The sequence below is a fragment of the Trachurus trachurus genome, assembly GCF_905171665.1.
Source record: "Trachurus trachurus genome assembly, chromosome: 10".
Taxonomy (NCBI): Eukaryota; Metazoa; Chordata; class Actinopteri; order Carangiformes; family Carangidae; genus Trachurus; species Trachurus trachurus.
In genome coordinates this window covers 38196328-38268416 of record NC_139894.1, presented here as the reverse complement: position 1 = coordinate 38268416, position 72089 = coordinate 38196328, and the positions used below count along the sequence as shown (strand labels likewise).

Below are 72089 nucleotides of genomic sequence, written 5' to 3'. Positions count from 1 at the left end.
GGGATGTGGGCTGTTGCGTTCGGGGGCGTCACCTCATCACACATGTGAAGTTTCGAGGAAATCGGACAATGTACGATGGAGTTACGGCAAGTTTACGGTTCGTCCACCAGGGGGCAGTAACGGGATGTGGGCCGTTGTGTTCAGGGTCGTTACCTCATCAAATACGTGAAGTTTCGAGCAAATCGGACAATGTACGATGGAGTTACGGCAAGTTTACGGTTCGTCCACCAGGGGGCAGTAACGGGATGTGTGCCGTTGCGTTCGGGGTCGTTACCTCATCACACATGTGAAGTTTCGAGCAAATCGGACAATGTTGATGCAAAATATGTCATTTCCTGTGTCCACAAGGGGGCGACTTGAGCGAGCTTGCATACGAGGCAATAGAGGTGTAGAGGGCGGGTGTCTGATCACGTACATAAATTTTGAAGCAGTTCGGACGAAGTACGTGGGAGATAGAGCAGCTCGTGTATGCATGGCGAGGCATCAGAAATGGCGGCGGCCACAGTGGCCACGACCTTTGACCTACCGACCTGCAGAGCACAAGCTGTAATCAGGGCGGTCTGAGGATGATGTGTAGCGAATATGAAGCCGATCGGGCGAAACCCCTAGGAGGAGTTCGTTTCTGATGGACGACAATTCCTGCCGCCGCCACACGGGGGCCATTAGCCGTAGCCTCAAAGCGTTCGTAATGTAGCTTCACCGACTTGTTTCACACGTATCAGAAGTGGAACGAAGTTGCTGGGGTGAACTACCTACGATTAATTCATGTCAGCGTAATTACTGTTTACTTCCTGTTACCACCGGGGGGCGCTATGAGTAACGTGGGAAGTTAATACTTCAAATTGTTCAGGAAGGACCCATCATCATGTCCACCAAGTTTGAAGCGGCTACGATCAAGTATGTCGGCGTGAGAGCCGTTCGAAGTGAAACGGCGCCGAACACGAACAGTCGCCAAAATGTGTCGCATCATAGCAGCCACGCCCTTTGACCTGCAGACATGTAGTTCACAAGATAAGATCAGCATGGCGTCTCGATGGTCCATAGCCAATTTGAAGTCAATCGGACGAAATCTGTAGGAGGGGTTCGTCCAATAACGTCAAAATTTCAATCCAAAATGGCCGACTTCCGGTTGGGTTTAGGGCGTGGCTTGAAGAGGCTTTTTTGTGTGTCTTCCCATGTTCTATAACCCCATCAAATTTCAAGCATGTAGGTACAACGGTGTGGAAGGGCTGATCAATTCAAAATTTCAAGGGGGCGCTGTTGCGCCATTACGCTGAGCACACACTGAAGGTGTTCAAATTATCAAATTTTTGGCCAGACTGAACGCGTATGCCAAATTCCGTTCGTTTCTCGCTTCGGCAAAGGGGTCTTATCGGCGAAAACATGTTCGGAAGAATAATAATAATAATAATAATAATAATAATAATAATAAAAAACATTTGCATTTCGGGGAATTTTGCGCCAGGTCAGTGCAGTACTTGATTACTTGCTTGCTTACTTGTTGTTACTCGTCGGCTGGCACGTTGACTAATGTGCATGTCGAATTACAATAGGGTCCTCCCTGTGACGTTGTCACTGGCTCGGGCCCTAATTAAAGCCGCAAGCGGCGATGGCGGCCCTCGCTGCCCATGCCACCGCGGGGCCTGAGGCACGCTGTGGCGCGGAGCACAAATGGAGAAAAAACCCGGAAGGAGGCCAAAAATGCAATGTTTCGTTCATCCACCAGGGGGCAGTCACCGCATGTGGTCTGGTGCGTTCAGGGGCCGCCCCTCATCACTCGTGTGAAGTTTGGAGTGAATCGGACAAAGCATGAGGGAGTTATGAGCTGTTAAAGGTTCGTCCACTAGGGGGCAGTAATGGGATGCGTGCAGGTGTGTTCAGGGTCAGCCCCTCATCACACATGTGAAGTTTCGTGGAAATCGGACAAAGCATGAGGGAGTTATGAGCAGTTAAAGGTTCGTCCACTAGGGGGCAGTAATGAGATGCGTGCAGGTGTGTTCAGGGTCAGCCCCTCATCACACATGTGAAGTTTCGTGGAAATCGGACAATGTTGATGCAAAAAATGGCACTTCCGGTTTCCACTAGGGGGCCACATGAGCGACACCCCTATCAGATGGAAGAGGTCATGACCCTGGACCTGTGTACCAATTTTCATGATGATACGAGTTCATTAAAGCCATCAAAAAGCCAAACGTATTTTCATGGCGAGGAATTGATGGTAGCCACGCCCCCACAGGGACGCCATTACTCGTAGCTTCACAGTCTTCATAATGTAGCTTCACCAACTGGTTCTGCATGTTTTAGAAGTGGAATGAAGTTGATGGGGTCAACTATGTATTTTTAATGAATTTTAGTTCACTTCCTGTTACCACCGGGGGGCGCTATGAGCGACGTAGGCAAATAATATGTCGGATCGTTCAGGGTCTCGCCATAGATTTTTGCACCAAGTTTGAAGCGTCTACGATCAAGTATGTGGGCATGAGAGCCAATCGTATTTACATGGCGAGCACCGAAACAGTCGCCAAACTTGGGGGCACGCCAGAGGCCAACCCCTTTGAGCTACAGACCTGCGGAGCACAAGATAAGCTCAGCTAGGTCTGACGATGTTGTCTATCAAATTTGGAGCGTGTCGGGCGAATCGTTTTGGACGAGTTAATTTGGCGCCAAAAACGACCAATTCAAAATGGCCGACTTCCTGTTGACATTTCACCATGACATTAAGAGGCTTTTTTGTATATCTGGGTATGGTACATATGTGTACCGAATTTCGTCCGTCTACGCCAAAGTGACCCGAATTCCCTATGGGCTTTTTTGAACTTTGTAGGGGGCGCTATTTCGCCATTTCGCGTCGGACATGCGCGAGCAGCACAAAATATCGAATTTCGGAAGAAGCCGGACGTCCGGCAAAAAGTTCACGCATTTTCGAGTTGGGGAAAGGGGCCAAATTGGGGTTTGAAGGCGGAGAAGAATAATAATAATAATAAACAGCACGATTTCAATAGGCCCTCCGCGGGCGAGTGCTACTCGCCGCTCGGGCCTAATAATAAACAGTACGATTTCAATAGTCCCTCCGGCGAGTGCTACTCGCCGCTCGGGCCTAATAATAACAAATAAACTTTACAATATCTGGGATATTTTGCGCCAGGTCTATGCAGTACTTGGTTACTTGCTTGCTTACTTGTTGTTACTCGTCGGCTGGCACGTTGACTAATGTGCATGTCGAATTACAATAGGGTCCTCCCTGGGACGTTGTCACAGGCTCGGGCCCTAATTAAAGCCGCAAGCGGCTATGACGGGCCCTCGTTCCACGCCACTCGGCGTCTCGCTCCCACGACCCCCCGATCCCCGCCACCCCCGGGGCGCTCTTTGAAACCGCCGCGCGCCACCGGACGTCGGCAGCTAGTAGAGGGTCGTTCCCTCATCAAACACGTGAAATTTCGAGCAAATGGGACAATGTACGATGGAGTTACGGCAAGTTTACAGTTCGTCCACCAGGGGGCAGTAACGGGATGTGGGTCGTTGCGTTCAGGGTCGTGACCTCATCACACATGTGAAGTTTCGAGCAAATCGGACAATGTCGATGTAAAATATGTCATTTCCTGTGTCCACAAGGGGGCAACTTGAGCGAGCTTGCATACGAGGCAATAGAGGTGTAGAGGGCGGGTGTCTGATCACGTACATAAATTTTGAAGCAGTTCGGACGAAGTACATGGGAGATAGAGCAGCTCGTGTATGCATGGCGAGGCATCAGAAATGGCGGCGGCCACAGTGGCCACGCCCTTTGACCTACCGACCTGCAGAGCACAAGCTGTAATCAGGGCGGTCTGAGGATGATGTGTAGCGAATATGAAGCCGATCGGGCGAAACCCCTAGGAGGAGTTCGTTTCTGATGGACCGCAATACGTGGCGCCGCCACACGGGGGCAATTAGCCGTAGCCTCAAAGTGTTTGTAATGTAGCTTCACCGACTTGTTTCACACGTATCAGAAGTGGAACGAAGTTGCTGGGGTGAACTATGTACGATTAATTCATGTTAGCGTAATCTGTGTCGACTTCCTGTTACCACCGGGGGGCGCTATGAGTAACGTGGGAAGTTAATATGTCAGATTGTTCAGGAAGGACCCATCATCATGTCCACCAAGTTTGAAGCGGCTACGATCAAGTATGTCGGCGTGAGAGCCGTTCGAAGTGAAACGGCGCCGAACACGAACAGTCGCCAAAATGTCTTGCATCATAGCAGCCACGCCCTTTGACCTACAGACGCGCGGCGCACAAGATAAGATCAGCATGGCGTCTCGATGGTCCATAGCCAATTTGAAGTCAATAGGACGAAATCTCTAGGAGGAGTTCGTCCAATTACGTCAAAATTTCAATCCAAAATGGCCGACTTCCGGTTGGGTGTAGGGCGTGGCTTCAAGAGGCTTTTTTGTGTGTCCTCCCATTTTACATAAACTCAGCAAATTCCATCCATGTAGGTGCAACGGTTTGTCGGGGCTGATCAATTCAAAATTTCTAGGGGGCGCTATTTCGCCATTACATTCTGCGCACACGAACGGATGTCATGGTACGTCTATTTTCGCCAGACTACACGTGTATGCCAAATTTCATCCGTTTCTCGCTTCGGCAAAGGGGTCGAAATCGCGTTCAAACGCGTGTAATAATAATAATTAAAGCCGCAAGCGGCGATGGCGGGCCCTCGCTCGCCCATGCCACCGCGGGGCCTGAGGCACGCCGGGGCCGTGGCGCGGAGCAGAAAGGAGAAAAAACCTGGAAGGAGGCCAAAAACGCAATGTTTCGTTCGTCCACCAGGGGGCAGTCACCGCATGCGGTCTGGTGCGTTCAGGGGCCTCCCCTCATCACTCGCATAGGCGGCCTTACCTATGTTTCAACCGTTTCAATTGAAACGGGCCCCAGCCACCAGGGGGGCCCCCAGCTGCCAGCCACCAAGTAAAAGACAGTACAATAATTCATAGGTTTCACCTTATCATACACACACACACACACACACACAGGCCTACATCCACCACACACACAAACAGCTCTGTCCACCGTGCGGTCACACACTCGACCCCTGATCCGCTCTCTACAACCACTGATGCGCGTGTCATGCCACACCGCGACTGTAGCCTATAGTCGCTCCTAATTAATAATACGGCAGGAAATATCAATAACAAATTAGGCTTACCTTTGAAAACGGCCCGCAAACTATCAATAGACCCTTGTTTTCCTTCTCCCAGTATTATTCCTTTTCTCTTAGTGTTTCTAATGTCCTTGTGTTTTTCCTGCTTTCCTCCTGACGTGCGCCCAGTTGCGTAACCTGATGATTGACGTCTGTCAATCACTTTCCTCTTTTCTTTTTTTCCTCGGGCTAAAATGCCTCCAAACAGGCGATCTATGAGTACGTCCTAACTTAACAGAGAAGTAAAACACAGAGAGAGCACAACTAAAATGTGATATTATTGGCAGCTTATTTACAGATTGTAATAATGGAGGAGACAGCTGCCTGTCTGCTGCTCCAGCACCGCAGCACCAGCAGGATCAGCGCCTGTAGACGTCTGTCTGTCCGCATGTCTCGTCCTTTCCTTCTCCATGGTCGTGGTGCTGAAATAACGCGGAGCACTTTGCTCTCATTTTGTTGCCAATTTAAATTCAGAATATTGTTAAAGCCTGTAGTTTGTCTGAAAATGTACATAATGATTTTGCTTTTTGATGAAAACCAACTTCAGTCCTCGTTTTTTCTGCGAAGTCCTGGTTTCTTGCCCTGATAGTGATTTTAACACTTAATGTGTTGTGCGTACCTGGGATGCATGGATAGTGCGTTACTGCGTCCTTTCAGGGTTTAAAGCATCAGCGACACATGGGCACATAGCTGGCAAATAATTTTATGTTTAACAGGGTAGGGCCTCATATGAAATATTGAAACGGGCCCCCAGATGTCTAAGGCCGCCACTCGTGTGAAGTTTGGAGTGAATCGGACAAAGCATGAGGGAGTTATGAGCAGTTAAAGGTTCGTCCACTAGGGGGCAGTAATGGGATGCGTGCAGGTGTGTTCAGGGTCAGCCCCTCATCACACATGTGAAGTTTCGTGGAAATCGGACAAAGCATGAGGGAGTTATGATCAGTTAAAGGTTCGTCCACTAGGGGGCAGTAATGAGATGCATGCAGGTGTGTTCAGGGTCAGCCCCTGATCACACATGTGAAGTTTCGTGGAAATCGGACAAAGCATGAGGGAGTTATGAGCAGTTAAAGGTTCGTCCACTAGGGGCAGTAATGAGATGCGTGCAGGTGTGTTCAGGGTCAGCCCCTCATCACACATGTGAAGTTTCGTGGAAATCGGACAATGTTGATGTAAAATATGGCACTTCCTGTTTCCACTAGGGGGCAAAAGGAGTGAGATCGCCTATGAGTACATAGAAACGTTGAGGTCGTGACCCTGGACCTGTGTACCAATTTTCATGTTGATACGAGTTCATTAAAGCCATCCAAAGGGCAAACGTATTGTCATGGCGAGGAATGGTCGCCGCGTCGCCACACGGACGCCATTACTCGTAGCTTCACAGCGTTCATGATGGAGCTTCACCACCTTAGTCTGCATGTTTTAGAAGTGGAATGAAGTTGATGGGGCAAAGTATGTACAATTTCCAAATTTTAGTACACTTCCTGTTACCACCGGGGGGCGCTATGAGTTACGTGTGAAGTTAATATATCGGGACGTTCAGGGCGGAGCCATCATCATGTCCAGCAAGTTTGAAGTTGATTGGATGAAGTATGTGGGCGTGAGAGCCACACGTATGTACATGGCGAGAACGCCATAGTGAATTGAGCGCTGGCAGCCACGCCCTTTGACCTACGGACTCACGGAGCACAAGATAAGCTCAGCTAGGTCTGGAGATGTGGTGTACCTAATTTGAACTTGATCGGGCGAACGCTCTGGGAGGAGTTAAGTTTAGGCGGGAAAAATCAAAACCAAAATGGCCGACTTCCTGTTGGGTTGAGGTCATAAGGTCAAGAGGATTTTTTGTATATCTGGGTATAATACAGATGTGTACCGAATTTTGTGTGTGTACGACAAAGTAAGACGAATGGCGATGCCATTGACATGTGTTTGTAGGGGGCGCTATTCAGCCATTTGGCCACGCCCATTTCCAACGACTTTAAAATATCAAAATTTTCGCGAGGCCTGATGTGCATGCCAAAATTCACGCGTTTTGGGGCATGTTGAGGCCCCCAAAAATGCGATTTTAGGGAGAATATAATAATAAACATAGCAATTACAATAGGGCTTTCGCCGGGCGACTTGCAGTCGCCGCTCGGGCCCTAATAATAAACATTACAATATCTGTGTTATTTTTCGCCAGGTCTATGCAGTACTTGGTTACTTGCTTGCTTACTTGTTGTTACTCGTCGGCTGGCACGTTGACTAATGTGCATGTCGAATTACAATAGGGTCCTCCCTGGGACGTTGTCACAGGCTCGGGCCCTAATAATAATAATAATAAACATTACAATATCTGGGGTTTTTGCTGCCAGGTCTATGCAGTACTTGGTTACTTGCTTGCTTACTTGTTGTTACTCGTCGGCTGGCACGTTGACTAATGTGCATGTCGAATTACAATAGGGTCCTCCCTGGGACGTTGTCACAGGCTCGGGCCCTAATAATGATAGTATTAATCAGTCAAAGTTCTTTATATCGGTTAATGGTTAATCATGTGCATCCATATATTAGAAATGACTATGGAAAGCTGCAGATAGAGCCATTAGAAATTGATGCAACCGTTTTTTTTTTTTTTATTTTTTTATTTAATGATTAACGTTGTTTTATATGCAATAATTTACAGGCTATGTTATTTTTAGGTTCAATATGTGCAAAGAGGTCATTTCAATAAGTTCTGAATAAACAACCAGTACGGCCCTCGACTTCTACCAATTTTTAAATTTTGGCCCACGGCGTATTTGAGTTTGAAACCCCCTGATCTAGAGCCTTAAAAACTCTGTGAGCCCCTCAGCCCGCCACACTGAGTCCACATCAGTCCTGTAGTGTAAATCTAATGACAGACCACTCACCACAGACGAAGTCCCAGCTGTTCTCCAGCGACTGACCGGACGAGCTCAGGCCGCGTTTAGTGGCTCAGACAGCAGGAGAGCAGCAGCTCATCTCCACCTCCTCCTCAGGCTGATTCAGGCAGTAAAGCTGCCTCCAGTCATCAGGAAGTAGAGCTGCACACAAAGAACCACAAAGAAACTCAAAATTCAAACTGTTCACCTTACCTTCACACAAGGAAATAAACTGCAACACAACCGCAAGTACCGTAACTTTAAACAGGATGGGGGGGGGGGGCAGATCAGAGACACGACAGAAAAGTTTAGAACACACAGGGACGTGCACATGGCAGTTTGTGCCCCAAATTTTTTTCAGGCCTTAAAAACAAAATAAATGCAAGCTGCTACTATTTCTACAGTAGGAACCGTAATGTTTACAACAGCAAAGTCACAATAAACTCAATATCTGGAAACAAATTCAAATAGTCAGTGAAATGAAGCTGAGTGATTCCACCTGTTGCTGCTGTTGTTCACTACAGCCAGGCGATGTTAGACAGAGGAGGAGGGTTCTTACCTCTTATTAACAGTTAGTTAAACAAACACAAACAGGTTCTTTTCTGAAACATGACTTGTATTTAAGCTCAGTGAATAAGTGGAAGGCGACTTGTCTGCCCCCACAAGGAAGTGATGTTCATGGATTTATAACAAAGGTTTAAAGGTGTACAGAAATGGCCGTTTGTCCTGTTTGTCACGCCGAGTTGTCACGAGCTGCAACACGAGTTTACCCGAGTAAGGAAAACGAATTTGATTGGTTGTTAACGAGCGGGCGGGATATTCAAAGCTTGGGGCGAGCCCGAGCTCCGTGTGTGTGTGCGTGTCTCATACGTTTGAAAGAAGGATGACGGATCCAATATCAGTGGCTGGTGAATCGTGTACAGGCTGACGTATAATCCATGCGCCTGCATTATCCAATGCGGAAAAAAAATACACACTTTCATCCCGGATTTAATCAAAAATAGAATTCTGCACAAAGTTTGGCCTACATCGTCTGATAGATGAGTTATTACACTAATTTTATGACCTAGAGTGGGCTTAAATTCAATTTTCTTTTCTGTACAGCTTTAAGTCACACCACTGTCACGTCTCCCCTATGTGCAGCACTCCTGGAGTTCTCTCTCTCTCCCTCCTCTCTTTCTTCTCTCCCCCCTCTCTCTCTCTCTCTTCACATGCATGTGAGAGTGCGCACAGTGGAGCAGCAGCAGACAGAGACGCGGCTCAACACACACAATACTGTGACACTGTATTACGAGGAAATGCGTACTGTGGCATTTTTATACCGCCGTGTTTTATATCCCCATGCACAACAGGAATTTATGTATTTATTGAAAAACACATAAAAAGGGTACCTTTTAACCCTACTGCACACATGTTGATGGTACATGATAAAAAATTACACAATATCATTTTTTTGGTTCATTTGGGGATATTTTGTTGAAAATTGTAAAAATATACGCACATCCCTTGCTTGGGGTGCTGGGCCAAGGGGAAAGCAGAAAAGAGAAGAAATAGCCCGCATTACCTCGTTTTGCTCCAGATGGGATATTTTGTTGACAAATAAATAATTTAGACTTCCGGTAGGCGGCAAGATGGAGTAGTCGCACTTTTCCACGCTCCCGACCTGCTAACTTTTAAACACGCCTACTAAGAGTTCTACCGCGGCAATATAACCAGCCATAAATATTTACACAGCACTCTCCCACGTCGGAAATACGTCTAACAGATCCAAGAGAGACGAGCAAAAGAAGGAAGACTCAGTGACCAGCACCATTACGACTGCTACACTAACGGCTATGCTAACAGACCACAAGACATCGCTCCAGGTAGTATTCAAGACAGTGTTCTCCAAACTCGAAACAAAGTAGGACAATATCCAGGCCACCTTGCTAGATCACCACACCACCAGAAAAATTTGGAATCACACCACTTTTTAGAGTGTGATTCCTCGTTTTTAACTATCAATGGGGCTAAGACCAAAGAGATTACTTTAGATTTTGGGAAGAATCCTGTAGTCACCCCACCTGTGGTTTTAAATAACCAGGTAGTGGAAGTTGCCAACCAGTATTTTCTGGGCATTCTGGTTGACAATAAGCTTACTTTTGAGCCTCAAGTGGATGCAGTGTGCAAACTACTATAAACTAAAAACTAAACTACGTAATTTTAATGTGGACAACACTTTTATGCAAATGTTTTATTCTTGTTTTATTGAGTCTGTGCTCACATTCTCTTTTATCTGCTGGTATGGCTCCATGTTAAAATAGCCGGCTTTACAGCTTAAAAAAACATATTTACAGCCTGGTACATTTTATTTTTTTGGTCTGTACCGATAGTTTCCACCTCCGTGAACACTGTGGGGGGGGGGGGGGGGGGGGGGGGGGTACTCAAATTACGTTGAGTGACGTTGAGTGACAGGTTCACAGAGAGTTTACCGGCCGTTAATTGGTTGCTCCGAGTTCAGTGGGCAGGTTCTCAGCCCGCTAACCGCCGCAAGTAGACTCCACCTAAAATCCAAGATGGCGCAGTTCAAATCCCTGTAGTAGCGGCACAAAACAGACTCCCCCAAACCAATGGGTGATGTCACGGGTGCTACGTCCATTCTTTTTACAGTCTATGTGTATGACAAATAGGCTGAAAAACTCATTTGTTCCTGTTGCCACTGGACTCCTGAATGATTTTATGAAGTGATTGTTGTACCTGCCTGCACTTTTATCTGTTGTTGTTGTCTTGTTTGTTGTTTTTTGGTCTGTTGAGCTGTTTTCTTTTTTTGTTTGTTTGTTTGTTATCTGTTTCTGTTTTTTGCTGCTTGCTGCAAAACAAATTGCCCCCAGGGGATAATAAAGTTATCTTTGACCTTTGACCTTTGACCACCAACAGCGTCTCTCTTCGCTGGAAGGTTCTGCCACAACGACCAGCCAGGATATGCGAGCCATGGAGATGAAGCTAATCACGGTAGCCGAGGAGAACGCAATGCTAAAAGCTAAGCTAGATTAATTATGTTCATTTTGTCTTCTCAAATATATTAGTTATATTTTTCTTGTGTTCAGACAATGAAATCAAGAGTGATGTTACCTGCTTGACAGTTTCGACTGTGACTCTAGTCTTCCTCACAGCTGATAAATGACACGTCAGCAGCGGGGGGCGACCGTCATTCTGAAGGACCGCCATTCCGACGGTCTGCCAGTCCGAAAATTCCCGAAGGTCCGTCATTTCGAACTTCCCGAGGGGCCGCCGTTCCGAATGTGTTTTATTTTGAAAATTGACCGGATTCTCTCGTGGTTTGACTTCCTGCCCGGCTTGACACGACGCGCCGCGGGGACAGCGCCCGACCGGCCCCTCCCCCTCCCCCTCCGCCTCCAAAGTTTCACCCAGGTGCGAGTCTGATGCATTACATCCATGGTCTGATGCAGCCGCAGCACTCCTGCTGAAAATAAATGTCCTTGCTCTGTGCTTTGGTTAGGTTTAGGCAATGTAGAAAGGAGTTGGTTAAGTTTAGTAAAAAGGTTAGGTAGAGGCCAATAAAATCGCAGTGACTATGTATCTCCCCCGGGAGTCGAACCCTGATCCACCGCGTCAAAAGCAGATGCTCTGACCACTACACTACCACCGCAATTAGGCTTGTTTACTCCGTGCCGTAAACCATTCACGATTTTTGCAGGTTCGGAATGGCACCCTTTCTTTCAGGTTCGTAATGGCACCCTTTTCCCATAAATAATTAAGGGTCGGCATTCCGACAAATTAAAGTAAACGTTCGGAGTGGCGGCCCTTCGGAATGGCACCCTGGAAACGTCAGCAGCACATCGGATGACGCTTCTGAGGAAGACTGGAGTCACAGTCGAAACTGTCAAGCAGGTAACAAAGCTCTGCTCTCGATCGAGACTGGGATCAAAAGATCAAACAACACTGACCAAAAACGATTGAAAAATAAAAGAAGCGACAGTCTCTTTAACTGATGTGTTGTGCCACGGTGCGGACGTCCGGCAGACTCGCTGTCCTCCGCGGTCCTAGTGCTCCGCAGATCAGCCAGTCTGCCTCGGCCGAGGACCTCACACTCCGCGGCGGGCGGCTGTGGCATGACACTGTGTTTCTTGCACCGGGGGCACCAGCGGGGCGACTGGTTTAAGCTCTGTTTGATCCCCCAGACTCGGCTCATTTTGGTCAGTGGGAAAGGAGCCAAATGCCGATTGTTAGCGGGTCGACCCGCGTTTAAAAAAACCCACATCGACTCGCTAATTTTAGTGGGAAAACGGCTAGAGAGGGGTCATAGCCCTTCTATGTAAAAGCCCATTGAAAAAACCTGGGAATTTACAGTCTGTTTCCATAGGCCTGGATAGAAGGTAAATGACGCCATCCGGTGATGGATGGTAAAATCTGCAACTTAGGCTATTTGATGAAGCTTTATTGTTTTGCTGCTATTCAACGAGAGACATGTTTTCTGTTTACTTAACTCATTGAGTGCCACGCTCCTTTCCAAAGTTTTAGTCAAGTGTACCGGCAATTTAGACCATTTTTGACTTTTTATGTAGAGCCATAGTGTATTCTATATTATTGCCACCAACACATACTGTAGCTCAATTGAAAGGTTTAACTTTATGCTTCAAATGACCACAAACCGTTTGTTTCTACGTGCCTCCGTTCCTGAGAAAAGTCAAGCTAAACATGGCTGGGTTTCACCAAAATCCCTGCTTTTTTTCTAGAAAAGGAGATAAACCGTCTTTTATGAAAGGTGCTCTGTTTGTGCCCGTCGCTCTTCTGACACTCGCATTTCTGGATCAAAGAGCTCGTATAAGATAAATATATACAACAATTGTTGTTCTATTCACAAAACCACCATCGGGGGCGGGGGGGGCGCCACTAAACAACAATAACACAGACGCACCGTGCTGTGTCACAGCCTCTCGCCGCGGAGCCACAGCGGCTCCGGGACACCGGTCCCGCCGGTGGTCGCGGTCCTTCTGTGGTACGGGTCGGTGATGCCGGTCTGCTTTGGCCCAGAGACCATCAGATTTTACCGCTGGAGGACTTTGGGGAGGACACGGTGTTGCTCCAGATGAAGACCGGGCGGACTGTCGGCTGAGAGCTTACTGTTTCTGCTCCGAGCTGCTGCAGCCTCGCGGGTGAGAGCAGAGCAGTTGCGCTGCATCCACATGCAGAACTCCGTTTGCAGAAGCTGAGTTATGATAAAAAACTTCCAGATCATGAGCTGTCATGTGACTTTGATCGTCATCTATTTCAGTTCTCCTCGTCGTAGAGTCCCCAAATTTACATATAATGTGTATTAACTCATTGAGTGCCACGCTCCTTTCCAAAGTTTTAGTCAAGTGTACCGGCAATTTAGACCATTTTTGACTTTTTACGTAGAGCCATAGTGTATTCTATATTAATCCCACCAACACATACTGTAGCTCAATTGAAAGGCTTAACTTTATGCTTCAAATGGCCACAAACCGTTTGTTTCTACGTGCCTCTGTTCCTGAGAAAAGTCAAGCTAAACATGGCTGGGTTTCACCAAAATCCCTCCTTTTTTTCTAGAAAAGGAGATAGAGCGTCTTTTATGAAAGGAGCTCTGTTTGTGTCTGTCGCTCTTCTGACACTCGCATTTCTGGATCAAAGGGCTCGTATAAGATAACTATATACAACGGGGGGCGACCCCCATTCCGAAGGACCGCCATTCCGACGGTCTGCCAGTCCGAAAATTCCCGAAGGTCCGTCATTTCGAACTTCCCGAGGGGCCGCCGTTCCGAATGTGTTTTATTTTGAAAATTGACCGGATTCTCTCGTGGTTTGACTTCCTGCCCGGCTTGACACGATTGCGCCGTGGGGACAGCCCCCCCCTCCCCCTCCAAAGTTTCACCCAGGTGCGAGTCTGATGCAGCCGCGGCGCTCCTGCTGAAAAATAAATGTCCTTGCTCTGTGCTTTGGTTGGGTTTAGGCAATGTAGAAAGGAGTTGGTTAAGTTTAGTAAAAAGATCAGGTAGAGGCCAAGAAAGTCTCTGCTAATATGCAACTCCTCCGGGAGTCGAACCCTGATCTCCCGCGTCGCATGCAGATGCTCTAACCACTCCACTACCAAAGCATTTGCTGCAATGTGTGTACCCAGTGTGTTAAACGTTTTAATGGCCGACTTTTTTCAGGTTTGGAATGGCAGCCCTTTTCCATAAATAATTAAAGCAGAAGTGAGTGGTCCGGTCGTTTTCGCTAATGCTGCGTTCCAGGCAGGCTTTTGAAATCGTAAATTACAGCTTCAAGTCACAACTTACGACTTTGTAGCGTTTCAGGCAACCCACTCGTGTTTTTCCGACCTGTTTTACCGGTGAAAGTCACTATAACGGCCACTCGTAACTTCCGACCGGTGAACTCGTACCAGATCGAACTGGTACGACTTCACGGTCGGAAAAATACGAGTTTCCTTGAACGCACCATAACAGTCCTCGTCGCTACGTCACCACATTCACGGCGTTCCTTGGCTGCACACACAGCCCTGCATGCCGTTCTCTCTCCTCATTGGATAAAAACTGTAGGATACGATAAATGTTTTCTCTTCGGCTCAGAGCAGAGCAGAGGGACTGAGAGACCCGTGTTTCAGTCCAAACACTCTATGTAAGTGATTGCTGTCGGAAGATATAACTATTTAAGACTTATATTAACACAAATATATCACTCACTTCTGCTTTAAGGGTCGGCATTCCGACAAATTAAAGTAAACGTTCGGAAAGGCGGCCCTTCGGAATGGCACCCTGGAACCATATACAACAATTGTTGTTCTATTCACAAAACCACCATTGGGGGCGGGGGGGCGCCACTAAACAACAATAACACAGACGCACCGTGCCGCGTCACAGCCTCTCGCCGCGGAACGTGGGTCTGTCGGCCACAGCGTCTCGGGAACACCGGTCCCGCCGGTGGTCGCGCTCCTTCTGTGGTACGGGTCGGTGATGCCGGTCTGCTTTGGCGCAGAGACCATCAGATTTTACCGCGGGAGGACTTTGGGGAGGACACGGTGTTGCTCCAGCTGAAGACCGGGCGGACTGTCGGCTGAGAGCTTACTGTTTCTGCTCCGAGCAGCTCCGAGCTGCTGCAGCCTCGTGGGTGAGAGCAGAGCAGCTGCTGCATCTGCATGCAGAACTCCGTTTGCAGAAGCTGAGTTATGATAAAAAACTTCCAGATCATGAGCTGTCATGTGACTTTGATCGTCATCTATTTCAGTTCTGCTCGTCGTAGAGTCCCCAAATGTGTATTAAAGTGTCTATTTTCATAATAATAAAAAAAAAGAAGCAAAAAACGAAAAATCTCGTTTTTGGCACTCAACGCATGGGAACGAAAAACGAGAAATTACGTGGTTGGCACTCAATGAGTTAATGCAGTGTGTAGGCCTAGTTAGTTGCTATACTTTTGTGCCAGTCAGATGGGATGAAACTTTTAGCTACTGCTGTGTTAAAGGAGAATTCCGGTCATTTTTGACCCCTTAATCATTGTCCTGATGGTCACCCAGTATTGGGGGTGTCATGTTCGTGTTCCAAGGATGAGGCCGTGAGGCACGTTCTTAACAACATACATGTGGCTTCATGCAGTCTTGCTCTAGTCCGTTATATGGTACGGTAAGCTGACTACTAACCAGTACTGCCGCCTAGCGGTCAAACATGTAATAACATATAGAGTGTGACCTTGCAGCGGAGCAGTGAGCAGCAACAGAGCGCAGCTGAGCATAACAGAGCCAAAGTTTTGCTAAGTTTTGCCAAGTTAGATAACTTGCAGAAACCTGGTCAACAATTCAGCACAGGTTACACTGAGCTCACCAACAGTCCCTTGAGGAGTCTTTAATAGACTGCGACGATTGCGTCTGAGGATTTGTCCATCATCAGTTTTCACTGTGTACGATCGTGGAGCAACTTCTTGCAGGACAGTTGCTTTTGTACTCCATCCATCAGCATCCTCAATCCTGACTGTGTTGTTGGTAGTCAGTGGAGGGAGATGCTTGGTTGTTCTGTCATAGAATGACTTTTGCATCATTTTCTGTTGTCGTAGCTTATGTTCAATCTTTGAGTGATTCTTTTGCTTTAATTTGTCGTTTTGATGACTCGGCAAAGTTGTTCGTAGCTTCCTCTTCATCAGCAGTTCAGCTGGTGATAGGCCGCACTGAAGAGGTGATGCTCTGTAGCTCAATAAAGCCAGATAGGGATCCGAGTCACTGTCAGCTGCTTTCTTTAGGAGCTGCTTGAGAATGTGAACTCCTTTTTCAGCTTGCCCGTTTGACTGTGCATAGTGTGGGCTTGACGTCACATGCTTGAAATCATATTGCTCTGCAAACTTCTGCCATTCTTTGCTGCTGAAGCAGGGGCCATTGTCGCTCACCACGGTGTGTGGGATGCCATGCCTGGCGAAGATAGATTTAGCATGTGTTATGACACAAGTTGATGTTGAGCTTGTTAGTAGCGCCATCTCAGGGAAGTTTGAGTAGTAATCTATTACCACTAAATAGTCTTTACCTCTGACAGCTTGGACGCACTAGACGCGGAACCGAAGCGCAGCGCCCTGGAGCGGAGGGAGTTTCAGTTCGGCGCACATGTTAACAGGTCTGCCTGGCCGCACATCTCGCGCTGTGGAGCACAGTGCGCGCGCCTGGAGCGCTTCAGTTCGGTTCATTTCTATTTTTCGCGCGAGCCGCGCACCGAGAGCGCCGTCTGTCAAGCTGGACAGACGTGGTCGTACTAGACAGGAAGTCGGGCACAGAAAAGGCGAGAGAATCCGGTCAATTTTCAAAATAAAATAATTAAATGATGATTAATTAAGTTGTTGCTTGTCCATCTATACATATTTGACCGTTGCGTCTGCACATGAGACACACAGACACATGTTTAAAATGACGTGTGTGTGGAAAACCGAGTGAATACGAGTATGAACGACTGCAGTCGATGTCTGACCGGCGCGGAGAGAGGAGGAGAAGTATGCTCCCAGTGCGACCACCCAAGCGCCCGAGAAGCCGCGCGCAGTGCGCGCGCCCAGCTTCCGCGTGCAGTGCGTCCAAGGGGTGAGATGAAACAAGTCCATTCCTACTTTGTGCCATGGTGCTGTTGGCACCTCAGCTACCACCATAGGCTCTTTGCTCTGCTTGTTCCTGTGTTTCTGGCATGTTTTACATTTACTTATAAGTGTTTCAATGTCTTTGTTCAGTCCGGGCCAGAAAACCGTGTCTCTCGCCCTCCTTTTGCACTTTTCGATGCCGAGATGGCCTTCATGTATCCTGTGCAACATGTCCATTCTCAAAGCCTGTGGAATAACAATCCTGCCCTTTTTCAACAGCAGACCATCCACAGTACTAAGCTCACCTCTGACATGGTAAAATTGTGGACATGAACCAGCTGGCCATCCCTCATCCATGTTCTTCATGACATGCTGTAGCTCAGCATCCTTTGCTGTAGCCTCAGCTATTTGTCTTGACTTTGTGTCAGACACAGGCAGTGTAGCCGACACCATGTTCACGTGACACTGTATGTCCTCGTCTGTCGCACTCACACTGTCGCCTGTAGTTGCTCTGGATAGGGCATCAGCAAGGACTAGGTGTTTACCTGGAGTATATATCAGTTCAAAATCATACCTTTGCATCTTCATCATTAACCGCTGAATCCGTGGAGACATTTCATTCAGATTCTTTTTGATGATGGCGACCAGCGGTCGATGATCAGTTTCGACTGTGAAAGACGGCAGGCCGTACACGTAGCTATGAAACCGCTCCAAACCATACGCCAGTCCCAAACATTCTTTTTCGATCTGAGCGTATCGGCATTCAGTTTTTGTCATAGCCCGAGATGCATAGGCTACCGGTTTCCAGTGCTCACCCTCAGCCTGGAGTAGAACGGCACCAATACCATCTTTGGAAGCATCTGTAGACACTTTTATCCTCTCCGCGTGGTCATAAAATGACAACACAGGTGCTGTGCTCAGTGTGTCCTTGAGTTTTTGCCACTCATGCTCATGTTTCACTGTCCATTTAAACTCAAAGTCCCTGTGCAGAAGCTCTCGTATGCATGATGTCTTTGCTGTCAGATTGGAAATGAATTTACCTATGAAATTCACCATTCCCATGATGCGTAGCACCCCTGTCTTGTCTGTGGGCCTTGGCATGTTCTGTATTGCATGTATTTTGTCTTTATCTGGTTGGACACCACGTGCAGACAGCTTGTCTCCCAGGAAGAGGATCTCTTGAACGCCAAACTCACATTTACTCTTGATGAGTTTCAGTCCATACTTTTGTATGCGTTCCATAACTCTGTTCAGCCTCTCGTTGTGCTCTTGGGCTGTGGACCCCCATATGATGATGTCATCAATGTAGACTCGAACTCCATCCAAGCCCTCGATGATCTGCTCCATCGCTCTGTGAAATATTTCAGGTGCTGACTTGATTCCAAAAGGCAGTCTGAGAAAGCAGTGTCTGCCGAAGGGCGTATTAAAGGTACAGTACTTGGTGCTGCTTTCATCCAGTTTCAGCTGCCAGAAGCCTTGTGAGGCATCAAGCTTTGTGAAGTAGTTGGCACCTGACATTTCACTGATGATCTCTTCACGTGTAGGTATTTGATAATGTTCACGCTTTATGCTCTCATTTAAGTCTTTAGGGTCCATACATATTCTCAACTCACCATTCTTTTTCTTTGTGATGACCAGTGAGATGACCCAGTCTGTAGGCTCATTAACCTTTTTGATCACTCCTAGCATGATCATTCTATCGAGTTCTTTCTTTAGGCAGTCTTTCAGTGGCGCCGGAACTCTGCGTGCTGCATGCACAACTGGTTGGGCTCCTTCTTTCAACTGTATTTTATATGTGAAGGGTAAAACACCAAAACCCTTGAAAACATCTGAAAAGTTCTGAACAATTGTGTCCATAGAGTCATTTGTTGGGTTTATGGTTGGAACGATGCAATACACTCTTTTCACAAGCCCCAGTTCTTCACAGGCTCTGTCACCAAGAAGTGATTCCCGTCCCTCATTCACAACAAAGAAGAATAGGTGGTGCACTTTTCCTTTAACTGTGACATTCAACCTGCATGTGCCCAAACATTTGATTGGCCGCCCATTGTAGTCTTTCAGTCCAGATTCTTTTCTTTTTATTTGTGGCTTATTTTTCATTGCCTTCACATCACACATGCTTATGAGATTTGCTTTTGCCCCAGTGTCCAATCTCATGGTGACTACAGTCCCATTTATCATTAGAGGAGCTATCCACTTATCTTCTGTAGTGACATCATTTACATTGTCTGGCTTATTTATTTGTTCACTTTCACAATTCACCATTCCAACAAAGAACGTGTCACTTAGATCAGGCTTGTCTATTAAGTTTACAGTTTTTCCTTTCTTCCACTCTTTCCGTTTGGAGAAGCATTGTTTAGCAAAATGATTCTTGCCTTGGCAAGTAGAGCATTGCTTACCAAACGCTGGACACTGTCGAGGCTTGTGCTGTGAGCCGCAGCGCTTGCAGTTTATCATCACGTCCTCCTGCTGTGCAGGCCGGGTCTGTGTGCGCCGTCTCCGCTGATACGACACTGCTCCAACCGCTGCCGCGCTGTCGCTCTGCGCCGAGGCGACTGCAGACATCTCGCCGAACGTCCTCACGTGCCTTTGGGACAGCTCACTGGCCTGGCAGATCTTAATGGCTCCTGCCAGCGTCAGCTCCATCTCCCGTAGTAGCCTCTCTCTGACCTTTTTATCCGCCACACCGAATACAATCTGGTCCCGGACCATGGAGTCCGTCAGCATTGCGAAGTTGCAGGACTGCGCCTTTAGCCGCAAGTCCGTCAGGAAGCTATCGAAGGGCTCATGCTGCCGCTGTGTACGAGACCGAAACACGTACCTCTCGTACGTCTCGTTCTTCTTCGGAGAACAGTGAGTATCAAACTTACTAAGCACTACATCCAACTTTTCATTATCTTCAGGACTGTCAAACACGAACGTGTTAAATACTTCTATGGCCTGTGGCCCTGCTATCGTTAGCAGCAGCGCTACCTTTCTTGCTTCCGGCTTTGCCTCAAGTCCCATAGCCGCAACATACAGGTGAAACTGCTGTTTGAAGGTGCGCCAGTTCTCGTCGACATTCCCCGTCAGTTTCAAACTTTCCGGTGGTTTTAAATCCATGTCGCCCATTCGAGTTTACTCCTGGTACCATGTCATGTTCGTGTTCCAAGGATGAGGCCGTGTTGATAGCAAGTAACTTAGTTTAATGTCTCACGTTCTTAACAACATACATGTGGCTCCATGCAGTCTTGCTCTAGTCCGTTATATGGTACGGTAAGCTGACTACTAACCAGTACTGCCGCCTAGCGGTCAAACATGTAATAACATATCATAACAGGGGGGAGCAAAAAACGCAACTAAAATTGATGCAGGCAAACCAGAGTTACACCATGGCTAGACGGCGCAACACTAAAAGTATGAGGGCAATTTTTTCAACCACAACAAAGGCTCAAAAAACAATCAAATATCTATGGTACATGACTCGAATCCTTATGACACACCACTGAACTCATAAACTGTACGGTTATAGTGAGTATAAATAGTATAAACTTTGTGTTTTTGCATGTAATCACTCACCTCAGATAGCCTAACTCTGAAACATCCTGGAAAGACATTACTATCCGATCACAGAGCGCCTGCTCTCAGCCACAGAAACAAACACTTTTTCCTCGTTGTGATGATTTCTTTACAAAAATAAACAGTCAAGCAGTGCAGTGGTAATGTCCAAAATATCTCCGATCGTTTAGGTTCAGGTGTGTCTGAGTAGTCACAATGGTCAGACACACCTGGATGTAATCAGTTTGTCCAATAATGTAAGACAGGAAATAAAGGAACTGTCTGTAAGTTCAGGAAGTAGAGCTGTGCATAGAGCCAATTTGTGGAATTTTTGCAATAGAATCTTTAAAGGCCGTTTTCTCAAAATGAGCTTTTTCTTATACTCTGGACCTGAAATCTCCAGTTCAGCAGCATTTACAGACACCAAACCTTCCAGTTGTATTCCTGCCTATATTCTGAAGGTTTTTACAGAGGGGTTTGCTGATATATCATTCACAGCCTGATTTATACAACATTTTATACCTAAAAACAGGGTGGAAATTGATTTTTTAGGGCTTACAGTGACTTGTTCTTAAAATAAAACAACAAAACGAACCTAAGCCACTGAGGGGCTGCTGTACTGGAACTTGTAGTAATTGACGTGTCCGTCATCTTCCGGGTCCAATGAATCCAACACGTCTTTCATGGTTGCAATCATCAACATTTATTTACGCTCTTGACAGTACGCGCCCTTACCGAACTGTGCATACAAATAACACAAAAGGCTCACATATTTGCCACAACGTATAAAACAAAAGACGACGACGACGGTCGAAAAACTGTGTGCTCTCTTCCCGTCAGCAGCACACCTGAGGCCTGTACCACAAAGCAGGATTACTGTCTTAGCGAGGTAACTTCAGGGTTAACCCTGGCTTTCCGGTACCACGAAGCTGGATTCATTCTTACCGAGGTGAGTTACCATGGTAACTTACTCTGATCGGCAAACCTGCTCCGGGTCAGGGTAGCTTTCAGGATTGATCTGAATCCAGTAAAATGCTCCACCCACCGGCCAATCACCTGTACGGGAATAATGACACGTGTCCTCTCACCGGTAACCGGAGCCCAGATAGTGAGAAGAGCGATATGGCTGTAATGTTTTATGACTTTTAAAACAACGTGTGCCCTTATTTTGAAATCCTCCTTTTACCGGTGCTTACTGTTACCACGGAGACGGAAATAAAAGAAGCGAAGCTCCGGACAGAGTTGCAGTGATTGTATCCACTTTATGATACGTTATGAAAACACATGAGTCTATCACAACAACGGATTTTCCGGGACAGATCAAATCCATTGGATTATCACGCTGATCATCCATAGGAGAGGTAACGTTAGGCTGCCGGTTCTCACGGCCCGGACTTCTGACAATAGTTTTTTTTGGGAGGGTGTGTGCTGAGCGGACCCGTCTAGAGAGACACGCGTCTATAGGACAGGCTTTTATTTAATTCAGAACAAATCTTATGCTCAGCAAAGATGGAAAATATATTGTCTATAATGAAATGGTTCTGTTGTTTGGCCACTGTTTAAAAGAGTCAGAATATAAGGAAAGAATCGGATCCAGAGCAAAATTCATTTACAAGTTTAATCAGCACTGATTAAACATTTAATAACTGGGGTCGGGCCACGACCACAGGCTTCTTTTTTCTTTCTTCCTCACGGGAGTGTGCGCTCCGGTGCGCTCACCTCGCTTCTCTCTAACGCGTCGGTGCTCATGGTTGTGATTGATCTGCTGCCCTTAATCCGCCCTTTATACGTGCGCGTTCACAGCAAGACAATTCGGGGTTGAGTTACCGAGTTGATAACCAGCGTCGTGGTACCGCTGATCCGGAGTGACAGTGTTGTGGATAGGTTCAGCTGGATAGGCTGACAGTAACCCCGGGTAGGCTGAGCTTGCTTCATGGTACAGGCCTCTGCTGAGCAATTACCTGTGGCTGTATTTCACCCTTCCTGCACACACTGTATAGAGCGGCACCTACTGTGGACTCCAGGTAATAAACAAAAAAAATGAACAAACACACATGACCCAAAAATGGCTCTAACAGGGCTGGTTACAGTATTTTCTCATTTACAGAGTGATAAAAAGAGATATCCAAAATCCCCTCTGTAAAAAACATTTGACTTTAATATGTCAACTAAATAAAATAATAATTTTGAAAGTGGCTTTATCCAATCTTCAGATTTCGGGTCTGGAAATGTACACAAATTCATGCATATTTAATTTCCATATTTAAACATAATATTTAACAAAACATGTAATACAAAAAACAATTGTCTCAATGTAAGTAATAAACATAGAAAGTTTCATGGCAATAGCTGTTAGTTAATTTTTTTTACCCTATTCACCTGTAGTGTCTCGCCTTAAGATTTACAATACCACATAGGTTCAACGTTCAGAGTCTTTATTATCCCCTAGGGGAAATTTGTTTCACAGCAAGTATTAAACATACATACAAGGGATGCACATGATTAACCGTTAACCATTAACCAATAACAAGAACTTTGACCGATTATATACTCTTGGTTATTTATTTATGTATTTATTTTATTGGCTCCTTATGTTGTCAACATGTGAGGGCATGTCGACACGTGCAGACTTCCACGTGCCTTCAGTCATATTTTGCAGCAAAAAGTTACACAGGAGGACTGAAGTTCAAGTTCAAGTTCACTTTTATTTATATAGCACAGTTAAAAGACCTGTGACAGTCGTCCAAAGTGCTTCATAGAGCAGAGACTGAAACAAAAAAAATTATAGATGCTGCACAGCTATGGGTCGGGTCTGGGCTATCTTTTGGCAAATTTAGGCAAATTCTGAGCAGGAGAATATGAAGACAGGACAGTTGATCTTATAATGTTCAATTTGCATGAACCCACAACTTCTAGAACCAAAGACCATTGTCTATCGCACTGAGCTAATTGGCAAGTGGCAGTGCTATGGTGGCCTCACAAATTGAGTAAGTCTTCACTGTTGTGCAGGTATATTTGAAACCCCTGTAAAAAGAAAAGTCAGTTTTTGAGGTAAGATTCTATCTATTTTGTACATTTGTTTCACAAAGACTTCCTAGTATTCTGATGTGTTATCATCAACTCCCTCCTTGGGTCTTGAACAACCCACATCCTCTGACACCAAGAACCAGCTCCTAACTCACTGAGCTAATTGTCTGGAAGTGAGAGCTGCTCTGTGACTTCTCAAATAGACTCAGGGAGTCAAAGCCAAGCAGCAGTTGTCATGGCATATTTCAAAAATGGTCCAAATGTGGGGCGGTGTTTAGCTCAGTTGGTAGAGCACCCGCCCCATGTGTTGAGGCTAAAGTCCTCACTGCAGGCAACTCCGGTTCGAATCCTGTGCCGAGCGGCCCTATCCTGCGTGTCATTCCCCCTCTCTGCCTCCCGTTTCCTGTCTCTCTCTGAACTGTCCTGTCAATTAAAGGCAAAAAAAATGGTCCAAATGTCAGAAATTCTGTTAACTAAACAAAAATGATTTTTAATGATAAGTGTTTTGCTTCACAAGAGAAAATGTGATGTTTAAAAATGTCACTCTTATATTGACTGCAGTTGTTCACATGAGAGCAGAATTCAAAATGTTCTAGAAAATTCAGTTCTTGAGATAAAATTCTGATATTTGCCAAACTTCATTAACCATGACTCCAAAATATTTTAATTTTTTTCAGGAAGATTGAAAATGTATTTAGTAGGAATTGGATGGTATATGTTTACAGTAGTGTTTACAGTCAAATGTTTTCATGCACTGTAGGCTCAATTTTTGATTAATCAAGAATCCGAGAAACAAGTTTTGTGGAAGACGGTCTGGAGATGCTCTGTAGCAAGTTTGGTGACAATTGAGCAAAAATTGTGGGAGGAGATACATTTTAAAAGTTTTACAAAAAAACAGTGAAGTTGCAAAGTTTGGTGATTTTTCAGCCATGGGAAGTATGACTTCCTCAGAAGAAGAAAGAATTCCTAGGAATACAATGACGTTAACAACGCATGTAGCTACAAGAAACAAGAAAACATGCATAACATCACACATTCTCACTCACAAATGCATGTAGCACAAGTACATATACGAACATATGCGCATACATATGTGGCAAGGTGAAGAGGGCCCAGGCGGGGATTGAACCCACACCTCCCAGGTAAGAGTCATGCGCGCTTGCCACTTGGCCAAAGGGACATCCCCTTGGACAAGTAGGCGCACGGCTACGGTAGTCATAAACAACAGTGCAAGATTATGTTAAGATTACACATAGATATTTAAACAAAACTTGGCAGGATTAGAAGTCCCTGTGGATCCGAAGGCCAAGGAGAAAAGGTGTGTTTTTAAAGCGCACTTAAACCTCTCCATGGATCCCTCATGTCTAACATGTAATGACAGAGAAGGCACGATCGCCCTTGGTTTTTAATTTTGATCTTGGTACATCCAGCAACAACTCACTGGATGACCGTAGATCTCTGGCTGGATTACGGATTCGTATACGTTCTGCCAGATAAAGAGGAGCCAGACCAGTTAAAATCTAAAAAACAATTAATAACACTTTAAAATCAGTCCTAAAGCGGATAGGAAGCCAGTGGAGGGAGGCCAGAACCAAAGTGATGTGTTGATGTTTTTTAGTGCCAGTCAAAAGGCGAGCAGCAGCGTTCTGCACCAGCTGCAGGCGGCGGAGCGAGCTCTGGTCAAGACCAACATATAATGAATTACAAAAATTGAGCTAACATGATACAAAGGCATGGATGACTCTTTCCAAGTCATTAAAAGATAAATAAGGCTTGACTTTTGATAAAATACGAATTTGGTGAAAAGACCCTTTAACCACTGAGTTGATTTGTTTCCTAAAATCAAGGTTGCATTCAAAAGTTACACCAAGGCTTTTAACCATCAAATGAGTGTAAGCAGCCTTCTGGAAGGCCAAATACAGTGACCTCAGTTTTATTTTCGTTAAGATTAATGACTTAATTATGACTCAGGCTCATCCAGCTCTTGACGTCGGCAAGACAAGCTAGAAAAGATTTCAGAGGGTCCTTAGAGTTTTATGTTAATGTGACTGTGTTGAAACTCTGCTGTCATTCTTGGCCAGGTCTCTCTTGTAAAAGAGATCTTGGATCTCAATGGGACAAACCTGGTTAAATAAAGGTTAAGAAGAAGAACAAGAACTGAAGAGGGAGGTAAATCTGCACATCATCTGCAAAACAATGAAAGGATATGTTGTTCTTATGGAAGATAGCTCCGAGGCAGCATGTACAATGAAAATAACAGGGGTCCTAGAATTGAACCCCGTGGCACTCCACATGAGGGGTCCACAACAGAAGAGAAATTGCCCAACTGCACAGAAAAACTCCTATCAGTCAAGTACGACCTAATCAGCATGAGGGCTGACCCTTTAAAGGGATAGTTCACCCCAAATTCAAATTTCACTTATTATCTACTCACCCTCATGTCGACTAAGGGCTGGGAGAAGTTTCAGAGTCCTCCGTGGCTTCTCTGAGTTACAGCGGGGCTCCGTGCAGCACTGCATGTCCATATGACGGTTGAAAACGGAGCTCACTTTTCTTCGTCCAAAAAGACACACCAAAAATCCAAATACCTCCATACAGCTCGTCTGTAAAGTCCCTCTTGTATTGAAGCCCCAACATGAGAAATTGAGAATTGTCCCCCTCACGCATATTTGTGCGTGTTGAAAGTAAGGTAAATTATCGGTCCAAGAGCGGAGTCAACAACATTTTGTTGTCAAGGTAACGTGTCGTGAGAGTGGGTAAGTGCTGTTCCATTCATGTTTACTGCATCTGGACCCTCACAGACTCTCACACTTTGTCACTTAGAGCTGTCGTCACTTCAGTCAGTGAGGGTTCAGGGCTTGAGTCTTTAGGGGGCGGATTGGAATTGGGCCTCAAGTAGGGATGTATACCGTCACTTCATCAAAGTTAATTAAAACTTGGCTCGATGGATGGATGGATGGATGGATGGATGGATGGATGGATGGATGGATGGATAGATAGATAGATAGATAGGGTTACACCCCACCTTTCCGAAGCCCCGCCTTTCCAACAATAGACTTCCATTCATCGTAATAGCGGGGTTTTCTATTTTTTCTAAAGACCCCGCTATTCCGACAAGGCTATTGGGGGAAACCCCTAGTGCGCAAGTGCGCATTGATCCTTTTTTCCTTTTTGGGGTCAAACGGATCATGTGCATAAGTAACTGCAAAACAAGCAAATACTTCATATTAATGACATATAATGTTCATTATGCTTCTAGCCTGTCTAGCCTCTACCTGGTCTTTTTACTAAACTTAACCAACTCCTTTCTTCATTGCCTAAGCCCAACCAAAGCATCTCCCTCAGTCAGCTGTCAGCATGAGCGGCGGCTGCAGCAGCCTTGCGCCCCTGTGAGCTCAAGCCGGCTTCAGCCGCGCTCGAGCGGAGCAGGGGGGGAGAAAGAAAGTGTATTTCTATTACTGTGTGGAGATCTCCAACAACGGAGTCCGGGAGAAAGCAAGTGGGACAGATCTGCCCAGTCCCTGAGCAGCGCACGTTTTACAGACCAGCCGCAACACAGAGTGTAGCTAAACAACGTCACGCGGTTCAGCACCTTGGACATTGGACAGCTGCGGGGGGGACTGTGTCGTAACAGCGGTGTTTCGAAGTGGGGGTGTTTCGGAACAGCGGGGTGTCGAAGTGGAGGTGTGTCGGAATGGAGAGCTGTCCCCATAGATAGATAGATAGATAGATAGATAGATAGATAGAACTTTATTCATCCCAAAGGAAATTCTTCTGCCAGTATACTCCAAAGGGAAATGTGCAAGGAAGATAAAATAGGATACAAAGAGGAAGTATTATATGCAGTGGCGTCAATTCAGCCAAAGCTAAGGTATGGCAAGGTTACTAGTCACATGACTTAACTACAGTATCAATCAATATACATGCCCAGCAAATAATCATAACAAACGTGACAAGTCTGCTATGTAGCTTTTCTGTGTGGTTAGGAAAATTTGAACTTTTTCAAATGCAGTCTCACTCACATCCCGCTAACATAACTATGGACACAAACACTTAACTACGCACGTCAATCAATCAATTCAGTCAAATGCGCCGTTACGCATCCGTTTTCAGCACCATGGATAGCAAGCGGCAGGGTTAGAGAGCAGTAATAGCCTTTCTGACAAACACAATTTCACTCATTCTGTTAAACTAAACTGCTGTAAACTGTTAAAGTCAAAATACAAAGAGGAGAGGGAGGGAGAGAGGAGAGGAGAGGAGAGGGAGGGAGGGAGGGAGGGAGGGAGAAGAAAAGAGAAATAGAAATCATATTAATAAGATGTTCGGGTATCTTACCTTGAGATGAACTTTCTTAATTATTCCACAAGTGGATAGAGGCGGGTCCTCAAAGCAGCAAAGTTATTGACGAGTTCATCTGCGTCCAGGGATTTTACGACAGCAGGCTCAACAGCCATCAACATGAGGTTTGTGAGCCTGTCATCGCTCATGGTGGTCCGCAGGTAAGTTTTGACTCTTTTTAAAACGGAAAAGAATCTTTCGTTGGATGCAGTGGAGACAGGAATTGTTGCTGCGATCTTGAATAGCTTGATGACCTCTGAAAAAGCGACAGACATGGTCTTCAGTCGTGTCAAAGCCAGCATTATGTTTTTCTCCTCCTCCACGTCCTCCTTCATCTCAAGTTCAAGGAAAGCTTTTGCTGTGTGACACTGGGAACTCAGAAGGGTGGTGTCGATCAGTTCGTCATAGAGTTGTGCAAACTGTTCCATTTTAACTACATCCATGAAATGGGGAGATGAACAATCAAATGCCTGGATAGCATTAAGTAGCTCATCATTATCTGTAAATCGGCGATCTAACTCAGAGATGAAGCGGTCCAGTGTTTCAAAGTATAGTCTTTTTTCTTGGTCATCTCCTGTTTGTCTCTGGCCACTGGATGATCCGACAATAAACCCTGCCAAGGCTTTGGACACACTCCGTGATCTTGCTGGTCGCAGAGGGGCAGTGTCGCTGCTTGGGAGGCCGAGCTCTGTGGAAAATGCCTTGGCTCTGCTCAGTGTGTCCTGGTACTCTTTATCTGACCTCATCTTTTCCAGCTCGGCCTTAGTACTCCGTATGAGATTGGAAGCCATCGTGATTGCAATGTCTTTTGTCTGAAGCTGTTCAGACAGTCCATAAGTGAGACTTAAGATTTTTTCTAGGACATGAAGACGGCGAAGACGCACAACAAAAGTGACTGTCAGCATATTCGTCTGAAGTCCAGCAGCTTCAGTTGAACCCTCTGCATGAGCGTCAATAGTGGCATCTAACACAGCTAGTATAGCCTCGTAGCGCAGTTTTATCTTCTGTAGAGCCCTATACCAATACAGCCACCGAGTGGGACAGGTGCGCTCCAAGTGCAGTATTTTGTTGTGCCCCAACTTCTTTTGAGCCTCAATGAAAAGCATGTGTCTGGTATTGCTATTTGCAATAAAAGTATATAGTGTTTGAACAATACCAAAAAACTCTGCCATCTCTGGTATTTAAGTTATCGAGCTCACAAGCACAAGATTTAGTCTATGTGCATGACAGTGTATATACGCTGCATGCGGCACTTTTTCACGTATTAAAGCCTGCACTCCACGCACATTACCCCGCATAACACTTGCACCATCGTAGCATTGTGCAACACACAGCTGAATATCTAGACTCGATAATTGATTTATTATTTTCTGGGCCAGGGATTCAGCTGTCAGGTCCTTCATGTGATAGGTTCCAATGGCTCTTTCCTTTATAATCCCATCATGTACATAACGGATCAAAATGGCCAGCTGCTCCTTCTTAGACAGGTCTTTCGTTTCATCCACTAAAACTGAAAAGTACCATGCTTCTCCTACTTCACTTATGATTATACTTCTGATCTTTTCCCCAATAACTCTCACCATATCATTCTGGGCTTCTGGGGAAGAATAGTGCGCATACATCCTGTTTGCTTTTCACGTTCCTGTCATCTGTTGCAATAACGTCCAAAAGTTCAAGGAAATTTCCTTTATTTTCAGCCTCATCTCTCTCGTTGTGGCCACGGAGAGGGAGGGCCTGTCTTCCCAGAAATGACGTGATTTTGAACAAGGATTTGACGTGAGCCCGGTTCTCCTGCACCTCATCTGTCCTGTTTGCGTCAATCCGACTTGCGATGGATTCCTTATGTCCACTGATCACAGCCTTAAAGTTAGACCACGCTAATGCAGCACAATTGTGTCTACTGCTCCCTTGATGATCCCGGAGATTTTTTTTCATGTTCTTCCAACATGTGTATCCAGTGTCTATGAACACACGCAGTCCATGCCTGTCACCTGTTGAGGCTCCTCCAAAATGACGGCATGCAAAGCAATAAACTGCATCTTCTTGCGCAGAATATTCAACCCAGTCATATTCCTGACGCCTGAGTCCGTCTGTTTTACATCCACTAATATCCTTATCCTCTGCTCCAGTTGACCCAGAGGCTGCTACTGCTGCTGCACCCGGGCCTTGACCTTCCTTATCGCTGTCCACTTCTGATCCAGCTCTTTCAATCTAAGAAATTGGTGGGGACTCAGACTCGGATTCAATTTGAGAAGTCGGTGTGGACGAGTTCTCAGCCTCCATGCATGTAGTCTCCGTCTCCTTGGGGGACAGCTCTCCATTTCGACACACCTCCACTTCGACACCCCGCTGTTCCGAAACACCCCCACTTCGAAACCCCGCTGTTACGATCCCCCCCCCCCTCCCCGCAGCTGTCCAAGGTGCTGAACCGCGTGACGTTGTTTACATTCTGTGTTGTGGCTTGTCTGTGAAACGTGCGCTGCTCAGGGACTGGGCAGATCTGTCCCACTTGCCCTCTCCCCGACTCCGTTGTTGGAGATCTCCCACACAGTAGCCTAATAGAAATACCCCACCCCCAGCTCCGCGGCTGAAGCCGGCTTGAGCTCACAGGGGCGCGAGGCTGCTGCAGCCGCCGCTCGTGCTGACAGCTGACTGAGGGAAATGCTTTGGTTGGGCTTAGGCAATGAAGAAAGGAGTTGGTTAAGTTTAGTAAAAAGACCAGGTAGAGGCTAGACAGGCTAGAAATAATGAACGTTATGTGTGTTATTAATATGAAGTGCTTGTTTTGCAGTTAATTATGCACATGATCTGTTTGACCCCAAAAAGGAAAAAAGGATCAATGCGCATTGGGCACTGCACAGCCTCTGTTTCCTTTCTGATTACGTCCGTCTGTCCGTTCGGAGTGGGGGGGTTTCCCCAATAGCCTTGTCGGAATAGCGGGTCTTTAGAAAAAATAGAAAACTCCGCTATTACGATGAATGGAAGTCTATTGTCGGAAAGGTGGGGCTTCGGAAAGGCGGGGTGTAACCGTCTCCCTGTTAGCATCTGCATCCCCGGCGCAGGTGCTGGAGTGGCTAACAGCCTCGTTAACAGCTTGAATCCCACCTTCACTACCTGGTCCTTCTCCCTCCGCTGCTGGGGCAACATTGGAGCCATCACCTTCACCTGCCTTTTTTTTGATAAAAAAAATATTCTAAAGTTCTTTGCTTTCTTTTCATTTTAGTTAATTAGCTTAGCCGAAAATTTTAAAAAAAACGCGATAACATGACCCGCTCTGACCTCCGGCGGCTTTTCGTCAGGAGATACCACATTTCAAGATGGGGAGGGGGGATACGTTACGATAAGTATTGGGAAAGATAATATCTAGACTAGAGAAATCGATTGTGTTGTTCTGATTTTCATTTGTAGTTAATTTATATGTATTAAATAATAGAATAATCAATACAAATTGACACAGAGTAATTCCATAAATTTATTTTTAAAAAACGAACATTTACATTTTCCCCTGGAGCCAAGGTGTGGCAGCTGCCATACCTTGCCATACCCAATTGACGCCTCTGATTATATGATAAAATATATCCTACAATGTTTAAAACAATAGAATAGGGGCGGTGCGTGGCGCTGTGGTTAAGGTGGCCGCCCCATGTAGAGGCTACAGTCCTCACCGCAGGCGGCCCCGGTTCGAATCCCGTGTCGGGTAGCCCTTTCCTGCATGTCACTCCCCCTTTCCTGGCTATCTCTACTGATCTATCAAATAAAGGCAAAAAAGCCAAAAAAATATATACTTTAAAACAATAGAATATACGCTACAAGTGCAAAGAGAGCAACCTAGACATAGGTTAATTACTGTGCTATGTAATTTGATTGCAATACATAATTTAAAAATGATATCATACTAATGCAAAAGGGTCAAAACATAATTTAAAATTTTAAAAATGAGGTGTGTTGTTGTGCTTGGACATATTTTTTATGTTCCCCTCTTAGCGAAGGGAGAGGAGCTATATCGTCTGATTGCCACAAGGAGGAAAGACCCCCTGTGGCATTCTGTAGTACTCCTCGGTGGCCGCAGTCTGTAGCTGAAGGAGCTCTGGCAGGATGCCAGTGTGGCATGCAGAGGATGAGAGGTGTTCCATATAGTTGTCCTCAATGTCCACCTCTGTCCCATTGTTAATGACTGGAGAGGGACTGGTCCTGCATTTTCTGAAATCCACCGCCACCTCCTTTGTTTTGGTGGTATTGAGCTGGAGGTGGTTCAGTTCACACCATTCCACAAACCTGCCCACCACACTTCTGTACTCCGACTCCCGGCCTCTACTGATACAGCCAACTATGGAGTCATCAGAGAACTTCTGTAGATGGCAGGACTGTGAGCAGAACCGGAAGTCAGAGGTGTAAAGTGTGAACAGGAAGGGTGACAGGACCGTCCTCTGTGGTGCCCCTGTGCTGCTTATGATGGTATCTGATGTTACCTCCCCCAGCACATACTATGGCCGACCTGTGAGGTAGTTGTAAATCCAGGTCACCAGTGGAGCATTAACCTGCATGTCCAGGAGCTTACTGCTGAGCAAGGCAGGGCGGATGGTGTTAAAAGCACAGGAGAAGTCATGACTCTCACAGTGCTGCCTGCCTCCTCTAGATGTGTGTAGGCTCATTTACATAGACTGTATTAATGTTTACCTATTTTTATAGTAACACCTCTGTGAACGATGGTAATAGGCTGATCTTTTGCTTTTCCTGGCTCATCGTAGGTAAGTCTCATAACTGGTTTTAATGATCTTTTTGGCCTAGTTGACTTTGGTGTCACATGTACATTAGAACAGCTCGACCGAGGTTGTTCATCTTCACTGGAAATGGGCTCTGGCTCAGAATCAGTCTCTAGAGCAACATCTGGACCAGGATCTGCAGGTGAGTTGCCTCTCTCGGAGTGGCTGTCATCTGAGGGACCGATGACTTCCAACTGTTCTGATCCATCAGCACTGTGTCTTTCCCTCCTTTGAATGATCTTTTCCACAAACTTCCTGTAGGGTCTAGTCGGCCATTCACACTCCAGATCAGAAGAGTCAGTTGATGTGTAATGCTCCCTTTGTACAATGTGATCTGTTGTGCTTCTTTTTTGTCTGTTGAAGGCACGACTTCATGTGACTGCTCTCTTTGGCACATCCTCTGTGTTGTCCAACACCGGGATCCTCACAAGATCTCCTATAGGGAGGAGATTATCTCTGTGCAGAGTTTTGAACTTTCCTTTTCCATCCACTGGCTTTACTCTGTAGACGGGCAAGTTCAGCATTTTATCCACCACCACATAAGGAACATCATACCAGCGATTTTCCAATTTGTGTTTGCCCTTTAATCCAAGGTTTTTCAACAATACACGGTCACCAGGTTCTAGATTGTGAGAACGGAGTCTCTTGTCATAGGCCCTTTTGTTTCGCTGGTGCCTTTTGTCAGAGGCCTCTGTAGCCATCTTGTAGGCTTTCTGTAGATTCTCTTTCAGTTTGGCAACATATGAAGAGTGTGGTTGGTCTTCATTTCCAGTTGGACATGTCCCAAAACATACATCCAGTGGGAGTTTGGCCTCACGCCCGAACATCAAAAAATATGGAGAATATCCCGTGGCATCGGACTTGGTGCTGTTATATGCATGTACCAGATGGACCACATGTTGACTCCATTGTCGTTTCTTTTCTTGATTGAGCGTAGCCAACATGGACAACAAAGTTCGATTAAAGCGTTCGGGTTGGGGATCACCCTGTGGGTGATACGGAGTGGTCCGTGACTTGTGTATGCCCAGTATCTTCAGCAGCTCTTTAATGAGTCGAGACTCAAAGTCTCTGCCTGAATGAATCCGGGATGGCAAGCCATAATGCACAAAAAACTTTTCCACCAAGACCTTCGCAACTGTGAGGGCTTTTTGGTTTTGCGTGGGGAAAGCCTGGGCATATCTTGTAAAATGGTCAGTTATAACAAGCACATTACTCACTCCTCTAGAGTCAGGCTCCATTGACAGGAAGTCAATACAGACTAGGTCCATGGGTCCAGAACTCACAATTTGGTGTAAAGGTGCAGCTCTGTGACACGGAGTTTTCCTGAGGACGCACTCTCCACAGTTTCTCACATATTGCTCGACATCAGTTGACATCTTTGGCCAGAAGAACCGGCTCCTGATCATATCAGTAACTCTTTCGATTCCTAGATGGCCTAGGTCATCATGCATTGACTTTAGTACCACAGCCTTGAACTTAGCAGGTAGCACTAGCTGATGCGTCTTTTCTCCTGTATGACTTGTGCTCACACGATGGAGTAATCCATGAGTCATGACCAGCTTCCCCGCCTCTCTTTTCATAGGCAGCAACTCAGGGTTGTCTGGCCATTTTCCACACTTTAAAGCTTGTATAGTAGAGTCTATCAGAGGATCTTGAGCTTGGGCTGCAATTAACTCCTGTCTGGACAGTTGTTCCAGCGAGTTCAGCTGAAGATGTGTGGGGAACGCATACACATCAGGAATGCAATCAGGTGGAGCTCCAAGCTGCTCAGCATACTTAGGCGAGTCTGCAGATGGGCCAAGAACACCGATTCGCTGGCAAATTGACTTGACTCCAGCCTGAGAGATGCTCTGCCACTCTGTTTCCTCTTCTCTTGGCTCCATGCGGGACAACAAATCAGCATCAATGTTATTTTTGCCAGGTCGATAGATGATGTCGAAATCGTACACTGACAAATCTGACAACCACCGATGCCCTGTAGCGTTGAGTTTCGCTGATGAAAGGACATAAGTTAGAGGGTTGTTGTCAGTGCGCACCGTAAAACGGGCTCCATAAAGATAATCGTGAAATTTTTCGACAACTGCCCATTTGAGGGACAGGAACTCTAACTGGTGGATGGCATAATTTTTTTCTGAAGAGCTCAGTTTTCTGCTTGCGAATGCGACTGGCCTCAGCCCTTCCGGGTGGTCTTGATATAAAACAGCTCCAAGCCCCGAGAGGCTAGCATCCACATGCAGCGTATATGGTTTGCTAGGATCAGCAAAAGCTAAAACTGGAGCGTTTGTCAGACAGTCTTTTATTTTCTCAAAGGCTTCAGTGCATGACTCGTCCCACCTGTCTCCAAATGGTTCTCTCTCATCCAGATAGACATTAGTTTCCCTCTTTGTGGACTTTTTCCCACGCTGGGTAGGGCCATAACCTTTAGTGAGGTCGGTCAAGGGGCGGACGATGGAAGAGTAGCTGTGGATAAATCGTCGGTAATACCCACAAAAACCCAGGAAGGACCGTAGGGTCTTGAGGTTGGAAGGCTTGGGCCAAGTGGCCACAGCTTCAACTTTTGCAGGGTCAGCTGCAACACCCTCAGCAGTCACTATATGACCCACATACTTGACCTTTGTTTGACAAAACTGACATTTGTCAAGCGAAATCTTGAGCCCTACTTCTCTGAGTCTGTCAAGAACTTTCACGAGTCTCTCCTCATGTTCTGCCAGGGTCTTTCCAAAAATGATCAAGTCGTCGAGGTAGACCAATACTTGGAGCATGTTCATATCACCCACGGCTCTCTCCATAAGCCGCTGAAAAGTTGCGGGCGCCCCGGTTATGCCCTGAGGCATCCTTTCAAACTGATAAAACCCTAGAGGGCAAATGAAAGCGGTCTTTTCCTTGTCCTCTTCTTTCATGGCTATTTGATAATAGCCGCTCCTCAAGTCCAGGACGGAAAACCATTGGCTACCTGAGAGACAGTCAAGAGCCTCATCAATACGTGGGGTGGTGTATTGATCTGGAACAGTACGGCTATTGAGCGTACGGTAGTCGATGCACATCCTTACATCCCCATTCTTTTTTCTAACAACAACTATGGGCGATGCGTATGGACTTCTGGACTCTTTGATGATGCCTGCTGCTAATAGCGTCTGGATATGACAGCGCACATCGTCGATATCCGCTGGAGCAATGCGCCTGGAGCGTTCGCGAAAGGGTCGTGAGTCAGACAGGCGGATTGTATGCTCCACTTCTTTGGCGAGTCCCACATCCAGTTCATGAAGGGAGAATACATCAGCTCTCTCCAACAGCTTTTGTCGGAGCCTTGCTTTCCATCCTTCCGGTACAGGCGACTCACCAAAGTTGATCATACTGGCATCAAATTCCTCAGTTGTTGACTCTTGTTTTGGCATTGTGGTAACTACATCAGTGACACACAGATGACCCAAGACAGCTCCAACTGGAATTGTCACTTCCTTCTGCGCCTCATTTTGAACCAGAACTGTTAGTCGATTAAGGTCCACAGCATTACTTGGTATCGCCATAGGTTGCAGCAAGATACCAGATGGGAGAGTAGCTGTACTGGAGGCTTTAACCATCAGGATGTCGTTTGGTAGTGACTTTCCAAGCACAACTTTGCAGACTACTTTACCACTCCCGCCTGCAGGTAGGGTAAGTGAGCTTGGACCCTCCAACTGTACAGAACCTACTTTGTCATCATCTTGTTCTTTTGTCCAGTCCATAATTTGTTCTTTGTCCCTTACAGGGCGAGTGTTCTGTATGCTGAATGTGTGGGCTACAGTCACTCCAACCTCCCCTTCACGTAGCTGAGCTAGCCGCTTGGACAGATTAGCCTTGGTATTTGTCCCTAGAATCACAGGCGTCTGATCGGGACCAGGTGGATCAGGACAAACGAGGGCCAGGACCGATAGAGCAGTGGGCGTTCCTGCTACTTCCTTTGGAAACTCGATGTCCACCACCACATAGCCAAGGTAGGGGTAGTTGGTGTCGCTTAAACCCCAAATGTTGAGTTTGCTCACTGGGTGAATGGTGGTGTCAGCCAGATATCTCCGGTACCAGGATTCAAAGATGATGCTGACCCGAGAGCCGCTGTCAAGTAAAGCATTACACAAATGTCCATTCACTTTCAGAGGCTCTAAAGATGGCGGCCCTATTAAACCCTCTGGTATGCCTGCTGGATCAAGCCTGTCCACTGCACTCTTTCTCACAGTGCAATTAGTTTCTTGTGAGGTGGCACCACCAGTAGGTGGAGGGCTGTTGGTCTTGGCCCTTTTGAGAGCTTGAATGAGCTTCTGGATCACTTTGTGTTGGTTCTGAGGGTTTTTGCACTTTCCTGCCATGTGTCCAATTTCACCACAGCAGTAGCAGAAACGTTCCTCTGCTTCAGCCCCTCTGTGTGGAGTGTTTACAGTCATTACTGTAGGTGAAGCTGTAGATGGACGAGGCAGTCTTGAGTTCACTTTCTGCTGTAAGTGTTTGACTTGTTTCCTCAGAGCTACGACCTCTGAATCCCCATTGGTCTCTGGAGCTTTTTCAAGGTTAGTCTGCTGGTTTTCATTTTGTGTCAATTTGTCTTGTGTAGAGAGTGCTGCAAACATTGATTTCACTTCTTTAATTTCAGCTCTCAAACTCTGTATCTCTGAGTGTTTGTTTTCATCTTGAAGTTTGGTTTGGACTGTAAACACTGAGTGATTTAGCTTTGCTCTGGAAGCTGCATATTCTTCTTCTGTGCGAATTTCTTTCAGGAGCTCGAGGAAGGTTGGAGGGTTGGCCCTTCTCTCTCTCAGTCGGAGCTGAATTAACATCAGATCAGCATTAACTGCACCTCTGAGAAGCTGCTCAAGCCGTGCACCATCCATGGCTCGGGGAGGGAGACCACCTCTTTGTATCACTTTGGACAGGCAACGCTCCAATCTCCTTAAGAAATCAGATAATTTCTCACCAGCTTGCTGCTGCTGCATTCTGAATGCAAAATACAGGTCATCTCCTGATTCTGCTAGTCCAAAGGCATTTTCAAGAGCCTCTAAGCACTTGTCGGGGGAAACATCAGGATCTGACAGGCGCACAGCTTTTATCACCTCCAAGGCTGGCCCCTTTAAACTTTCCATTATCCTCCTCCTCTTATCTCTTGCAGAACCCTCACTCTCTTCCACCATCAGGTAAGCTTGCTCCAACCAGTGGTCGAATTGTTCCTCTCCAGCCGGAGTAGGTACAGTACCTGAGAAGATCCGCAGCCGACGGTATCCTCCACTTTCCACTGATGGCTTAGCTGATTTGTCGAACAGGTCGCCGACGGCACGAAGGATGGCTTCAGTAGGTGAGACGGGCTGTGGAGTCAGCAAAGCCTGCACATCTTCCATAGACTTTCCTTCTGCCTGTAGCAGAGCATTAAGTTTCAGGTTAAAATCTCCATCAGAAACTGAACCTTCAGCCACAGTGAAAATTGGCCATTCTGTGTTTTCATCCAAGCTCAATACTTTAGATGGGACATCTTCATTGGTTATTTTTTCTCTGCACTCACAAAGCACTAGTAGTGCATCTCCAGTTTCATTTAGCATTCTTCCTCTCACTCGTACGCGTCCCAAACATTTTACAGTTTGTAATGTCTCTTCTATTTCTGTTATTTCTGTATTCTCAGGGACGATGGTCAGCAAGGCGTGGCTCTCTTCCAAGCTCTCACCCCGGCACCAGTTCTTCAGCTTGTTCCCGTACATTGTGACAACCTTTATGTACTTACTAAAACTGCTGCACTGACTTTATATTGTTCTGTTTGTCTTATTTTGTTTCAATTATGTTAGAAATCCAAACCTAACTTACATAATCCCAGCGGTGCCTCCATTTTATGTAGCGCTGTCCTCTATAAATATTAATAAGGGCAGGCTTCTGGGTTCTTTTATTATATTTATTAATGGTGTTTAACCCTACTTTTTAATGAAATGTATTTTACCAAAAGGTGTCTGTCCCTTTAAACATGAAATTACTCTCTTCAACTAGATAAATGGAAATGAAACACACAACTCAGTTTTTTTTAGCAAACTAAATGTCCATTATTTATCTTGTGAAAGAATGAATTTAGTTTCAGCAATAAGAATAAAATAATATATGTACCCTTTAAATTTTCAACATGAAATTCACCTGTTGCACGGGAAAATACTCTTGAGCACGACTGTGCAGTAATATTTGTACACAAAATACTTTTTAACCCTGATGGAAACTCAAAATATCATTTAAAGGTTACTTTTCCACACAACAAATATATTTGTGGGCCCACACACACACACACCTGAGGAAATACTGTTCCTAAAGCCGGCAAATTAAATGTACAAACCAAAATATAATGTTGCAGGCCTGATGCGTGGCTCGGGATCGTTGTGGTCCAAAAGTACAAGATCCCTTCGCTCTCTGGTGAGCAAAATAAACTGTAATGTACCTTATTCCTTTGGGTCTTTAACCAACCGCTGAAGTGCAGGTCCAGGCACGGGTCCGACTCCCGCAGCTCCTCGCCGCCACGACGGATGATCTTGTCCTTCTCTCCTTCACGTCACCAGCAGAACGCACAGCTCAGCCCTGGTTGCTCCTCTGTCGGGCTCTGTTGTACTTTCAGTCCGAAAGCAGCTGTCCCCGAATGTCACTCGTCCAACCGTGGGGTTAAACTGTATCTAGAAATTGTCCGTTCACTTGTAGTGTACCGACGCAGGCTATAATTCACTTCAGCTAAACATTAGCATTAGCATTAGCAATCGCGAGTAGCGTTAGCATTAGCTCAGACATAAACAATCACGGAGCTTCGTGCAGAAGTCCCTCTTGTTCCGTAATATGCACCACGTCTTCTTTCACTCGACTGCTGTGTTAACAATCGCACAGAACAGGATACACACGGCCTAACACACTGAAAGCTCACTTTAGCCTCTCTGCCAATGCTGATGCTCACGCTCTGCCTCCTTCCTTGTTCACACTGTCCCCCCCTCTCTACCGTCCGTGCAGAAACAGCGCACCTGACCCCCAGTAACCTGTTTACTCCATAGGATGATCTAGACAATTATCAAGACAACATATTAATTGTTCACAACCATAAATCAATATCATACATATTTAAATGACTTTAACAGTTTTATAACTTTTTAATTTATTTAATCCCTTTTTTGAATGAACCATTTTTTAAATGCTCAACAATCACTACTTATTATGTAAACTATTTATACTATAGCTTCAGGCTTTTTTAACAGGGTTACATAACAATGGCAATGGAGGTGCTTACATATGAGCCTTTCTGAGCCTTCGACTTCATGGCATGTGTCACCAGGCGAGCTCGGGTGCTTCATATTGGGCACCGGAACCAGGCAAGAGGTCTTCCATCTGTCTGGAACAATCATCTGGCTCAGGCTCAAGATGAAGATATGCTGGAAGACTCCACAGAGCTGAGCAGCATGTCCTTTCAACACTCTGGGGCTGAGTCCATCAAGGCCTGCAGCTTTTCCAGGACGAAGGCGACTGAACTCGCGACTACAATATTTGTCAGAGAGAAGTTGCATCCAAGGTGGGTAACACCAGCAACATCGTTAAACACTTGCAGCACACACATAGTATAAAGCTTAAGGAGTGCGACATGTTTGGCTGCTTAAACAAAGCTACTAAATTTAGCAGCCTGGCTAATGCTAACAAGTGCCAGAGGCACCCGGTTTCAATTCTGCTTCAACATCACCAAGTCACGCTAAGAGGATGAATTGGGCCCTAGTTTGGTGGCGCAGCGCAGGTGGCGCAAGGTAGTGCAGCCGGTGTAATGCAAGTTTGGACCAGCGCAGCCTAGCGCAAAGTCAGATTGGCAGATCGCGCTGCGCTGAGATAGGTGTGGCCGTGCAGCAGGGGAAGGCGTCACAGATTCAGCTTGGCGCAGTGGAAGTTTCGTGCGAAAATGTCCCGCCGAGGGTGCGCTGAAAGCTCGCCACCGCAGCAGGTGCAGTGGAAGTTTGGCTGACTGACGTGCAGTGCACACACGTCACCAAGACCTCACAGGCAGGTTTCCACAGTTACAGGCACATTTCAATGCAATAAATATCCACAATAACCACTATTTAATGCAACTAATGGAATCAACACGTGAATTTATATCTACATAGATTGTCCCGTCACATCTGACGTCAGATCAAAGGCTGTCGGCACGCGTAATGGAAACTCCACCTGAATTAACACAGCAGGGACGAACTGGCACTGAAAAGAAGCTGTGGATGTCCCAAGAGCAGGACTGAGGGTGGAGGATGACTGCATGTCACTGCCGTGTTGAGATACGCACTGTGCTGTTGTGATGATCCGCTTTATTTATTTATTTACTTATTAATTTATTAGAGGGCGAGCGACCGCGTCGTCACGCAGCCGTAATGAAAAACAAAACACAAATCATCATCTCCCTTAGCCCACCACAACAGCCTCGGTATCAGATAGTCAGTATATAGCCTATACTCAGCATCTCTACCACAGAAAAAAAGAGAGAGATGGACAGACACAGAGAGAGAGAGAGAGCGTCCTTTACACTGATTTCATCCCGCATGGTGTTTGTTTATGTTGTGATTAGTGTACACCTCTCATCTGTCTTACACAGGGAATAATAATTGAATTGAATAAATGTGAGTTTCTTTATTAGTTTATTAGTTGTTGTTTTTTACACTGGGCAGCGGTTCTCAGTGTATCAGATCAAACCTGATTAAGGATATTAGTAAACTCATTATTCGGCCACTCTGAGCTCGGACCTCCGGACCAAAACAGCTGTTTCCTCCGTCCATGTCAAAGTATAAAATGACAAACTTGCAGTGCACATCTCTCGCTGCGCAGTTAAAGGTGAGGAGAGGAGCTCATTTGATTGGTGAAGATCCGAATCGGCCTTTCTCTCCTCCTCCTGTCTCCCTCCCGCCCTGTCTCCTCCCCCTTTGCAGTTTGCGCCGGTAGGAGGGACGAGGGGAGGGTCTGCGCTGGCCTGAGTCGGACTGCGCTGCCCACCAAACTTGCAGAATGGACCTGGACACGCCTCGTTGGCGTGGCGAAGCTGCGCTGCGCTTAGACTTCGCTCGGTCTAGGAAACTAGGGCCCATTAACTCAGGAGGAGACAGCATCAATTTTAGCACTGCTGATATATGTGTGACCGGTGTTGTTCTGTGACCTGCCCTGAGCAGGTTTCGAACCCCACGCTGTCACTTCTCCTTACTGGTACCTCGTGACTGTGACTATACCTGCGGACCTCCGTTACATATGCTACATTAAGCCTGTATGCGGTATGAACCAAGCAGCAGCCACCACCACAGGTCTGCTGATGCAGACAGCCAAATTCACAATCGGCATACAACAAATGAAGATGACACAAGAAAAAACAGAGTAAATAGGCAGTAGTTAGTTCACTTTATCTGACAGGTTTCAATTTGTTAATGTTAATAACGACCACTCAGAGTACAGCAGAGTTACGTATGGTGTACCGCAGGGTTCAGTCTTAGGGCCAATTCTCTTCATTCTTTACATGCTCCCATTAGGTGACATCATCCGGAAGCACTCAATCAATTTTCACTGTTATGCGGATGATACGCAACCCTACTTGTCCATGGAGCCAGATGACAGAAGCCGCCTCATCAATCTGCAAGACTGTCTGAAAGACATTAGATCCTGGATGTCCTCTAATGTCTTGCTACTGAATTCAGATAAAACTGAGGTCATCGTGATTGGACCTAAACATCTCAGGGACGCGTTCTCTAATCAGATCGCTACTCTAGATGGCATCACCCTGACCCCGAGTACAACTGCGAGGAACCTTGGAGTCATTTTTGACCAGGACCTTTCCTTCAGCTCCCACATTAAACACGTGACTAGGACCTTCTTCCATCTGCGCAGTATCACTAAGATTAGGAATATCCTCTCCCGGAGTGATGCTGAGAAACTGGTGCATGCATTTATCACTTCTAGGCTAGACTACTGCAACTCTCTCCTGTCAGGATGTCCGAAAAACTCTCTAAAGAGTCTCCAGCTGGTCCAGAATGCCGCAGCAAGGGTTTTGACAGGAGTTAGGAAGAAAGAGTACATCTCTCCCACTTTAGCTTCTCTCCACTGGCTTCCTGTAGGATTTAGAATAGACTTCAAAATCCTCCTGCTGACTTATAAGGCTCTTAATGATAAAGCTCCAACCTATCTGAAAGAACTAGTCATTCCTTACTGTCCAATCAGAGCACTCCGCTCCCAGAACGCAGGTCTGTTAGTGACTCCCAGTATCTCTAAAAACAGACTGGGAGGTAGAGATTTCAGTTACCGAGCTCCTTTACTGTGGAACCAGCTCTCTCCATGGGTCAAAGAGGCAGACACTCTAACTACATTTAAGTCTAGACTTAAGACCTTCCTTTATGGAAGCCTGCCCCCCCCCCCCCCCTCCCCTGCTGTTAGACCGGCCTGCCCTCCCTTCCCATGGACCAGTCTGCCACCCAGTCCTCCTCCTTGAGCTGGCCAGCTCTCCCTGCCACCACACCCCACCCCTCCCCGGCTGCCTTCATCAACTCTTGCTAACATTTCCATATTTCGCACATTCTGTGACATAAACTGTAAAATGTCATGTCTGTAACAACATCTATTGCACGTCTGTCCGTCCTGGGTGAGGGATCCCTCCTCTGTTGCTCACCCTGAGGTTTCTCTGATTTTTCCCCGTTAATAGGGTTTTCTATGGAGTTTTTCCTCAGTGGATGTGAGGGTCTAAGGGCAGAGGATGTTGCTACGATGCCATGTAAAGCCCTTTGAGACAAACTGTTTGTAAAAACGGGCTATACAAATAAAATTGCCTTGCCTTGCCTTGACTTGAAATCAGGTTACACCCCTCCCCCCCCTTTGGCCATCGCAAACCTGGTTGTTCTTAAAAGCACACTTTACAAATAGGATGATGATCTGATAGCATTCTTGGAAGAGGACCCTAGGTTCAAAGAGAGGATCAACAAGGAAGAAGTCTTTGAGTGGCTGATGGATGCAGCAGTGAGAGAAGTAAATCAAAGGTCATCACAATTTAAGTTTGAGAATATATGCAATTTATAATATTGTGCATTTACTGTATTAAAGCAATCTAATTTCCCTCCCTCAGCTGTCAGAGGATGAGACGATGACTGAAGCTGAGTTCCAGGGGGATGAAGAAGAGGATGATGATGAAAAGAAGGAGGAGGAGAATGTAAGTTTGACATGTTTGTGTGATCCTATGTTGTGTTGTAGCAAAAAGCAATGACTTAACTTAAAAATATGGTCTTGTTTTATATTTCAGCATCCAAAACCAGTATCTGCACTGGGAGATCTCTTTGCAGAGAAGATAGACAACTGCAAAGGCAGCTCACACAGCAGAAGAGTGCACCAACAATTTGAGAGAATTGAGAGTCTTTGTTGGGCTTTTTTATTTATTTATTATTATTAACTTTTTATTGATTTTCAAATGCAACAGATTAAATCCAAATACATTCCATTTTATTATTGAACATATTAACCCAGAATTCCCCCCTTCCCCTCCCCCACCCCACCACCCTCCCTCCTTCACCCACCCACCACCACCCAGCAGTGTGCTAGTGCAATAAGAGATCTGTTAGGTCAGATATAAGATTTGTCCATACTGCAATTGTGCTAGTCTTAGCATTGTTTATCCTTGCTGTTGAGAGTTCCAGGTATGCAATGTCCAAGAAGCTTCGAAGCCAGTGAGTTTTTGAGATGTCATGGGGAGGTTTCCAGCGTTGGACAACGATCTTCTTTGCCGCTGTCAGACCTGCCAACCAGATTTTACGTGTTTTTGCCCCAAGGGAGAGCTGGGAGTCATCATTCAGAAGGTGTATAGCAGGTTCCATTGGTAACTGTACCCCTGTTAGCGCTGCTATCGTACCAATTACCTTCTCCCATAAATCTAAAATCCCCGGGCATTCCCATACAACATGTGCAAAAGAGCCAAAGGTTCCCTGGGGTATATATTGATTTTGTTGGGCTTTTTTGTAGATGTGTTCTGTGTTGATTGGTTGACATGGACAGCTCAGGGTCGGAGAGGTATAAAGTCAATTTCAATGTCAGAGTCTGCAAAATCAGGATTAGATGCCATAGTTTTTTTTTTTTGGGGTTGTTTTCAAGAGTCAAATATCAGTTAGTCTTTAGTATGATGTGACTATCGATTACTGCAATTAAGATTTACAATACCACATCGGTTCAACGTTCAAGAGTCTTTATTATCCCCTAGGGGAAATTTGTTTCACAGCAAGCAGCAAACATGCATACTAGGGATGCACATGATTAACCATTTAACCGTTAACCAGTAACAAGAACTTTGACCCATTAATACTATCGGTTATTTATTTATGTATTTATTTTATTGGCTCCTTATGTTGTCAACACGTGAGGGCATGTAGACACGTGCAGACTTCCACGTGCCTTCAGTCATATTTTGCAGCAAAAAGTTACACAGGAGGACTGCCAGTATGTGCAGCAGCCCTGTGAAGGAGGATCAGACAATAAATGTGGCCTACATGGACATAGATGTGCATCACCTGTAACAACAGTGCTGCAAAAAAGAAAAGAAGACATCGCTGCTCTCCAGCCGGTTCACCTGCAGCTCCACAGAGGAGCCTCTGCTGTTCCTCTCTCTTCAGCCTGGTGTTTGGCTGCACTTTGTATATAAAACAGTTCTACATTGGATGATCTAACCTCCATATGAGCGCGATCAGCTGAGACAGAGCATAATATTGATCAGCTGTCGCGGCGCACACCACTGCATCTCCCTCACTGCATCTCCCCCACTTCCTCATACCCCGCTACTTGTGCCCCATGCGCTGATTCTCCATGGAGGTCCTGTCTGGAGCATATCCACAGGGAAGGCTGCAGTAGGCTCCATGGAGCCCACACTGGAGTCCCACAGGAGGAGGAGGAATACCCGACCATACTGCAGACGCACACGGTACTCACAGAGTCTGCCCAAAAAGGGCCAGAAAAGTGTCAAAAAGACCAAAAAGTATGCTACAAGAGAGCGAGGCATAGTTGTTGCTTCCTACCACACACACACAGCACAGGTCAGTAAGGTGGTTGATAGTGACAGCAAACAGTATTAAGGATGCAACTGAATGTACTTGAATATCACTGCTGGTTCCTGTGCAAAATCTGCAATAATATTCCCCTGAAAAACTCTGCAAAAATCCTGCAACACTGTGAGCTCCCAGGTTATCAGCGACTACGCTGAATACTGTACCTTTAAGTGACTCACCTAACAGTGGGGCATAAACGCCGAGCTCCTCAAGAGTTTTTAGATCCTGCAGAAGAGGTTGAAAGATTTTATCGTAACCATAGGTGTTCACATCATCAGTTTTGCATAATACTGACAAGTAGATAGACGACAAAGCAGAATGAGACCCCGGAGGCAAGTTAGCCAATACCCAAGAAACAGCGCAAAGCTTATGTTTCTTTCGTGAGGTGCCAAGTGGGTTACACGTTTCAAAGTCATCAACATAAAAATTTAGGATGATCCTTGGCTTTTCTCCAGCAAAGAAACAATTTTCCTTAAATAGAGAGCCGTCCCTTGCGGACCTGTACTGATGTGTCACACCTGAATATGTGCCTTCTTGTCTTTGATGACTCTCAACAACTTGTGTAATTATATCCCCTCTACTTAACAGCTGCTGTAAGGACTTCAATATTGGAACATATTGGAAACTGCGTTTGTTTTTGGCATCAAGAATATATTCAACTGGCTCTATAACCCCAAAGTTATCCTTGTAATACTGCTTTCGCAGATAGGCTGTACTTAGAGAACCACCTTTTTGTATGGACCTTTGCACTGGATTACCAGAACAAATTGCATCAACAGTTTCTCTAATTATAAGTTCATCAACAGAGAGGTTTTTCTGATGAAAGATGTCACGCACCGTGTCACAAGATAATGGCCCAGGGGCAGAACAGATCAAATGATCGAGTTCCCCAAGAAATTAATCTACAGCTGAAGTTGGCACATGGACCAAATGCTCTAAACTTCAGCAAAGCAGCTGCAAATCTATGCTCAATGACCTTCTGCAAGTCTTCAGTATGAGTGTTTGAAGGAATGGCAGTATCTGACTGCTCTACATCAACACATTCCTCACTATTTGCTTCCAATTCATCCACAGATGAGATCCCTGTAGTTATAACTACTTCTGGTTTAAAATCAACCAATGTGTGATTGGAGTGTTTTCGGTTTTTGTGTGATTTAAAAGTACAATAAATGTTTGTCTTAAAGTCACAGCCTAAAAACATACAAATGACAGTCTTGTTTCGTTTGAGATGTGCATTTATATGAGAAAAATAATCCTTCTCTGATGTTAAATCAGTACAACTACAAATGTGACAACTGAATATAGCCTCTTTTTTGTGAGGAGCACCTGTAGAGTGGATTTTACTTTGGTGGACAATAAGGGCATTCCACGTCTTAAATGTGCATGGACAGTGCTGGTATGTACATGGATAACGAGAACTACGTCCAAAATGTGAATGCTTTAACTTGTAGTGATGTAAAAGCTTGGACCTACTTGATACGGTTTCTGTACACCCCTTACAACTCCACATTCCCTGGACCTAATCCTGCAACATACATCAAGATCATCATTAGTCATATCATTCATCCCACAAATGCAAGTCAGAACAAAAAGGCTCACTACCAAAATTCAAAACAAGATAGAAAAATGTCCAAATAAATTCATAGGTCTTTAAACACAAGGACTAACATTTGCTTGTTTAGACCAGCAATATTTGGCAGAATAAAGCAAGTCAATATTTTCAGTTATAATCAAATTTGAAAAAATGGACCTGGGCAAATGAGAATTTGCACTGCAATGAAAAAACAAACTACAATTCACATTTTATCAATACCGCACATTCTCAAAAATGTACAGGTAAATGAAGATGCAAATTTAGGGCTTAAATTCATGTGTGAGTACCTACCATTACAGAGCCTTTTGATTGTATGATATGCAAATAGGACAGTGAACCTGTGAAAGAAAATATTTAGCATCAGTCAGGTGTCTCAGTAAAAACACACACACAATTAAATCAATCAAAACAATTACAAATGAGTAGTACAACAAAATCACTAAGCAAATGTGCTAGATGCAGACATTATTTTTAATTACACTTTCTGGACACATGCAATAGCAAGATTAAAAAAACAAGATTTCTAGGAGAGAGAATATTACTGCAGTGTTTTTAATGACAGGATTGTTTATTGCACATACATAATTATGGCTCTATTTCACTTATTTCAGACGTGCGTTTGCTGACAACTGAACATTAGAACATGAAACATGAGCTCTGAAGGAGAGGGAATTGTGAACCGACACGTTGAGCTCGATTTTTAATGTATGTTATTGTGTCTGGAGCAACACACATTCACAGCCACAACAGCATTTAACCGCGTACACACACACACGCGCACGCACGCACGCACGCGCACACACACACACGCTCGCAGACACATATCATAAGTTCATTATAACTTAAATATTTCGTAGTTATTTCGTAGCAATAGTCACAGTCTGGAGCAGAGGCGAAGCGGAAGAGGAAATCAATTCTCAAAGTTAATGAACCTTCCACATTTTATAAAATATATGTGAACAACGATAAGTATGGGAAAGTCTTAACAGAAACTTTTCAGCTCTAAACACCCAGAAGCTGTTGTTTGGATAAACTCAATGCAGTAAAACCCCAACAGACAACTAAACTTTGGGGGTGGAATTGGAGAGTAACACAAAAAGACACAGTATTTTAAACCTCGTGGAAAAAATATAACATTAATATTGTCAGACAATCCCTTTATGTGACTGAACTGTCTAATGCCTTTTCTTCTGGGCAACTTTTTAGAAGTTCAATAAGTAAAAAGCAAAAGAGAGAACCAATTTGAGGACATCAAAATGTTGTGAAAATGTGTTTTATTTGATAATATTTAGTGTTCATGAACATATAAACACACACATACTAACATGTTCATTTGTATTTTTTATTGCGGACACAAGTTTTCTGCTGAGCAACATCTGCAAAGTTTACAGCTTGATTTGAACAGTAATTTATTTACTAAGTACAGAAGATGCGAGATGCACAAACAGAGGGATAAATACCAGAACAATGTCCATCATTCCATTTTCGCGCCCTGTCATAGTTAGTGTGGACACAGTGCTCATCTCCGTCGTTATTGTTTGGCTCTCCTGGTGTCCAATATCCATATGTCACAGCACAGCCATCAGACCACATCATCGATCCTTCTTTGTGTTCATCACTGAGTCCAATCCAGGTGTATCCCTCGGTGTGGTCATAGTTCTTAATCAAGGATTTGATGAAATTCTCTTCGGCAAGACTGTGGATGGACACCAAGTTGACACCCTGTGACACACAGTGGAGCTCTGCATCGGCCCAGGACATAGGTGTGGCAATATACTTGTAGCAGCGGTCTTTGAAGTTGTACCAGAATGAGGGACAGTTTCCACGCTGTAGCTTCACTACAGGTTCAGCTGAAGGCAACTCGGCACCCAGAGCCAGACCAAACAGGAAGAGGAGCAGGATCATGATGATATCAGAGTCTCTCTCTAAGTCGTTGGAGAATGATGCAGGGTTGAAGTCTTGGTTGGAGCTTTCCTGCAGTGTTGGATGTAGGAAGATCAAGATTGTTGAAGGAACAGCTGTAAGGCCACCTTCTTTTATATGAATCAGAGGAGGGTTTGAAGTGACGTCATTAGTGAAAGACTTTTAAAAATTAACATGGACTTTAGACCATAATAGGGAAACTGGCTATTAAGCAGTAACAGTTTATGATTTCTTAGCAGTTGTTAATGCCTGGCATTATGCACCATTTATGGATATTCATATCTGTATGCCAATTTCCCTGGGTCTGCACATGATGCATTCATGCTGACAAATACTGTCATCCCTACAGTCTTTCAGGGGCACCCCCCACTGGAAGGGTACCTGCTAGGAGACAATGGATATCCACTCAAAACGTAGTTGATGACGCCATACATTACAGCTCCACGGGAGGCAAAGCAGCAGTGGTTTACAGTCGGATTAGCCTGCACTGCGCCGCTACACGGCCATCTTTAACACTATAATAATAATAAACACAAACATAAGCAATTTACAAATGGCTAGAGGAGGAAGCTCAGGCCACTGCACTACATACCACACCTACCAGCAACAAAAAAGCAAGCAGCGGTGAGCAGCATGCAGCCAGCAGCAACACCCAAGCGAGCCTCTATCAGAACAAAATAACTAAAATTAGCACTGGATGGACAACGTAGGAGAGAAGTGCGGCCACTGTCAACAGACTACCTGCCACCATGGGGAGATGGAAGTGACGTGACCTAGTCTCCGACAAGCAAGAGGGAGACAGATGCTCTACACCCGCTTTCATGCAGCGTTCTACCACAGCGATTGGCTGGGGACGCAACACATGTGAACGTCAAGGGACCAATGACTACATCCTGCTACATACACAACATAGCTTTTCGCCATGGATGCCACTTTGACCTCATGGAGGAGACATTCCAGTACAGGACTTGAGACAGAGAGAGGCTGAACTGCATGTGCCGTGTTTCTGCCACTGCATTGTCATCCTCTCTTCTTTAGGGGTCTGGACTACTGTCTGGAGGTGGGGCTCGTGGTGACTCAGCAGTGGGCTCGGGAGGATGTGGGAGTACCTGGGGGGCTGCAGAACAGTTGGGGCAGAATCTGGCTGAAGGTGGGAAGCAGGTGTTTTTGGCGTGTAACCGAGTGTCACTGTGTTGGGATCTTGAGGTCTCCAACTGGAAGGGTGAGGTGCATAGGGTGTTGACGTGGCCACTGGGACAGGATTATTGGGTCTGGCACGGGGGGGTAGAGCCTACCTTATTGTGCTGTAGGATAGTTCTCTGCAGGTCAAGGGAGTCATGCAGTCATAGTTGAAGTATCTCCACTTTGGCTTGTAATCTCTTCACTTTCGACTCAAGTTCAGTGTTAGGTTGACATGCACAGCTCAGGGTCAGAGAGGTATAAAGTCAATCTCAATGTCAGAGTCTGCAAAATCAGGATTAGATGCCATAGTTTTAGTTTTTTGTTGTTGTTGTTTTCAAGATTCAAATATTGATTCTTTTTTAATGACCACACAGCCAGGCTGATGGAATTTGCTTCCAGTACAATAATAATAATAACTAGAAAATTTCCTCTCGGGAAATTTTGAATGGGCCGCGGGGCTACTGCCGATTTTGCCATCTCTGTCAACATGGGAATCAAACCCACGATCAAGACAGAGCTGATCAGACAGACACATGATCATCTTTCTATAAGCACTGATATGGAGGAGCTGTAATCACATTAGGTTAACTGTGTGTGTGTGTGTGTGTGTGTGTGTGTGTGTGTGTGTGTGTGTGTGTGTGTGTGTGTGTGTGTGTGTGTGTGTGTGTGTTTATATTGTGTAATAGGGCCAGGACTCAATTAAAACAATTAATCTAATTAATTAGAGGCTTTGTAATTAATTAATCGCAATTAATTGCATTTTAATCGCATATAAATATTTGACCTGAGAACAGTGAGAAGCATTTTTTTCACATGGATTTTAGTATACCATTGAATGACTGAATAGCTTAAGCAACAAAACATTGTTTTTTTTTTTTCAAGGTGGTACTTAACTCTTTCACTGCCAAAGACGAGTTATCTCGTCTTAGCGAATCCAAGCGTAGTCTGCCAAAGACGAGATAACTCGTCTTAGCGTTTTTTTTAATGGCAACGCCATGTTGAATGTCTTGCTCAACTCCTCTGTGAAGATCAGACTTGTATCATCAAAATAAAGTGCAGAAAAACACATTTGGATTGAGAGATATAAAAAATATAGCGTGTTTCTCCCCCTCACGGAGCGGTGTGGGTGTCTGACTGCAGCAACGCCGCTCCGTGACACTCTGGCCGCCGGTGAGAGCTTAGGGGGCGGCGGCGGGGCTCATGGCGGCTCGGCAGCTCGTCGAAGCTCCGTGATACAAAGCACAAACGTTAGTAACAACCACCCCGTTGATCGCTCGTCGTTAGTCGTCAAGGGCGTTTGGAAAGTCGCCAGATTTTGTGAGAAATCACTCGGATAGCAGCTTGAAAATCCCCCGATCTAGTGTGGATGAGGAGCGGACGGCGCCGGCGAACGTGACGAGGAGAGCTAAAGATGGTGTCTGTCTGTTGTGAGCGTCAGCGTACTGTCTGTGGCTGTGGGTTCAGGGGGCACGTCAGCCAGAGCTGTAGGCTGTGTGTGTGTGTAGATGTGTGTGTGAGACAGAGAGAGTGAGAGAGACCGCTGCCTGCTGACCAGAGGAAGCTGGATCTGATCTAAAGTGCCGTGTTTCGGCTACAAAAACCTGTCGAACTGATCCGCGCACACGCGCACACACACACACACACACACAGACACACACGCACGCACGCACACACACACGCACGCACTCACACACACACACACACACACACACACACACACACACGTCACGTCACGTCACGTACGCACATACACTAAAAAAAAGGAAAGAAAAAGTTGTAACTCAAAGAAAAGAAAGAAAAAAGGCTGCAGTAGTGTGTGTCAGTAGCTAAATGTTTTGTTTTTTGTCATCAAAAGTCATTTGTCAGTGTTGATTTAGTTGTTGTTTACAAGAGAACAACTGTACAGATGCTGAGGCATCACTAAAGCAAAATATAAAGGAGCCAATTGTACTGGTTAACCTGAAAATGACAGCCGACACAAAAACCTCTTTTTCTCAAGATTTTTGTGCCAGAATGGCATTTTGGGCTAAAGTAACCTATATTCAACCGCCAATTTCACAAGACTGGAACAAGATAGAAACAAACAGGTTTTTTTGCTGGAAAGTAGAGACCCTCATCTTTCCTTTGATGGGTTGAATGTGTATGTAGTAACAGTACATAATATATGGTGGGTCTACGGAAATCAGTCAAAAAGCTGGAAAATGCCTGGCAAGCTGGAGGAAGCTGCTGTGAGAATGGCTGGCAGTCACAGAGTTAACCAAGACCAACATGCAAATTATCGATTAATTCATTAATCGATATTTGATACAGATTTAAATGGTCTTTCCTGCCAATACACTATGATGATTACTGTAGTATTTAACTAGGCTACATAAATCACAGTAGCATAAACTTATTTTGAACGGACCAGGTGATGGGCTGACTGGTCCTGTCTAACTTCTGTGTACTGGGTGCCATTGTGCAGGGTGTTAAGGCAGCCTTCCTCCACTGCAGTCCCTATGGTCCTGGACCCTCTGGCTGGTGGGGTGGGCTGCTTTCAGCTGGGGGGGACTCTATCAGCTGCTCCCACGAGAGGCATTTGACATCAACAAGGTTTAACTTTAAAACCAGATTAAATCATGGTTTAAGTTTAAATTCTGTTGCACGTTAACTGTGTTTTAATCACATGAAGGTGTGTGTGTGTTTGTGTGTGTGACTGTAATCACTTGAAGCTGGCTCTAGAGTCTGTGTGTGTGTGTGTGTGTGTGTGTGTGTGTGTGTGTGTGTGTGTGTGTGTGTGTGTGTGTGTGTGTGTGTGTGTGACTATGAGCTGCATCCTGTGTCAGTCTGATTTAGCTGTGTCTGTGTTTATAAACATTTAAACGAGCGCCAGGTGGATTGTTTATGAAGTTAACGAGCTCTGGCCTGAGGATCAAAGAGGTTACCACGGCGATAGGGGCCCCCACAGGCTGAGACAGACAGAAACGTGGAGAAAAAGAGCCATTTTCTGCCTCTGCACCGGTCTCACATTTAGGCTTAGCCTGACAAAACGGTAACTCCTATCAGAACAAAACACAGATCAACGTTGCTCTAAGGACTTACTGAAAATGTTTGTACGATTTGGTGTTTCTACAGTAAATATTTTGGCGACGCTGGCAGTTTTAAAACATCAGGCCGTTCTGCTTCTCTCAGAAAATATTTGTATTGGAGTCTATGAGGAGCAGAGACAGACGTGGCCGCACTTCGAGGCTCAGAGTTTAAATTCTGTAAGTCTCTCTGATATTTTGAGCAGATGATGAGATCGAGGATGAGCTCGTCTACAAACGTGGCGGAAATTATACACACACATTATAATCTCATAATTTCTCCAAAAATGATCATGGTCATTAATCGGGGATTGATCAAAAACTATATGACCTATCAAAACGTGGAGTAATACGACAATACACAAGACTTGTGTCTACTGTTTAAAGTTTAAATGGAGTCTCTAGGTGAAAGTATGCCTGAGCAGTAGACGTTTGTTAAACTCCAATGATTGGTCTTTTTCGCTCTTTTTTTTTCGCCCGTCCCATTGACTTCAAGGCAAAATTTTGCGCAGTTTTTCGCGACTTATGTCGCGAAATATTAGTACTCTGTTGAGATAAGTAATAGCACAGCGATCCCGATCAGGACGCACATTTTGATATATAATTTGTCCTGCAACTCGACTAGTTGCGGACCGAAAAAGCGTCCGGAAGATGAAAAATAGAGAAGCCCGGGCACTGGTCCCTGCAGCTATTTCATAGCTGTTGGGACCAGTGCCCGGTGCGATTGCCCGCGGCCCTAATAATAATAATACATTTGATTTAGAGGCGCCTTTCATGACACCCAAGGTCACCTTACAGAGCATAAAATTTTAACAACATTATTAAAAACAAGACATTGTGGAAAAACAAAAACAAACAAACAATCAAGACAGTGACCAGTTATAAGTTGTGTGCGAGTTTGAACAGGTGAGTTTTGAGTTGTGACTTGAAGGTTGTGATGGAGTCTGACTGTTTTATGTGTGGGGGGAGGGAGTTCCAGAGCCTGGGTGCTGAACAGCTGAATGATCGGGCACCCATGGTACTGAGGCGTGATGTGGGGATAGATAGTAGTCCAGCAGAGGTTCAGCGGAGGGAGCGTGAGGGAGTGTATTCTTGGAGGTGGTCGCAGAGGTAAGTGGGGGCTAGGTTGTGGAGAGCTTTGTAGGTGAGGAGTAGGGTTTTATATTGGATGCGGTATTGTACTGGGAGCCAGTGAAGTTGGATGAGAACAGGGGTGATGTGGTCAGATGATTTGGTGCGGGTGATGATCCGGGCGGCTGAGTTCTGGATGATCTGCAGTCTGTTGATGAGTTTGGTGGGGAGTCCGGTGAGGAGGGCATTGCAGTAGTCTATGCGTGATGTGACAAATGAGTGAACCAGAATTTCAGTGCTGGATTGGGTCAGTGATGGGCGGAGTCTGGAGATGTTGCGGAGGTGGAAGAATGCGGTCCGGGTGATGTTTTGAATATGGGGTGCAAATGAGAGGGTGTTGTCCAGGATGACGCCGAGGCTCTTGACTTGGGAGGAGAACGGTACAGGGAATCCGTCGATGATGATGAGGTGTGGCTGGGGTGTGTTGTGATTTGGTGAGGGTGGATTTGGAGCCGATGAGCAGGGCCTTGGTCTTGTTGCCGTTAAGTTTCAGGAAGTTCCTGCTCATCCAGCTCCGGATGTCTTCCAGGCAGGTGATGAGGGAGGTGGGAGGGATGGCAGCAGTGGGTTTGGTGGATATGTAGACCTGTGTGTCGTCAGCGTAACAATGGAAATGGACCCCATGGTGACGGAGGAGTGTGCCCAGGGGGAGGAGGTAGATGGTGAACAGGAGTGGACTCAAGACTGACCCCTGGGGGACACCCAGTGAAACACCCGAACACCCAGACTTGTGGTTGCTTAGTTGAATGAATTGTTGACGGTCGGTGAGGTAGGATGTGAACCAGGACAGTGCAGCACCAGTGATCCCAATGCCAGCCAGGCGGTCCAGGAGCAGAGGGTGGGAGATGGTATCAAATGCTGCGCTGAGATCGAGGAGGATGAGAATGGTGAGTAGTCCGGAGTCGGCTGCACGGAGGTCATTGGTGATTTTGACTAGGGCTGTTTCAGTGCTGTGTTTTGGACGGAAGCCGGATTTGAAAGGTTCGTGGAGATTGTTTGTGTCGAGGTGGGACTGTAGTTGTGCGGCAACCACCCTTTCAAGTGTTTTGGAGATGAAGGGGAGGTTGGAGATGGGCCGGTAATGGTTAAGGTCAGCAGGGTCAGCTCCGGGTTTTTTCAGGATGGGTGTGATGGCGGCCAGTTTGAGAGAGGGGGGTACAGTACCAGTAGTGAGGGAGGAGTTAATTATGTTGGTGATCATGGGGGAGATGGACGGTAGACATGCTTTGACAAGGGAGGTGGGAAGAGGGTCGAGCTGACAGGTGGTGGTTTTGGCCTTGCGGATGAGTTCTGAGACGGTCAGTTCTGTTACTGGGGTGAAGTTAGAGAGGGAGCTGATGAGAGGTTGGCCAGTGGTGATCATCCAGGGTGGGTCATCAGAGGGGGTGCGAGATGAGGCCAGTTGTTGGTGAATGGTGTTGATTTTAGAGCTGAAGAAGTCCAGAAACGCAGTGCACTGGTTGGTGGAAATGTCTGGAGGGAGGGTTTTAGGAGGCTGAAGTAGGTGGCTGACTGTTGAGAAAAGGACTCTGTTGTTACCTGTACCGGTGATGATGAGGTTGGAGTAGTATGAGGATTTGGCAGTGGTGAGGGCGTTCTTGTAGTGATGGAGGTGGTCCAAATACATTTGGCGGTGGATAGTGAGTCCAGTCTTTTTGTGGAGTCGCTCCAGTTGACAGCCAGTAGCTTTGAGCTGGTGGAGCTCAGGGGTGTACCAGGGAGCAGTGTGGGTGAATGAAACTGAGCGGGTTTTCAGGGGGGCCATCGTGGTGAGGGAGGAGGAGAGGCTGTTATTGTAATGGGTCACCAGGTCAGTCAGGGAAGATGCAGGGGGAGGACTCGGGTAGGAGCTGATCAGGGTGGAGAGGTCTGTGGTGTTGATATGTTTGATGTTTCTGAAGGAGATGGTCCGTTGTTCCTTGGCTTTGTGTAGTTGGGTGTGAATGTCAAAAAGTACAGCTTTGCGGTCGGAGATGGGGAAATCAATGACATCAAGGTTAGTGGGAGTGATGTCAGTGCAGCAGATTAAAACTAGTATGTGACCTTTGTTATGGGTTGGGAGGTTGACATGTTGTGTGATGCCAAGACAGTCCAGAAGTGATGTGAAGTCATTAGCAAACGTGCAGGATGGGTTGTCAATGTGGATGTTGAAATCACCAAGGAGGATAACAGTGGGGGACATTGCACATACAGATGTTAGTAGTGATGAGAATTCATTGAGGAAAACGGCAGAGGGTTTTGGTGGTCTGTATATGGTGACAATGATAGTGGGTTTGGGGCCTGTGAGTTTTACAGCTAGACATTCAAAGGAGGAGTGATGGGGGACTGTGACAGCAGTGATTTTGATGTTGTCACGGTGGAGGAGAGCGAGGCCACCCCCCCTCCCAGTAACCCGGGGTTTACTAATAAAAGAAAAACCTGATGGGACAGCCTCATTAAGATGGGAGAAGTCATTCGGTTGTTGCCAGGTCTCAGTGAGGCAGAGAATGTCTAGGCTCCGGTCAATAATAAAGTCGGCTATCAACAGGCCCTTATTACTGAGGGATCTGGTGTTTAACTGACAAAGTTTCAGACAGGTGAGTGGAGTGTAACAGGTTGCTTTGAGCACGGGGGACAGTACACTGTGATTGACAGGACTGACAGGACGGGCTGTGCGAGGAGGGGGGCGGGGCCCAGTGGACCAGAAGGAGCGGATGTTTGTGTTGCTGTTGTGAGTGAACTGAAAGTTCCGTCTAGAGCCTCGGTGGATGTATTTTGGTCGTTTGAGAATGTAGTGGTGGGATGCAAGCTGAGGTGGGGGGGTCCTTGAGAAGATCCGGAGACGTAACATCTCCGTTACCGAGTAACGGAGCGGCAGAGATGCGCTCGTGAGAGTCAAACATAGCGCAATCCAGAGGAACAGGTTAAAAATCCACATGTTGTGAAGTCGGCAGCGACGTAATCCAGCGGTAAATGATGATCCAGGTGGTGATGGTGAAGCCACAGAGCCAGCACAGCGGAGGCAGAGGAGTGGAGCGTGCCGGTTGTAGCTTCGCTGGAGACGGGGAAGTCAGTTGGACGGCGGCGGGGATTAGCAGCAGTCTAGCCGGCCAGCAGGTGAACACTGTCGGGTAGCGGTGTAGCAGGGAGGCGGCGTCCTCCGCGTTGACAGCAATCCGCGGGCGCAGGTAAACGTCCAGGAGAGCTGGCAGGGTGGCAGCGGACCGGTCCGAACTGGTGTGCTTCGTGGGGCACACCGGCGCAGGCTATCCAGCCACAGTGCGGAGAGGAGCCACAGAAGTCCCGACAGGTGAGCCCTGTGTCGGCGGAGCTAGCAGGCAGGCAGACGCTAAACTGCTATTTCAGTATCGCAGGGTGGAAGATCGAGCGAGCCGAATCAAGCAGGTGGGGTCCAACATCCATAGAAAACAAAACTTGATGAATCAATATGAAGCATCAAAATAGCGAAAATAACGAAAACCAGGGGAGGCGCGGCAGCAGCTTGCCAGCGGTCCCTCACACCCGGAGGTTTTGGCAATGGCGGATCTCCTACCCAGACTGTGGAGGCAGTCCGCTGTCAGGCCGCAGCCCTGGAGTCGAAGCGCGGTGAGAGAGGTGGCGTCAGAGAGGGAGGCGGTGAGCTCATTGGTACAGCTTATTGGTACAGGTTCCAAACATATGTATAGACAAACATACAATTACAACTTATGTAGGGCCATGCTTGTTCCACAGTGTACAGAGTTCAAGATATTTATTGCAGTGGGGATGAAACTGTTTCTGAAGCGGGTTGTTTTGAAGGCAATTGTCCTGTAGCGTCTCCCAGAGGGGAGCAGCTGGAAGGCATAGTGTGCAGGGTGAGTGGGATCTAAGACAATTTTCCGGGCTCTGCGCAGTGTCCGTTTGTGGTGAAGTGATTCAAGTGATGGTAGGGGGGAGCCAGTGATTCTGGCTGCTCTATTGATGATGCGCTGTAATTTCTTCTTTGAAAGCGTATCAGACTGCTGAACCAGGCTGTAATGGATGAGGTGAGGATACTAAAACGCTAGGGGCGCATCGCATGCTGCGTGCTGACCCTAGGCATCTGGCTCGTCAGCCTTTGTTTTATTGTTTTATGTTTGTATCGGTTGTTGTAACAAGTCTGTGCCTGGCAAACATGTTATGGAGCATGTTCGGCCAGTTGGTAGCGGTGATCCTGGCTCTGATGATTCTGCTGGAAGCTGGAAAAGCGCACAGAGTAAAGCTACGGAATCCACTGAACAATGGACGACGAATGCTACACATCTACTCCAGGGAACACCTGCTGAGTCTCCGACAAATACACACACAACCGCCAAGAGCTCTCTACAGGTATCCCGAAATCTTCCGCTCTATACAACATGCTGGCTATCATAAACCGGGAGAAAAACGGGAGATTATTCACCACCAAGTATGCATCATTGCTGTTGCTGACTTCTATCAACTTCCACCTTGCAGAAATCGGCCACTTTACAATGAATCGCATCTGGTTAATTTATGGGCAGATAATTTCGCCATTATCGAACTTCAAGAAATTGTCAGGCAAAAAGATGTATCATTTGCTGACTTATTAAACAGAATAAGGAAGCAGAAGAAGGGTGAACCATTGCTGGAAGCAGATATCCACATGTTGAAACAACGTATAACAGAGAAGAGAAAAATGTTATACACGTCTTTGGAACAAATAACGAAGTTGACATTTACAATGCAGAAATGCTGAGTAAAACCTGTAATGACATAATGAAGATTGAAGCTCAAGATTTTGAAAGACCACTCGCTTTACTAGCCCCATAGCTAAAGCTGCTGGCCTACTAAGTAGGTTGTTCATGTTCTGCCCTCTAATAACATACAGTCTGATAGTGTAAGTTCTACCCTTGTAGCTGGTCTTAGTGGTAAACTGTCCTAAACAGTTCAGTCCTCCACCTGGACCACTCAGTACCTTCTTTGGCCTCTGTAGGACTCTTCTCTTTTGTAGTACTTTGTACATTGTTTCACTTATGACACTACAATCAGCCCCTGTGTCAATTTTAAACTGAACTGTTGAACCCCCAATGTTTACAGTAAGCTCCGGAGAGACACGGTAGCTCCAGCAAGGCAAAGCAGCAGTGGTTTAGCAGTGGTTAGCCGGCGCTGAGCCGCCACATGGACATCTTTACCCTACAATAATAAACAAACACAAACGTGTTGCACTGAAAAAAGGGAAATATTGGGTCTTTGAATTTACTAAAGTGTAGTTAGTAAAAGTAACACAATTTATTTAGATTCTGTTTGTGAACATGATTTAATCAAGTAGACCCAAGTTGTTTATAGAGGTTGTTGAACTAACTAGTTTCTTACAAGTTGGATGAATTTAATCAAATAAAAAAAACCAAACTCATTGTAATCGAGTTTGGTCTCTGCTGGAAATTAAGGTGTCATTAATCCTTCCAGAACAGTAGGGGGCGCTTCATTCATGATGTGGGGCGCTTAGTACCGGTAGTTGTGTGTCAAAAGAAGAAGAGCCCTCCGAAGGAAAGACCGCGAACAACAATTAACGGAAAGTCTACATGCTTTGCTGCAAGAGGTCAAGGCCCAATATCTGTAAAAGTAAGTTCTTCAAATTTATATAGTTCCTGTAAGCGTTACTTGGGCGACAGTCCACTTGAGCGCTGTTTTCAAACAGTATGGTGATATAACAATTAGCACTACAAGAGCCTGTTAACTCTGTGTATTTTTAGCCTCTTTGCATTAGCCTACATGTTAAGCTCACACACGCTAGTTAAAGCAGAAGTAAGTGATATATTTGTGTTAATATAAGTCTTAAATAGTTATATCTTCCGACAGCAATCACTTACATAGAGTGTTTGGACCGAAACACGGGTCAGTCAGTCACTCTGCTCTGCTCAGAGCCGAGGAGAAAACATTTATCGTATCCTACAGTTTTTATCCAATGAGGAGAGAGAACGGCATGCAGGGCTGTGTGTGCAGCCAAGGGACGCCGTGAATGTGGTGATGTAGGGACGAGGACTGTTATGGTGCGTTCAAGGAAACTCGTAACTCGTGTTTTTCTGACCTGTGAAGTCATACCAGTTCGATCTGGTACGAGTTCACGGGTCGGAAGTTACGAGTGGCCGTTATAGTGACTTTCACAGGTAAAACAGGTCGGAAAAACACGAGTGGGTTGCCTGAAACGGGTCCGTGTACGTTTCGTTAGTTTGATTTTTCCTTTAAACCAAACTGTCAGAAAACGAAAGTCAGCTGGTAATTTGGTTTTCCGTTTCAAACCAGAAACCAAAAAACCAAAATTCAGGCTGGTTTTTTGGTTTTTGGTTTTAAAACGAAAAAACGAGGAAACCAAAATCAAATTACGGTCAAAATTTGATTGCCTTATCGTTTTTGATCTTAAACAACACATTAGCGCCGATGACAGACCGGAAATGTCTGAACTTCAAAATAAAAGCCCAGTGAATTGCGTTACAGCCACAGACTGTAGATGAATGGCCTATAAAATCTTTTTTTTTTTTTGGTAAATGTTGTGTTTTGAGCACATGGATACATTTTCACAGCTGTGTTTATTTTTACACATAGCGAAGCTGATCGTTAACTCATCTTCCTCATGTAGCCTACTGTTCTCCTCGCTGCGCTGGGTCTCTGTCTCCGTTGCGCACGGTTCGCTTCGCTTCCATTCAGTCAGATCATTTTCACAGCGGACTTCTTTGCCGCCTGATCCACCTGTCTGTGTACCTCTGTGTAGGCTCCACCATGTCATGAGACAAACATGCAAGAAGTAGCGCAGTTTATTGTGTTTCACCGGCGAGGAGCTGTCATTACGCGCGACCATTACGCACGGCGATTCCCCTCATCTAAGCTGCCAATTAGAGTGCCCTATGCCGGGAAGGGAGCCTGATGAAATCCTGGACTGTAGCCGAGGTCTGGGACTGGATCTCATGTGACTGAAAAGAGTAAGAACCATAAAGGGGCCGCTGCCACCTGCCAAATATGCCCGGGGTTGGAGATCTCAGGGTCGGGTTGAGTTTCTGAGAAGAGCTGGTCTATCACCCAGCCCCATGCAGCATTATTCCACAAGGTGGCGAACGTTACTGCAGCAGATCGTAATATAGCTATATTCCTCAAATAACAAAACAATCAGCCGGTATTCAATTAATAGCCGGGTCTCATATAATGGCGTTCAAGCCATAAAAAAAAAAAAAAAAAATTAAATTAAAAACTATCTGCCGCCGTCTCGGACAAACTGAGGAGGAAATGTTCAGAAGCTCTTTGTGGACTGTCTGTGAAGACTGACTGGAGTGAAGCTGACATCATCAGGCTGTGAAAATGCTCTGACTGACCTGGGAGCGAAGCGCTGCAGCGTGCTCAATGGACAGACAGAGGTCAGCACATGAGGAAGATGAACTAATGATGAGCTTGACCGCTAATGTGTAAAAATAAACACAGTTGTGAAAATGTATCCATATGCTCAAAACACAACATTTACAAAGAAAAAAAAAGATTTCATAGGCTATTTATAGGCTACAGTAGGTAGCCTACAGTCTATGGCTATAACGCAATTCACTGGGCTTTTATTTTGAAGTTCAGACACTTCCAGGATGTCATCGGCGTTAATGCAGGACTGAAGCTGACCTCACCCTCTGCTTCAGAGAGGGACAGCCTGTCCGGAGCCCGGTTGGGACCGGAGACGGGCCGCAGAACACGTTGTGAAAATGATCTGACTGAATGGAAGCGAAGCGAAGCGCTACAGCAGCGGAGACAGAGACCCAGCGCAGCGAGGAGATGAGGAAGATGAACTAATTAACGATCAGCTTGTCACTCATGTGTAAAAACAAACACAGCTGTGAAAATGTATCCATGTGCTCAAAACACAACATTTACAAACTATAACGCAATTCACTGGGATTTTATTTTGAAGTTCCGACACTTCCGGTCTGTCATCGGCGTTAATGTGTTGTTTAAGATCAAAAACAAAAAGGCAATCAAAATTTTACAGTAATTTGATTTTGGTTTCCTCGTTTTTTCGTTTTAAAAACAAAAAACAAAAACAAAAAAAACCAGCCTGAATTTTGGTTTTTTGGTTTTTGGTTTGAAACGGAAAACCAAATTACCAGCTTACTTTCGTTTTCTGACAGTTTGGTTTAAAGGAAAAATCAAACTAACGAAACGTACACGGACCGAAACGCTACAAAGTCGTAAGTTGTGACTTGAAGCTGTAATTTACGGTTTCAAAAGCCTACCTGGAACGCAGCATTAGCCAAAACGACCGGATCTCTTACTTCTGCTTTAATTTAACGTTAAGGTAGGACTGTAGACGGTAACGTTAATCGTCACTGTGTTTTTCTCTACTAAGCCCACGGCTCCCGGGCCCGCTGCAGACCACAGTAACGTTACAGCTATTGGAGAGCAGCCGCTAGCCTTCTGTGAGTGAATTTAACCGAGCTTCGCCTCTGCTCCAGACTGTGACTATTGCTACGAAATATTTAAGTTATAATGAACTTATGATATGTGTGTGCGAGCGTGTGTGTGTGTGTGTGCGCGTGCGTGTGTGTGTGTGTGTGTACGCGGTTAAATGCTGTTGTGGCTGTGAATGTGTGTTGCTCCAGACACAATAACATACATTAAAAATCGAGCTCAACGTGTCGGTTCACAATTCCCTCTCCTTCAGAGCTCATGTTTCATGTTCTAATGTTCAGTTGTCAGCAAACGCACGTCTGAAATAAGTGAAATAGAGCCATAATTATGTATGTGCAATAAACAATCCTGTCATTAAAAACACTGCAGTAATATTCTCTCTCCTAGAAATCTTGTTTTTTTAATCTTGCTATTGCATGTGTCCAGAAAGTGTAATTAAAAATAATGTCTGCATCTAGCACATTTGCTTAGTGATTTTGTTGTACTACTCATTTGTAATTGTTTTGATTGATTTAATTGTGTGTGTGTTTTTACTGAGACACCTGACTGATGCTAAATATTTTCTTTCACAGGTTCACTGTCCTATTTGCATATCATACAATCAAAAGGCTCTGTAATGGTAGGTACTCACACATGAATTTAAGCCCTAAATTTGCATCTTCATTTACCTGTACATTTTTGAGAATGTGCGATATTGATAAAATGTGAATTGTAGTTTGTTTTTTCATTGCAGTGCAAATTCTCATTTGCCCAGGTCCATTTTTTCCAAATTTGATTATAACTGAAAATATTGACTTGCTTTATTCTGCCAAATATTGCTGGTCTAAACAAGCAAATGTTAGTCCTTGTGTTTAAAGACCTATGAATTTATTTGGACATTTTTCTATCTTGTTTTGAATTTTGGTAGTGAGCCTTTTTGTTCTGACTTGCATTTGTGGGATGAATGATATGACTAATGATGATCTTGATGTATGTTGCAGGATTAGGTCCAGGGAATGTGGAGTTGTAAGGGGTGTACAGAAACCGTATCAAGTAGGTCCAAGCTTTTACATCACTACAAGTTAAAGCATTCACATTTTGGACGTAGTTCTCGTTATCCATGTACATACCAGCACTGTCTATGCCGCCCATTGATAGGATACGAGACTCCGGTCCTTGTTACTGATGTTTATTGACGCCACACCGACATCTCCTTTACACCGTAGAACTGAATGTTCACATAAACAAAATAAAGACAACATTACTTATTGTAATCATTACAGAAATACCATTGCTTAGCATTGTAGCTAGTAACGATAAATAATACTCAGAGTAATACTGACCACTTTGGCCTGCTCCTCAATCAACGGCAGAATCATTCCCAGTGGCAGTCTTTTCCGGTCAAAAAATACGATTCTTCAGCTTACACTTCTCATAACATCACATTCACACAGTTGCAGCAAACACCACGAAGCATGGAGTGATAAAAAAGGAAAACAAACTAGCAGGTAACATCACCGCTACAGGTGCTCCTCTGTCTCTGAGTGAAGCTCTCGGAGCTAACCGGCGCTACTTCCTGTTCTTTACTCGTTTCAAAATAAAAGCACGCATTTCAAAATAAACTCGAAAAACTGCTGCATTTACACTCCCACCATCACACAATGTGTGATTCACAATGAAAATTTACATTGTTAACAGAACTTTATGATATTCTTTTGTAAATACACAAATATACCTTCAAAAAACAAAAAAACAATCTCATTGAAGAGAAAACTTACTTATTCAGCCTCAAGCAATAATACTGTTTTGTGTATGGACCTCTCTAAATAAACTGGCTTAGTTGTGCGTGTGCCTTTACTGTCTAGTGTTGTGCCACTAAGTAACAGTTTCAGTTTTCTGACTCTTCCGTCAGTTCCTTGGAAGACTTCGATCACCTACGCCAACTTGCACTGATTTCTTGGTCATCTCTCCCACCATAATCCTTATGGTATTGGTCATTTTTCTTGCGACGCTTTTCCAGACATCTGAGTCGATGTTCTGCACACACTTTGTTGTTTGGGAGACTTGGCCTCTCTTCCTTGAAAGGCAGTGGCATTTCGTAATGCCCATTTGGCTTTTGCTTGATGCCTTCTTTCAGCTTCGCCAAGAACTTAATATCCTCTTGTGATATTAGAACTTCTTCACTGAACTTCTCAGTGAAGTCTGACTCGAAGACCTTGAGCATATCTGCCGGAGTGATCATTTCCTTCACTTGAGTTCTGTGAACAAAATGGACCTCAGACTTGAGCTTGGAAGAGGGTTTGTTAGCTGGCAGAACTTTCTTTATGATGACGCGGTGGCTGACGCCGATTTCATCCTCCTGGTCATAATCAACATTGGTGCTGCTGTAGCCGATGATGCTCCAACCCAACACAGACCTTTGTGCATATGGCTGGCTTTCATTGCCTGTGATGACATCTCTGGGAAGTAAGGCTTGGGAACAGTTAAAGCCGATTAACAATCCTACTTCACAGTTGAGCTCAGGAGACATTTCATCTGCCAAATGTTCTAGGTGAGGCCAGGACTTTGCCGTTGTGCTTGTGGGTATTTGGGATCTTTTTGCTGGTATGTATTCGCTGGTGTAGGTTGTTGGGAGTTTGATTTTAGTGTCAGAGCTGATGCCTCTTACCTGTAGTCCTTGCAACTTTTGGCTGTTCACCACCTTTGTTTTTGATGTTATTGTGGACACTTTAAGTTTTACTGGCTCTTTCTTGACACACAATGTTTCAACGGCCTCTTTCAGGATGAAGGTTGTGTCGCTCTGACTATCAAGTAAGGCATACACTAGAACTTCCTTATCTGGTTCAGTTGTCGTGGAGACATAGACTGGAACAATAGATGAAGTATGAGTGCTGCTCTTCTCTTGAACAACTCGGTTAGAGGTAGCTTGTTGTGTTTCTATAGGTTCAGACTGTTGGTTCTTGTCTCCTTTGTTTTCATTTGACCTTTCTTGTTTGTTTCTTACAGCTTGTTCTTGATCCTTCTTCCCACGATCTTGATGTAGGCATGTGGGATGGCGTTTTCCACATAAGTCACACACACTCCTGGATGTACAAGCTTTGGAGTTATGGCCGATCTTAAGGCAACCAAAACATAACTTCTCCAGTTGCACAAACTTAACCCTTTCTTCAACTGGGTTTTCCATAATCTTGCGACACTTATGGAGAGTGTGACCTTTCTTCTTGCAAAAAATGCACATGAAGCTTGTCTTCTCACTTGTATTAGTGGTGAAAGTCTTAGCACTGAAGTTTTGATTTCTTTGATACTTGGACTGTTCTCTTTCAGTTGGCTTTGATCTTTCTTGGTCAGTTGGCTTCACTGCATATAATGATGTGATGGGGTTACATGCAATTCGAGCCTCTGTATTGAGAAATCTCACGAAGTGTCTGAAGTCAGGGAACATTTTGTGTCCATCTTGATAAATCGTGGCTTCTCTATTCCAGCGTGAGCTCAACCAATCTGGTAGCTTGACAGTAATCTTTTGGTTTTCCACACAGTCGTTGAGTGTTTGTAAACCTTGAACATATGGCATAGCTGATTCCACACTGCTCAAGAAATCAGCAAACTCACGAAGATTTTCACTGTCTTTGGGGCCAATTTTATGCCATGTGTGTATTTTGTCGCGATATGATTTGGCAACTATAAATGGATTACCAAACCTGTCTTCAAGTATGTCCCAGGCAGCGCGATAAGCTGTTTCTGTTCCTACAAGGAAATGGCCTTCAATAGCTCTCTTGGCCGAGCCACCAACATACTTGCGTAGAAAGAAGAGCTTTTCTTGAGTTGGCAGGTTCTTGCGATCAATCAGAGTACAGAAAGAAAGCTTCCAATCGTTGTACTTGAGAGGATCTCCTTTGAAAACGTCAGGTTCTGGGATTGGGACTCGATTAGCTGTGATTGCTTCAGCAAGAGTTCTCACAAGGTCATTGGGAGCTTCATGCGAGGTTGGAAAGGCTTGAGTGGCAGGAACTTGAGTGGGTGGGGCTTGTTGCATGAGCGGAAGGGCAGCTGGGGTGATGACTTGACTAGCAGGGACTTGAGTAAATGTGGTTGGCTGTGGAACTAAATGTGATGTGTACATGGAGGGATATGAAAGGGGGTTTTGGGAAGCTGTGACCTCATGTGGGCGATGGACTTGACTGGGCTTGGCTCGTTGAGCAGGAAGAGCTTGGGAGACTGGGGCTTGATGAGAGGGAAAAAATGGATCGATTAAAGGGTTAAGTGCAAGTGGTGGGTGAAGAGATTCTGAATAAACTTGCAGCCTTGCTTGTGCTGCAACATGCCCTTTAAGTTCTTCTAGCCGTTCTACTTCTCTTCTTTTCTCTTCCAGCTTCATTTTTCTATCAGCACTTTCTGCTATGAACTGAGCTCTTTTTCTAGCACTGTCTGCTTCAATTTCCCTTTCTTTAGCTTCTCTTTCAGCCTTTAAGATTTGTTCTTCCACTTCAAGTCTTTGAATTTCTTCCTTTTGTTGATGTTGTGCATTTGTTATCTTTATCACCTCTTGCGTAGCTACAACTTCAGCTGCTGCTTGTTTTGCATTCAGGGACAGGATGGAAGAGTGTCTGGATGCCTTGGATGAAGCCTTTGACCTAGCAGTTTGAGCTGAGGAGACACTGGACACTGTGCTGTCAAACACTGACTTCGCATCAGGCCATGATACATCTTCTGAAACGTCGCCACTACGAAAGTGTTGAACCTTTATATTTGCAATCCTAGTGAATGCTTGACATGTATCATTCATTCTCCGAACGTCAGGCTCAGGACTTGAAATGGCTCTTATTTCGAGGTAAGTTTGGTCAATATCAACTTGGATGGTGTTGATTGCATTTGCAATTTCATCAATCAGATCAGCATCATTATTCTTAATGGACCTCTTTAAGCCATTGATGTGATATTTCCATCTTCTGTACATCTTTACCAAACTCACGTTTAGATTATTTAATTTGTCATCTAACAAGGCTTTTCCCTTTTCAGTGAGCTTTCGTGTGCGTCCAGTTTTCCTGGTTCCTGGAGGCAGTTGTGTGTCATCATCACCAACCTGAGAATGTGTGTCTTCAACTTGCTCATCAGCGTCGGCTTGCTGTGGTAGAGTAGTCTGCTCTGCGTCACTATATTCTTGAAAGTCTCCATGAGTGACCTCTTCAGTTGGCAGAAACGTATCTTCTTTTGTGTGTGACATATTAAATGTGCAGAGTTTTAAATGTGTTGAAATGTGAATAAAATGTATTCTGTTCTCTGTGTGCAAATATGAAAAATAAAAAATGTAAATATAATCTCTTTGATTACCTTAGCTTAGACTTTGCATAATGCACCTTTTAAACACAACAGTATCATAAAACACACTTCAATAAATGAGTAAAACAGCAATTAATAAAGTGTAAATACTCTTGGCACAGTCTCAATATGAAACACTCACTTATGAACAATACTTTGATATTAACTTCTTAGACTTAACTGGAAGAATGATTAATTTACTTAATATGTACTTAGTTTCTTTGCTTATAACTAGAAAGTCAATTGCAGGAAAAATGTCCACTGCGCCTTTAAGGAAAAACACAAATGAAATGTCTGTGTGATAGAAACTTAATGGCAGCTAACAAGTACTTGCGCTACTTTCAAGACACTGGCTTCGACGTGCTTGCTTGTGTAGCCTTGTCCGCTTGCCCTTTGATTCACACGAACAGTTCACGTGGTGGCCTCTCCTTCACCGCATGTGGCCTGCAGCCGTCTTCCTCCGCTCGGAGTCTTCACCGATGCAGAAGTGTTCTACTATGCCGCCCATTGATAGGATACGAGACTCCGGTCCTTGTTACTGATGTTTATTGACGCCACACCGACATCTCCTTTACACCGTAGAACTGAATGTTCACATAAACAAAATAAAGACAACATTACTTATTGTAATCATTACAGAAATACCATTGCTTAGCATTGTAGCTAGTAACGATAAATAATACTCAGAGTAATACTGACCACTTTGGCCTGCTCCTCAATCAACGGCAGAATCATTCCCAGTGGCAGTCTTTTCCGGTCAAAAAATACGATTCTTCAGCTTACACTTCTCATAACATCACATTCACACAGTTGCAGCAAACACCACGAAGCATGGAGTGATAAAAAAGGAAAACAAACTAGCAGGTAACATCACCGCTACAGGTGCTCCTCTGTCTCTGAGTGAAGCTCTCGGAGCTAACCGGCGCTACTTCCTGTTCTTTACTCGTTTCAAAATAAAAGCACGCATTTCAAAATAAACTCGAAAAACTGCTGCATTTACACTGTCCATGCACATTTAAGACGTGGAATGCCCTTATTGTCCACCAAAGTAAAATCCACTCTACAGGTGCTCCTCACAAAAAAGAGGCTATATTCAGTTGTCACATTTGTAGTTGTACTGATTTAACATCAGAGAAGGATTATTTTTCTCATATAAATGCACATCTCAAACGAAACAAGACTGTCATTTGTATGTTTTTAGGCTGTGACTTTAAGACAAACATTTATTGTACTTTTAAATCACACAAAAACCGAAAACACTCCAATCACACATTGGTTGATTTTAAACCAGAAGTAGTTATAACTACAGGGATCTCATCTGTGGATGAATTGGAAGCAAATAGTGAGGAATGTGTTGATGTTGAGCAGTCAGATACTGCCATTCCTTCAAACACTCATACTGAAGACTTGCAGAAGGTCATTGAGCATAGATTTGCAGCTGCTTTGCTGAAGTTAGAGCATTTGGTCCATGTGCCAACTTCAGCTGTAGATTAATTTCTTGGGGAACTCGATCATTTGATCTGTTCTGCCCCTGGGCCATTATCTTGTGACACGGTGCGTGACATCTTTCATCAGAAAAACCTCTCTGTTGATGAACTTATAATTAGAGAAACTGTTGATGCAATTTGTTCTGGTAATCCAGTGCAAAGGTCCATACAAAAAGGTGGTTCTCTAAGTACAGCCTATCTGCGAAAGCAGTATTACAAGGATAACTTTGGGGTTATAGAGCCAGTTGAATATATTCTTGATGCCAAAAACAAACGCAGTTTCCAATATGTTCCAATATTGAAGTCCTTACAGCAGCTGTTAAGTAGAGGGGATATAATTACACAAGTTGTTGAGAGTCATCAAAGACAAGAAGGCACATATTCAGGTGTGACACATCAGTACAGGTCCGCAAGGGACGGCTCTCTATTTAAGGAAAATTGTTTCTTTGCTGGAGAAAAGCCAAGGATCATCCTAAATTTTTATGTTGATGACTTTGAAACGTGTAACCCACTTGGCACCTCACGAAAGAAACATAAGCTTTGCGCTGTTTCTTGGGTATTGGCTAACTTGCCTCCGGGGTCTCATTCTGCTTTGTCGTCTATCTACTTGTCAGTATTATGCAAAACTGATGATGTGAACACCTATGGTTACGATAAAATCTTTCAACCTCTTCTGCAGGATCTAAAAACTCTTGAGGAGCTCGGCGTTTATGCCCCACTGTTAGGTGAGTCACTTAAAGGTACAGTATTCAGCGTAGTCGCTGATAACCTGGGAGCTCACAGTGTTGCAGGATTTTTGCAGAGTTTTTCAGGGGAATATTATTGCAGATTTTGCACAGGAACCAGCAGTGATATTCAAGTACATTCAGTTGCATCCTTAATACTGTTTGCTGTCACTATCAACCACCTTACTGACCTGTGCTGTGTGTGTGTGGTAGGAAGCAACAACTATGCCTCGCTCTCTTGTAGCATACTTTTTGGTCTTTTTGACACTTTTCTGGCCCTTTTTGGGCAGACTCTGTGAGTACCGTGTGCGTCTGCAGTATGGTCGGGTATTCCTCCTCCTCCTGTGGGACTCCAGTGTGGGCTCCATGGAGCCTACTGCAGCCTTCCCTGTGGATATGCTCCAGACAGGACCTCCATGGAGAATCAGCGCATGGGGCACAAGTAGCGGGGTATGAGGAAGTGGGGGAGATGCAGTGAGGGAGATGCAGTGGTGTGCGCCGCGACAGCTGATCAATATTATGCTCTGTCTCAGCTGATCGCGCTCATATGGAGGTTAGATCATCCAATGTAGAACTGTTTTATATACAAAGTGCAGCCAAACACCAGGCTGAAGAGAGAGGAACAGCAGAGGCTCCTCTGTGGAGCTGCAGGTGAACCGGCTGGAGAGCAGCGATGTCTTCTTTTCTTTTTTGCAGCACTGTTGTTACAGGTGATGCACATCTATGTCCATGTAGGCCACATTTATTGTCTGATCCTCCTTCACAGGGCTGCTGCACATACTGGCAGTCCTCCTGTGTAACTTTTTGCTGCAAAATATGACTGAAGGCACATGGAAGTCTGCACGTGTCTACATGCCCTCACGTGTTGACAACATAAGGAGCCAATAAAATAAATACATAAATAAATAACCGATAGTATTAATGGGTCAAAGTTCTTGTTACTGGTTAACGGTTAAATGGTTAATCATGTGCATCCCTAGTATGCATGTTTGCTGCTTGCTGTGAAACAAATTTCCCCTAGGGGATAATAAAGACTCTTGAACGTTGAACCGATGTGGTATTGTAAATCTTAATTGCAGTAATCGATAGTCACATCATACTAAAGACTAACTGATATTTGACTCTTGAAAACAACCCAAAAAAAAAAAAACTATGGCATCTAATCCTGATTTTGCAGACTCTGACATTGAAATTGACTTTATACCTCTCCGACCCTGAGCTGTCCATGTCAACCAATCAACACAGAACACATCTACAAAAAAGCCCAACAAAATCAATATATACACCTGAAATTCTGTCACAGAGCATATCTAACACCAAGAATTGGACATCAAATGGGATTAACTACGGACCCATATTGCTCATTTTGTCCCCAGGGAACCTTTGGCTCTTTTGCACATGTTGTATGGGAATGCCCGGGGATTTTAGATTTATGGGAGAAGGTAATTGGTAC

At 45.2% G+C, this 72089-nt stretch overlaps 1 protein-coding gene across 1 annotated transcript; it reads right to left on the bottom strand.

The window, feature by feature from the left end:
• Positions 1 to 45570: 45570 nt before the first annotated feature.
• LOC310992308 (lactose-binding lectin l-2-like) lies at positions 45571 to 49446 on the bottom strand (the record flags this gene model as incomplete). The annotated part of the gene is made up of 2 exons (XM_083980322.1): positions 48856 to 49446; positions 45571 to 45698 (listed from the first exon to the last, which is right to left on the bottom strand). The coding sequence occupies exons 1-2, from the start codon at positions 49334 to 49336 to the stop codon at positions 45571 to 45573; spliced, it is 609 nt and encodes a 202-aa protein (XP_083836448.1). The 5' UTR covers positions 49337 to 49446.
• Between the last annotated feature and the right edge of the window lie 22643 nt (positions 49447 to 72089).